The 72,089-nt window shown below is 36.6% G+C and overlaps 4 protein-coding genes and 2 long non-coding RNA genes across 6 annotated transcripts in view; 3 read left to right on the forward strand and 3 right to left on the reverse strand.

Annotated features, from left to right (window-relative positions):
• The first annotated feature begins 14,572 nt into the window (after positions 1–14,572).
• Positions 14,573–15,971, forward strand: LOC113323374 (protein MIZU-KUSSEI 1-like). The gene has a single exon (XM_026571666.1). The coding sequence runs from the start codon at positions 14,695–14,697 to the stop codon at positions 15,682–15,684; it is 990 nt and encodes a 329-aa protein (XP_026427451.1). The 5' UTR covers positions 14,573–14,694; the 3' UTR covers positions 15,685–15,971.
• Positions 15,972–23,965: 7,994 nt separating this feature from the next.
• LOC113321312 (short integuments 2, mitochondrial-like) lies at positions 23,966–27,529 on the forward strand. Its single transcript, XM_026569209.1, has 9 exons — positions 23,966–24,355; positions 25,114–25,350; positions 25,452–25,556; positions 25,633–25,710; positions 25,882–26,023; positions 26,162–26,232; positions 26,358–26,454; positions 26,733–26,932; positions 27,060–27,529. Exons 2-9 carry the CDS (start codon positions 25,165–25,167, stop codon positions 27,339–27,341), a joined length of 1,161 nt encoding a protein of 386 aa, XP_026424994.1. The 5' UTR covers positions 23,966–24,355; positions 25,114–25,164; the 3' UTR covers positions 27,342–27,529.
• Positions 27,530–28,176: 647 nt separating this feature from the next.
• Positions 28,177–30,256, reverse strand: LOC113325446. The gene is made up of 2 exons (XR_003348035.1): positions 29,016–30,256; positions 28,177–28,848 (listed from the first exon to the last, which is right to left on the reverse strand). It is a non-coding gene; the product is annotated as an uncharacterized LOC113325446 (long non-coding RNA).
• Positions 30,257–32,534: 2,278 nt separating this feature from the next.
• On the reverse strand, positions 32,535–33,017 carry LOC113324486 (acidic leucine-rich nuclear phosphoprotein 32 family member B-like). Its single transcript, XM_026572807.1, has one exon. It carries the CDS (start codon positions 33,015–33,017, stop codon positions 32,535–32,537), a length of 483 nt encoding a protein of 160 aa, XP_026428592.1.
• Positions 33,018–45,168: 12,151 nt separating this feature from the next.
• LOC113320366 lies at positions 45,169–48,942 on the reverse strand. The gene is made up of 3 exons (XR_003346071.1): positions 48,748–48,942; positions 46,265–47,310; positions 45,169–45,460 (listed from the first exon to the last, which is right to left on the reverse strand). It is a non-coding gene; the product is annotated as an uncharacterized LOC113320366 (long non-coding RNA).
• A 23,075-nt stretch (positions 48,943–72,017) lies between these two features.
• Positions 72,018–72,089, forward strand: part of LOC113321335 (short integuments 2, mitochondrial-like) — a 3,531-nt gene continuing 3,459 nt past the window's right edge. The window contains exon 1 of the mRNA XM_026569227.1: positions 72,018–72,089. This exon is cut by the window's right edge and continues 285 nt beyond it. The gene's annotated coding sequence lies outside the window, so the exon portion shown is untranslated.

The following is a 72,089-nucleotide window of genomic DNA, read 5'->3' on the forward strand; positions in this document are numbered from 1 at the left end:
TGTGTTCGCCTGGAAGCTAGGAGATATGCCGGGGATTGACCCAAAAGTAATCCAACACGAGCTACGCATCAAACCGGGCACGCCCCCGTTCAGGCAGAAAATACGAAAAGTAGCTCCAGAGTATCATGCAGTAGAAACAGAACTTCGGAAACTACTAGACGCAGGATTTATCAAGGAAGTCAAGTACCCTACCTGGATCTCCAACATGGTCATTGTTCCTAAGAAAAATGGAGGGGTTAGAATATGCATCGACTTTACTAATCTCAACAAGGCATGTCCAAAGGACAGCTATCCCCTGCCAAGCATAGCAGCTGGTAGAAGCGTAGAAGCAGTAGAAGGATATGAAGAACTGTCATTCATGGATGGACATTCTGGCTACAACCAAGTGGCCCTGGCAGAAGAAGATCAGCCACACACAGCGTTCTACACCCCACATGGCCTTTATTGCTACACTAGAATGCCCTTCGGACTTCGAAACGCAGGGGCAACATACCAAAGATGGTCGATGCTATCTTCAAGCCATGGATTGGAGGAACCTTAGAAGTCTACGTTGACGACATGCTCGTCAAAAGTAAGCTGCAAGATCACCACCAGGATCTGAGAAATATCTTCGAAGCAATGAGAAACATCACATGAAAGTGAATCCGGAGAAATGTACTTTCGGTGTCACCTCGGGGAAATTCCTCGGGTATCTGGTAACAAAAAGGGGCATCGAGGTAGACCCAGCAAAGATTCAGGCCATAGTAGAATGCCGTCCCCGAAGAATTTAAAGGAAATGCAGAAACTCAATGGATCCATAGCAGCTTTGGGCAGATTTATTGCCCGATCCTCGGACAAATGCAAACATTTCTTCTATATTCTCAAAAAAGGGAGCAGGTTCGAATGGACCGTCGAATGCGATGAGGCATTCCAAAAAATCAAAGAACACCTAGCTTCAATTCCGATCCTGCAGAAGCCAGATCCTGATGAAGTTTTGGCATTGTACATAGCAGCAACAGAAGACGCAGTCAGTGGTGGGCCCGGGAAAGCGTATAAAATTGAAGCGAAATGAAACGGGCCTACAGTAATACCGCAAGTGCACGGTCGTCAGTTGTAGCTCGTGCAAGTACGGGTCGATCCACAGAGACTGGGAGTGTTTTGGAGTTTTCTAGCTATTTGGGCTCTAAATTGCTATTGGGCTTCTAATTGTGCTTTGGGCTTAGTGGGTTTGTTTGTAATGATGAAGTGCTTTAGGCCTTGGGCCTTTGAATGATTTTGGAATGAACTGTGAACTTGGGCTCAACAGTTCAATTGTGAACTGGGCTTGGGTTTTTGAGCCTGGCAGTGAACTAGGCTTTTGAGCTTTAAACAGATTACAATGGGCTTTTGTAAAACAAGGTAATGAATGCAGTATCAAGAACAGGAGAAACAAATGAGAAGAAAGAGCAAATAGTGGCAGTGAAGCTGTGATATTTACAAAGCAATGAAGATGGCAGTGAAATAATGAGACAATGGATGATAAAACAATAAACACAAGAAAACAGATACAAATACAAAACACAAAACAGGTGACAGTGGCAGTGGAGAGTGATAGTGAAGAAAAGCAAAGGAAATGGTGAAAATGGCAGTGAAGATGGCAATGGAAATGAAGCAAAGAGAAAGAACCAAGGCCTAAGCCAAGGGCAATGGCAGGGGAGCAAAACTACATATACAAAACAGAGAAACAACACAACTAGGTTATGAATCCACCTTGTGACCTAGCCAGATAGTGTAGTTCTAGGTTGAATCCCTAATGGAACTAAGTGACAGTTAAGGCCAACTTAAGATCCTAAGCATACAAAAAGGGAATAGCAAGATAATCAACTTGCTCAACTGATGTGCTCCTAGTATTGACTGTCTTTTGACAGTACAATCAATCACAAGCACTAGTGAGCACTGATTTCTCCCATTGCTCAATCAATTCAGTGCACTAAGGCTTCTAACCTAACATTCCACTACCTAACAGTCCACTAAAGCTTCATCTGAGCCTCAGCTAATGAGAACATGAGAGAACAGATGGAACAACACATGATTAACAGGAACAACACAAAATTGGAGAGACTGGCTAATCAAGTTCTCCCAAAACATCACATTAACAACAACATCAACAGGACAATAAAACAGGGAAAGGAATTAAACACATGAACATTACACAAAACCGAACATGAACATTACACAGTGAATACCAAGAAAACAACATATACAGAACATCAAAGTTCTGGACACTGGCTATTCCAGCATAAGCCTTTACATCACACCCACAGTCATATTTATACCCAATTACAAGTTAGGGTTCTTCCCAAAAAATTCCTAAAATCAAACAGAAATTAGGTAAATTATTTCTACCTAATTTGACAGTACAAATCAGACCCATATCTTCTATAATGCTCCTCCATGCTTCTCCCTAACAGTAATTAGAGTTTACTCGAAAATCCCCAAATTAACTGAAATTAGGGTTTGGGTTTTTTTTCTTACCTTGATGTGACAAATCTCCTCAATTAGCATCGACCCATGTCTTCTCTGCTTCTCCTGGTGCCTTTCCCATACCTTGATTTCTTCTCTAGGTCACCTACTTCATCAACCTCTCACGCTTAGGGTTTCAGGGAAGAAACGTGAGAGATTGAGGGAATAGGGGGCTAGATAGTTAGGGGGTGATGATGGGTTGGTAGTTTAGGGATGATGTGAGACAGGTAGAGGTGGTGGCGTGGCAGTGGAGTGGGTAGTGGTGATGATGGAGAAGGTGGTTCTGTTGCAGAGAGGGGGGGGGGAATAGAAGAAGTCGATGGAGAAGAAGGAGGGGGCGTTTGGTTAGGGTATAGGTATAGGATACTAGTGTGTTGAGCAGGTGTAGAGGATTTTGATGTTTCGCGAAGCTGGACCGTAGGATTATAGGATGATGGAATGATCCAACGGCGCGATGGAAATGGATGAGGGGAGACCGTTGGATGACGAGATACATCAAAACTGACGGCGAAGATCGAGGTTAGGTGTTGTAGTGTTAAGCGGAAGTATCGAGATTTGATGAGCAGGCAAAGAAGCGACCGTAGGATCTAAATGTGATCTAATCTGAAGGCTTGGAATTTAGGTACTATGGTGTTTTGCAGGGACTTCAGATTTTGATGAACGATGAAGAAGCGACCATTGGATGATGAGATGGATCCGATCTCACGGCTGAGAATGGAGGCGGGTATGGATATAGAAAATGGGTTTGGGTAAGGGTTTTGGGCCTTGGGTATGCCAAGCCATATCTTCTTTAAGAAAAATTCTTCCTTCTTGAGCCCATTCCTAACTTTTTGGTCTTGTGCGCACCATTCTTTGCGGCTTCCTTGCGTAATTTCTTCCGGCTTTTCACCACTCTTCAGCTCTTTTCCGCTCCGCAAGTCATCCAGACTTTATTTATTACCTAAAAATATAAAATTAAGTAAGAAAAATATTTATTCTTGAAAAAAATGAAAATACAGAATATGGGATAAAATGTAGAATTAATGCACAAAGGATGAGTTAAATGCCAACAAAAAGGGATAAATATATACAATATTTGGCACTCATCAGTGAGCGCGGTGTTGGTCAAAACCAATATGAAGATAGAACATCCTATCTATTACGTCAGCAAGACCCTCAATTCTGCGGAAAGGAAATATACCAAGATCGAACAGCTCATCCTCGCATTGGTATGGGCTACTCAAAAGCTGAGAACCTACTTCCTAACTCACCTCGTCAGGGTCCCATGCAAAGCACCATTGGAAGCAGTCCTCAAAAGCACGGGAAAAGTGGGCAGAATAGCCAAATGGAACACCCATCTGGACCAATTCAACATCATTCATGAAATTCAACATTCTCGGAAGTCCCAAGTTCTGGAGGATTTCTTAGCAGACCTCCCCCTTGACAACGACGAAGAGATTAAAGGAATACCAGAAGCCGAGGAAGAAAACAAGGATCCAATGGATGTCCTCGAACCCGCGAGTCAAAAACAATGGGAAGTCTTCGTTGACGAATCCAAAAATAAGGAAGGAGCAGGGATAGGCATCGTCATCATCACTCCAACCGGAGAAAGGATTATACAGACACTTAGGTTAGAATTCAAAGAGCATACCAACAACATCGTTGAATACGAAGCTGTCGTACAAGCCCTCCGTATAATAATAGAGATGGGGGTAACCGATGTAAGACTGACAAGTGATTCGCATCTTGTCATACGGTAAATATGGCTCGAGTATAATGTGTACGATGACACCCTCTCAGCTTACATGGCCTTGGTCCAAACATTAGCATCACAGATCCCGAACATCAAGTTCCGGCACTTATGCAGAAAGGACCTCAGGCATGCGGATGCCCTAGCATATATATCATCCATGCTGAGGGATAAAAACGCCGAAGCTATTAAAATAACAAGGGTATATAAGCCTTCGATTGCATCTCAATTCTCCTTCGCTACCAATCAATATACAATGGAAGAAAATATCGAAGACCAGGTAGGAGAAGACATCCATAACGATTTTGACGAAGAAGATATCCTGTCAAGAGCAAATCAAGATGAAGACTTCAACAACGAAGATGATTGGAGAGTGATGATCCATGCCTTTCTCGAAAAGGGAAGCTTACCTACGGATCAGAAACAAGCTAGGAAGATACTCTCCAAAGTAGGAAGATATGATCTTCGGGATGGGGTCTTGTACAAGAAATCCTTCCTCGGAACATTACTACGTTGCTTGTCCCGGAAAGAGGGGCATCGAATTCTAAACGATATCCATTATGGTGACGCGGGGAATCATAGCGGCATGAGATCACTAGCTGACAAAGCAAAAACGCAAGGGTATTACTGGCCGACAATGATACAGGATGCCGCGAAGATGTCCCGACGGTGTGAAGAATGTCAGCGCTTCGCCAAAAAGATCCACGCGCCGGCAACAATGTTAAACTCCGTCGACAGCCCGTGGCCATTTGCAAAATGGGACGTAGACATCGTCGGGCCTTTCATCGAAGGATCAGGGAAAAGACGATTTTTGATAGTAGCCACGGACTACTTCAGCAAATGGGTGGAGGCTAAGGCATTGGCCAGGATCAGAGACGTGGATGTGTTTACTTTCATATTCCAAAACATCATTTGCAGATTCGGTATACCCGCTGAAATTTTGTCTGATAATGGTAAGCAATTACATGGGAAAAATATAGACATGCTCTTCGATACTTTCAAGATAAGAAAGAACAAGTCCACCCCCATATACCCTCAAAGTAACGGACAAGCAGAAGCTACCAACAAGACCCTCGCCCTTATACTCAAAAAACAATTAGACGAGCATAAAGGGAGATGGTGTGAACAGCTGCACAATGTGTTATGGGCATACAGGACAACGCGCAGATCCGCCACCGGGGAATCCCCGTTTCTTCTAACATACGAAGCCGAAGCAGTCATCCCTACGTAAATCCTCATGCCAACCACGAAGACCGAAGCTTGGGAGAAAAACCTCACGACAGATATGATGTTAGAAAGATTGGAAGACTTGGAAGAAAGAAGGGAAGCAACATTACAAAAGATGGAAAATTATCAACGAAGACTAGCAAGGGAGTATAACAAAAAGGTAAAGCTTCGGAATTTTGTAGAAGGGCAATATGTGTTGAGAACAATCCCACGGTATCAGCAAGAAAAGAAAGGTGCTTTCATTGAGAGTGCTCACAATATTGTGATTTGAGTGCTCACAATATGTGTTGAGAACAATCCCACGGTATCAGCAAGAAAAGAAATGGGGAAAATTAGCACCTACGTGGGGAGGACCTTTTATAATACACGATGTTGCGGGTAGCGGTTCATACTACCTTCGTAATCTAAAAGGCGAGGTCCTCCGGCATCCTTGGAATGCTAAGTGGCTCAAGCCATACTTCCCATAGGAGCAACGCAGACTTGCATCTGCTTGGAGTATACCAGAAGAAGAAGGGAGCCCGACCGCTCCACATGTTTCTATCTCTGGAAGAGGAATTGCAGGCCTCAACCTATCAATCAAACAAGCCTTCAAATTATCAAAGTCAACGAAATCTATCGAAAATATTGGGGAAAGTAGTTAATCTACAATCTCTCAGGGCTCCCCCATCAACGTCCATAAGTGTAAGACCAGGGGGAATGCACCCAGCAGAAAGAGATACCCAACCAATCTTAAGGAAACGGGTCGACGGAATGGGTGTGTAAATATTTTAACCCCATATACTAGAACGTTGCCTCGGCCCCCACCGTCTGGGAATCCACTGGCCCAGGATTCGCCAGCGGGGTGACAGGTCTCAAGACGATCATGAAGGTACCTCCCTTCAGTATCGCACCCAAACACTTAACAACTTTGCTTTTCTTTTTTCACAATGCTTAAAATAAAAACAAACCAACATTGCAGGTATATCAAGAAAAGGATCCATTTCATAAAGGATTAACTTACAAAGGATGATTACAAAAAATCAAAGGCCAATTCAAGGAAGAATACACATCAAAAAATATTCCTTGTATATGATACTAGCAAAAAATATCCTTGTTACATAATTACAAAAAAGGGAAGGATAATAATGCTGCGGTCTCTATCTAGATAATGTTGTCCCATCAGCAGGATTTTTCGGAAGGCTTGAAGGGACACTCCCACCAGATGAAGGTCCCGAGGAGGCAGGCATGGCAGCAGGAACTGGACGACGCGGATAGTTTTTCACAAGACCATGCTCCTTCTTTAGGCCAAGTTCTATCTTCTCCAGCATTTTGTTCGTTTCCTCAGCCAATTGACACCGAGCCTTGTGCTTAATAACTGTTGTCCGCTGTTGGGCCTGGGATAACAACGAAGATAGATGATTCACTTTTCTAGAAGCAGCATCAACGTCTTCCTCGCGTATTGCCGCCAAACTCTTAAAATGGTTGGTCTGTTCTTCCTGCTGCGTTAAGGAAAATCGAGCCTTTTCCAATTTTTCATTCGCAACGCGGAGTTGTTCCTCGAGCTCTGAAAAAGACAACACCAGGGAGTTAGCACAAAAAAGACACAATCACACTCGATGAAATAGGGTTATACCTTCGACACAAGCCGAAGCCTCTTCATACTCATTAACAACCGCATCTCGCGCTTCATCAAGATGTTCATATTCCGCGGATAATTTCTTATAGTCTAGTTGAAGGTTGGTGAGAGTAAATTGACAGGCATCTAATTCTACCTGCTTCATCGAATCCATGTGACGAAGGTGGTCGACTTCTTTATTTATCTCTGATACCCCTTTGCTAAGTCGGTACATACACACTTCAAGATTTCTCTCAGACTCAGCCTGACGAGCTACTTCAGCGCGGGACGCGGCAAGGGCATTGCTGAGAGCACAGACTTCGGCACAGGCATCGTCTCTTTCTCTGGCAAGACATAGCATACTGTCTTTAACTCCTGGAAGAGGAACAGACCGAGAATTCTGTAATTCTTCTTCCAGAAGCTGAATCCTAGACTCCAACAAGGAAGTACGCTCACGGGATTCCCGCAGACTATCACGTGTCCACAGCAGCGTACCATTAAATAAAGCACGGTCATGGTTATACAAATTTTGCATGTCGACCATCTGAACATGCCTTGCGCGCCATACCTCAGCCCGAGCATCCCATTTCTTGGCTTCATTCTTAATTTTCTCAACAAGATCCTTAATACGAGATCTTTGCCGTGCTCTTTCGTTTCGAAGCCATATCAGCTCGGGGACGCCACCCACTGGAGATAGGGTGGGGAGACTCAGACAGAACAACTAAGAAATAGAGGAATAACGACACACTGCGAGGGAAAAAGAGAAAAAAGAACCAAACCTGTGAAAGCTGAAACTTGGCCGCGAGTTTGTTCTAACTCAGCGCGAACAGCAACAAGCTCTGAACGAAGACCGGCCTCCGCTTCACCCAGCTTTTCTTTCTCCTTGAGACTTTTCTTCAGCTCTTCTATTTCCACCTCAGCCGCAGATAATTCCTTTTCTCTGTGACGAAGCTTAGCCTCGAGCTTCAGAGATTTCGCTTTGAAGAACTGATACAGCACGTGGTTACAATGTTCGCTCCTCATCATCTACACATCAAGACAAAAAACATTATTTCACCGAAGAATTGGATCGTCACGTAGAAGTATGTACGAAAATTCACCTCCAAGACACGCTGCTGAGGAAAGCCATATTGATACCCGTCGGCTATGGCCATCATATCTGCAACGGAAGTAGGAGGCTCCGACACAAGGGTAGCTTCGGGAACACTCACATTTCTTCCCCAGGCCTCATACACCCGCGCCTTGGAAGACATTTCCATCATACGGCGGGTATACGCATCAGAATATTTTTCACCAGCGATAATAGGGGCGGGATGAGGGACAAATAACAGATTATTTTCCTTGAGCCAATCCATTACGGCGTCCTCACCCTCAGATGTAGGCGAATGAGGAAGATCCGCAGCACGCGAATCAACCACCGACTTCCCCTTTTCTGACACGGCCCCTTCAGCACAAAAGTCGGCACCAACAGGCGCACCATGCTCCTCCGCGCCACCATCTTCGTTACCAGCACCCCCGAGCACATCCCAATCATCGTTGGGGGAAAGTAGAGAGAAGTCCTCAGGAAAATCAAGGCCATCATCCAAGAACTCCCCTGTGGAATACATCCGGTCAAAAGAAAACTCTTGAGAAAGGGTTGGGATAGCATCCGCGGCATCCCCAACAGGGACAGAAATATCACCAATAACACCGTCATCAGCTACCACGGCGTTGTCTCTCCCTTCATCACCGTCATGACCCACACAGACCTCTTCCTTGACATTAATAGGGGAAGTACCAGTACGTTCCTCTCCATCTGTGATCTCCTTATCCTCAGCAAACTCTTCGTTCTGGTGCTATGCTTCCACCGAGGAGTGCCTCGACTGCTCAGGTACGCGGATTCTAGCTGCGCTTCTCCTTCTTTAAAATTTCAACTGTTCGGGAAAAATAATTCTTTTTGTGGTGTTGGTTTTCAGGTGTCGAAGAAGAAAACGATTAAGCCGAAGCAGTCTTCTACCATTGTGATGGGTGAGGCTGAGGCCCATTGTTACTTGCATTACAAACCAGTGTAACTAGTCACACCACGAATTACTAAAGTCTATAGTGATATGTGTATCACGGATTGAGCATATCCCCTCCGCGTGGAACTTAAATCATAAACGTAATTGTGTATACATATATCTCACCATCAGACACGTGTATATATAAAGATACGTGGAAAGCATGCAGACCAAGACATCAAAATACGATGCACTATGGAACACCAAATAAACCCCAAGGAGTTACTTTATCTCATCTCCAAAAGAAGATCAACGGTGGACAGAAAGTTAGCTGACACGGACGTGACAGGGGCAGAAGACACTTTTCTGACACGAGCAGGCATCTCAACCACCCTCATTAAACACTCTGAGCAATATACGTGTCGATCAACCCGTGGGACGAGCGAGGATGTCTCTGCGTGATCAAGTGGCAAACGCAGACCTCTGCGTGATGGACACAAGACACTAGAAGATAAGGTTCCAACGGCCTTCAGAGATGGGTCCCACACTCTAACCCTATAAATACCCCCTCTCCACCGAGAGGAAGGGAGATCGGAAAAATCAGGAAGGGAAGGAGAGAGAGATTTCGAGTGTAAGTTAATCCTTTAGAAGAGAAAATACATGTAAACCCAAAAGTCATTCGACTACTCTTGTAACCGCGAAGAACATAGTGAAACTACAAACCCCGTGGACGTAGGCCTTAGTGCTGAACCACGTAAACCTCGGTCTTGTTTATATTTCAGCACTTTATATTTGCCTAACCCCATGGATCTTTATTGGTATGTATTGCTTTCTTTGTTTTTACCTATATCCCGTGCGCAAACGCCTCGCCTGGAGTTGTTAGATGAGGCTGTGATAAACCCGAAGGTTTTGAGCCAAGGAATCAACACTAAGATATCATCATCACAAATTACTCTAGATTACTATAATTGGTTGTGAGCATTCGGATGCCTTCGTGATTTGAGTGCTCACAGTAATGCAGGTTTAGCTAATCCAGTACAGGCTACGGTTGCAGTTGGTACGTGGTAATTAGCAAGGTTCTTCTTAGTTCACAGAATTTGTGCGCAAAGGTATCATCAAAATGAGAAACATGATAATTTGTTTATTTCAAGCAATCTTGTACAATTATAGCATGTGATGTGATATTATAAGTTATCTTCTCTCAGGAAAACAACCTTAATTCATCATGTCGATCGACTTGTTCAGCACTAAGGACCAAATATAGTGATAGTGAATCTGATGACGATGATAATGTATAGAAATTGGCCGGGAAGGTTTGTCTACTTAATGTTGACGTGGGTCGGTACACGCGGCAACTATCAAGGCCGTTAAAACAGTAGGTCAACGAACTGAATTGAATCAGAACTCAGAACTGAGCCATTAACCTCATGTAGTTGGAACCGTCCATCCGTCCATATGTATGATATGATTATCTATATGTTCGTTCAAACTATTTCTTTAAAGAAGCTGAATTATTAAACTTGAGCACCATTATTAGTGTTTTTTTTTTGTTCCGTTTGGTGGCTTGTATCAGTTGACGCACATCTAACTCGGATACCAGGGTTTGTTTGTTTAGTGTCTGCATATATTCTACCAAAAGATTGAGTGTCTGCAATGTTGGTGAAGGGACTGAGTTATTAAGCAAAGGGTACGTTATGGCCCAAGGATCACCAAACACGGCCAACCTTGTAGATGTCTGACAAGTTCGACAAAAGTTCCTTGCTCAATCATTAGAAATGATAACCCAAGCAAGCAAGTTAATGGCGCTAAGAGCGTCCACAATGGACGACTAAACCCAAATATAGTGTCCAGTTGATAGGCGTAGTGGGACGGACCATCGATCAAAATTTGATCAAAGACTAAAATCCAGACCAAATTTGGTCTGCGACCAAGACCAAACCCAAATATAGTCGGGCGCTTATATAGTCCACGCCCCATAACCAGGCGGACGTATAGTCCACGTCCCACCCCAGGCGGACGTATAGTCCACGCCCCACACCAGGCGAATGTATAATGCACGCCCGTCTTTTTTTTTTTTTTAATCTTTTGTGTGGGGCGGGCTTAATACCTCCGCCCCACTCTTTACAAACTTCAAATGCATGGGGCGGGCATAATATCTCCGCCCCACTTTTTTTTTTTTTTTTAAATTTTTTTTTCTACACCGGGCGAACGTATACTCCCCGCCCCACACCAGGCGTTGGTATATTCTACGCCCCACACCAGGCGTTGGTATAATGTCCGTCTGACCAAATTTAGTTTTTCCACCGTAGGATCACACATTAGATTAAACCCAAAATTTGGTCTTTTTTTTCCTCTTTGGTCTTTGGTTATACTCGCACCACTACAGTTGCTCTAATTAACCATTAGAGACTTGGAAGAGACAAAGGCATCAATCTCTTTGACTTCCACCCCCTCATGGCGTTATTCAATTAGTTTTATGGGAAAACATCATCACCACTCTCATATATTTTAATTTCTTCAAGGATCACCATCTCTGTCATGTTTCATCTACCATGCACCTCTTTAGGTTTCTTTTCTTCTTCTTCAAAGCTTGTTTATCAATGATAAGTACCCTAACCCTACTTCTAATTTTTTAGAGATAATGATAATACATCATCTGGTTGAGAAAAAAGTAACCCATACAGTAATTTAAATACATATAATGCCCCATCAATTCTCACTATGGGTGGTTCATGTACGCCACAAATTTTGACGTGTTTGAAGCGTCAATTTGCTCATCATCCGTGTTTACTCATTATTTCATTTCATTTTATTTGTTTGTCTTCCCCATCTAATCATCAAACATAATTGCTTCAAAAGAAAATAAAAATAAAAATAAAACGTAATCACTCTCTTAAAAATTAAAAGAAAATGATCTATAGATCTGAATATTGCTAATGGGATACAAGTTTTCAACATTGGTAATAGGATACAAGTTTATTGAGGAATTTTCGGAAGGACATCAAATTCTATATACGACAAAATATAATGTGGTTTGCACTGAGTTATATGGAAATTGGCATCCTTCTCGATAAATTAGTACCGGGAATTTTTAAGTAAAAGTAAGTATAGATGTATTAAGAATTAATATTTCTTTTTATCAAAATGAATAACCTCTGCGTAAGAATAATTTTCTGTATAGAATTTTTGCATACTTGTCAAAAACATACAATTTGAGCTTTTGGGCTTTTAGCATCCAGTTCCCGTACCTTGTAAAAATCTTGAACTATGATTTTGGGCATACTGAAATCTTATTAGGCATACTGAATAAAGATAAAAAAGGATGTGAAATAACAAAATCAGAAATCCCCTTAACCAAACTTTTTTTAATGGCAAATTTACCCTTTACGTATTAGTGTTAGTAATCTGGATTAGTGATTAAAATTTTTGTTTAGTGATTAAGATAAATTTCAGAATTATAAAGGTTTGTTTAGATGAAAAAATTTGGGGAAAAAAATAACCAAAGTTTTTATTGAGAAGGAGAGAAGGAGAAAGTGAGAAAATTTTCTTCTTGATTCAATGGAGGATGAGGAGGGTCATTCTTCATCTAAAAAACCTAGAAAAATACATATCAACTACAAAAATGATCCAGAAATGACTGATTTCTTAGATTGTGAGAATGATTTTACACAAACTCAAACTCAAGATGATGATTTTTATGAGACAAATCCATATGATGAATACATAAATGAGGAACCCAATGCTTCTAACACACATGTGCACTTCTATTTTATGTTTAACCTCACTTTTATAGCTTGAAATCATCAAAAAATTGTATTTTTCATCATGGTTCGGAGAACCAGGACTATGTTCGGCTTAAAAATATAAGTCGAACCCACTAAATTGATGAACAGTTCGGCTAGCTGAATTTGTTAACGTTATACGCCGAACCTTCATTTTCCAACTTCCAACCTATTTGCAAGATCCTAGTTCGGCTTATAATAAAGTCTAATAACAAGCTGAACTTATTCCTGAGAGTTAGGTTCGGTTCTCACTCTAAATATCGTATCAGCCGAACTATATATTTTTCCAAGTTCGGCTCATATTCAAAAAATCACATCAACTGAACACGCTACTGATTTTCCATGAAACACTTAAATTCATACACATTTAGGGGTTAGGCTTTTTATTACATATATTTTCTATTATGCAGCCTTTTCATAGGATGAACCAAACAAAAAAAGTGAAAATTACTAAAAGTGTTAAGAAAGTGAAGTCTAATGATGGAGAATACCAAGGTCCATATTAAACTCATTAAAATCAATTAGATTTTATTTTCAACTTCAAGAGAATGAAAAGACAAACACAACGCAAAAAGAATGAGGTCATTCCGACATCGGACGAAAAAGTTATGGCCAAAACAAGATCGAAAAACTTGAGTGTGCAAAGAGAAGGTTCGGCTGATAACTCAATAACACGAGCTAGACGAACCTAGAGCCTGCAAATCAATATTTTCGAAGTGTTTACAGAGAGAGGTTCGGCTTGAAAGTGATCTAATCGAGTCAGCCGAACCTGACAACCACCTGGGGTAAATTTCACTTCTCAGGTTCGGTCGAGAAGGTTTGCAAGGTATTAGCCGAACCTGACACTGTTCTGGGACGTATTCAATACACATTTTGGGGTTCGGCTAAAAATTGACATTTACGGTTTAGCCGAACTGTTCATAGACACTTTCAGGGTGAAATTTCAAGAACAGTTCGGCTCAAAACTCAACTCAATTATCAGCCGAACCCGCTACTGTAACCGTCAAAAACCCTAAATTTTTAGCAATTTAACCTATTCAATCTATGAAAAACAACAAATAAAAGATTGGGTTTGTAGGGAATACCTTCTTATCCTCATTTCAGTATTTGGAGCTCCAAATGGTTGAATTTCCGATTCAATTTCTGGTTCAATTATAGTTTTTACACCTTCATCTTCAATTAGTTCTTCTTCTTTAATTCATGGATTGGAAGAGGATTTAGAACACCTGACGTTTGCTTTTTTCTTTGTACGATCCATTATACAGTGCAATTTAACCGATGATCGAATTTTCACGAATCGATAATTAATTGCAGTGATAAAAAAAAAATCTTAGAGAAAAGGAAGGTGGTTTAGCTGGAGGAAGAAGAAGAGATGTTTAGGATAATTTATTTTTTGATTTTAGGTTCAAGGGTATATAGGTAATTGAACTACCCAATAGACATCCCTTATAAAGTCACCTAGGATGGGAAAACTATTTTGTATGCCTTGAAAGTTTTTGGTATGCCTAAAATCATAGTTCAAAATCTTTTCATTTAAGTTTGAGTTTACAGTGAAAAGGTTGTAGCTAGTGCTTAGTCGTCAACAAACCTAACAAATGCTTCAAAAAAAAAAAAAAAAAAAAAAAAAACCTAACAAAACCAAAATGGGAAAGTTATTTGTTGGTTGTGCTAGCTTTTAAACCTTTATCATCACGAGTACGTTTGGACATGGTGCTTTGCACATCCGAGGTGTATGTCCCCTATCAACATCATCACGCACATATAAATCTACATATACTCCACCTATTTCTAATAGCCACCTTCCGACAGTATCATTAACACTGTCTAGCTAGCCAATAATCACCTCTTTCCTTTCTAAAGTTGTGATCAATCATAAACTTCAGAAGCCCTATATTAAACAAAATGAAATCAGAAGAAGTTATTAGGTTGCATAGAAACAACAGTATCATCAGTCCAAGAAGCCATACTCATGATAATCATAAAATCATTCCATACAATTATATCATGAGTCGATCATCTTCGTCATCAACAACGACAACAAGAACATCAAATTCATCAGCATCAATTAATCACCAATACCAATATTCTTACGACATCGATCGCGATCATATTGACTATAATTTCTCGATATCCTCATCATCAACTAATACCGAAGCTTCATTAGTCTCACGTAAATCCGGAGGTTCTCATCATGCAAAACAGAAACTATCTAATGTTACTAAGGGCGGACCCTTAATATTCTTCTCCATCATCAGATCATTTTTCCGTTGCACTTCTATCTGTAAATTATTCCCTAGTTATTCATGTCATTGGATTAACCTCCCTTCCAAAGTCTTAGCTATTGCTCCATCTTCATCCTCACCAAATTTAGGGCGTAAATTTACGGGCACCCTCTACGGGCACAAGAAGGGCCATGTTAACTTTGCCGTTCAGCATGACCCAAAATCCGAACCTGTTTTATTACTTGAATTAGGAACCTCCACCGCCATGCTAGTGAAGGAGATGTCATCTGGGCTGGTTCGAATTGCGCTAGAATGTGAGAAGAAACCATCCGATCAAACTAATGGGGGACGGGGCCGGTCCACCGGTAAGATTTTTCAAGAACCTATGTGGACTATGTATTGTAACGGGAAGAAATATGGGTATGCAGTTTCCCGGACATGCAGTGAATCAGATTGGCATGTTTTGAACACCATTCAAACAGTTTCAGCTGGTGCCGGTGTAATACCTATGGATAAAGCTCGGATGGAGAATTGGTCAGACGGAGAACTTATGTATATGAGAGCAAAGTTTGACCGAGTTGTGGGGAGTCGAGACTCTGAAGCGTTTTATATGCTGAGTCCTGATGGAACTGGAGGACCGGAACTCAGTATTTTTCTCCTCAGAATTTGATGGGTATTATTACTATATTCTTTTTCTTTTTTCGATTTTTAGTTATGATACGAGAGAAAATTCACTCTCCCTCCGTTTCTGGAAAATAATTACTTTCACTTTTTCAATTTGACCTATTTTTCGATAAAAATGAAAAATTAAAAATACATCTTTTCCAGAAACACAGGTAGTAGTAGTTTGTTTGCACATGGAATTAATTAAACTAGCTTCAAAAAAAAAACTAGCAATTCAGTATGTTGTGTTACATTATACTTTTATTATTATGAATAGTGCATTTGTAATCTTAATCATGTATCATGAAAATATTAAATTACACAGTCATATGCTCTGTGAGAGCGTCCACAATCATGAGACAGAACAAATACCAAATTAAAAGCTAAATTTTTTTGGTATTTTTAGAGTGAAGCGCAAAGGGAAAAAAAGTAATTTTAGTCAGGCGCAAAGGGAAAAAGAATAACTTTAGTCAGGGAAAAAGAATAACAAGTCCTCGTATCATGCCGTCACAATAAAAAATCATGCCGCCATAATTATTTTTTATTTTGGGGAAGCCATATTATCACTCGTTTTTTATGACATCGTAGTTTGATTGGTTACTCCAACAATCACTAATATTTCGGACAAGATCCATTTGAATGCCAACTGTCACTAACTATACGTTCCAAAGAATTATTTCTAAAAAGATACACATCCTTTCAGAAAGAAAAAGATTAGTGACGACTACCAAAATGTGAAGGGTTATATCCATTCACGAAACTCTTTCAATTCGATTTTGAAATCACTCTTCCAAAGGATATGACTTTACACGAAGAGTCTATGGAGGATGTAACGTTTTCATCGTTGTGAAGAGTCGTTGATCATGTATATAAAGTGATAAGCCACATTCATAATTCATTATAGAAACCAAAGTACACCCAACACAATTTTATTTCAGTGGCACTCATTGTAATCACAGTATCGAGAAAGACAAATGATAAGTTTGGCTCGACATTTTTTTGAGTTTGAAAAAAAAGAAAGATTTTTATAAGCTGGGAGACATATCATAGGTGATGCCATTAAGTCTTATGTGTGTGTGGTGTGTGTGTTTGTGCGGGGGGGGGGGGGGGGGGGGGGGGGGGGGATGCCTAAGTCAGAGGGGATGCCTAAGCGCTACAATCAGGGGAGAGAATTATGGAATAAGCGAGACATTGTATCTCGTTGCAAGAAAATAAAACAAGTAAACAGCAAGGATTTAAATCTCGATTGACTTTTCAACCCAGTTGACTGCAAGGATTCATATCTCGCCCAAATATTTCCCCCAAACATATATCGATTTTTTCTTCTGCTGTTTTTGTTTTCTTTAATGAAGAATAACATAAACCATAACTTAAATCCGAGGTTTGGAGTTGTTTTTTACCAATCAGGTGAAGGCGTTTGACTTACATGTGATGGTGATCACATGCCATGTTATTAATTTGATTTTGAGTATCAAACAATATAGAGGTATGTTTTTGAAAACCACACCTTTTACACTAATTTTATCTGAAAAGGAGAAGATACCAAGTGAACCCTAACTTTTTCGTTTGATAGGAGTATGGACCTGTGTAGTACTTTTAACAATCAATAGAATAAATTTTAATGCGAAAAAGTAAAAAGCACAAACACAAGAATTTTGTTAACGAGAAAAACTTCACTGGCATAAAAATCGCGGGATCTCGTCTAGCTTTGAATACCATACTGTATTAAACCGGTACAAACACTAGCCTACTATCAAACTTCGGATTGAGGCGTAGTTAAGACAGAATCAACCCTCCAAGCAATTCAGTTGCAGTTGTGTTTCTTGCGTCTCTTGAACCTCGGAATATTTACGCACTTGAATCCCTTAGCCGACGTCCTTTACATCCTTAGAGTTGCTTCAAAATCAGTGAATACTTTTGATACCATGCCTCTAATAAACAAGCCTATTTGATTTCCCTGTTAATATGTTCCAATCTGGGTTTGGAAATCTGTTTGTAGTAGACAAAGTCCAGCAAGCCTCACGAGTCCGAAACACTTATACTCTGTTAGCAGAGATAGCTTGGATTACTAACACCCTCTCAAGAAAAATCCAAAAAATTAAATAAGAGCTTAGATATTTATATTGAGGAATCAAAAAGTCATAGACGAAGAGAACTTTGTGATTTATATCTATCTTGTTCCTGATCTAAAGTCCGTGAACTTCAATAACCAGTAGAACGAGATCCGGATACTAAACAATCAGGTAAAATATAGTCTGATCGGGTTTCACAAATCCCTAACTAAAGTATTTACTTAAAGTCGTAACCAAGAATACAGTTCTGTGAAGAACCTAAGTTATAGAGGACGACTATAATTTTGCAACTAGGACACAAGAGTGTCAGAATTGAGATGTCATGTCGCAAAAATCTCTTTATTTATAGACTACTTTCAAGGCTTCATGTAACTTTGAATTCAAGCTAAAATAGATTGAGATCCAAACAAACACTTTCTAAGTTTAAATGAAATTATTATTAAGAATTCATATAAGCATGTGAAAAGTCCGCCTTCAAATTACACATAAGAATATGTATTATGGTCCAGGGTTCTGGAACCATGCATGCACAAGTTTATAGCGGAAAGTATGCCTTTGAACTTACAAGCACTTGGCGATGTTTTATAACACTCAAGACTAAACAATTATCCACAAGCCCAAAATGATTATGTGAATAAAGTTGTCTTAGAAGTGTCTATTAGAGTTGTAGCAAAAGCGAACATCGTCATATAAAATAGTTCGTGACCTTATGCTAAACTGTAACTGTACAGGTTTGCAAACCGCTGACAGTTCACGAAGCCAGACCCTAATGGTTTACAAACCTTGGCAGTTCGTGAAGTCAGACTCAAGGGGTTTGCAAACCTACCTATATTCTGTAAATTAGATGTAAAGGGTTCGCAAAATGGGTTTGCATACCTCTATAGTTTGCGGAATTCATATTGACTTGGGTATTGCGCCAAGTAGTTCTAAATCTCCCATTATTAAATTTGAAACATTCTCAATAGTCATATATAGATAACATGCATTGTTGCTTGGGAAATATTCAAATGTTCAACTTTAAACAAAAATAGTTTGTAAACAATAGAGTGTTTTGACCAAGACTGTTAAGGATCTATGGACATCCATTGCTTGAATCATATTTTGATAGTTTAACCAAGACAATCTTGGAATCAAAATTTCTTATTTGTAATATTAAATCTACTAAAATCATACAACACAGTCTCATAAGATGGAATGGTAAATGCGTGAGTAAATAGGATAGGTCGGTCTTCACATACCTTTTTGTTGATGAAGTTCTCGCAAATGTCTTCGTATATTTTTCAGTCTTCAATCTTCAAGGGTTATTTGGTGATATATGATACTCAACTACCATACTTCAATCCTAGTTCGAGACTTGACTTTATTAGACTAGAAATTAAGATATAATCTTATACATCTAACATTGACAACAATCTTGAGATAACAAAACTTTCGAGTTCGACCGAGTTATGCTCTAAGAATCTTCCCCTTTGTTAATTTAAGTAACAAAACTATAAATACGTATGTATTCAATAAAATAAACCTTTCAGCTCAATTTCCATACTACTTGATTTCTTGAATCTTCAACATCCGTTTGAATTCTCCATACTTCAAGTTCTTCCATGGTTCTGCAATGATCGTTTCTGCACCATTGTTGTAGAAGATCTATAGCGAATAAAAACTTATGAAATACACGTTTAGAGATTTTGTAGAATGACAAGTCAATCTACTCAATGGATGTTATATCGGTGCATAATACTTTAACTTACCTCGAGGTCCAATTGTACCAAACTTTGACGAAATATTGTTAGATCATTGCTTAGTTAAACCTACCAAGCGTTGGTTTATCAAGGTCGGTTGCCATATTTTAGTATCAAAACTCAAAAATCGGTTGATTAGAACTACTAGAGTCAACTTCGTTAGGTTAGACTATGAAATCTAGAAATGTTGAGACATACAAGTATTACTTTGAAGACCTGAATAATCCGAAGACGTATCAGCATCAACGAAGACATCATCCTTCTACTTGAGGTTAGTAATACAAGACTTGACTTGTTTCCATTTCTATTACATTACTTTCGAGTCGTTTAGATTGAAAACATAACATGCAAAGTTATATTTATAATACTCTAGTATTAAACACTTGATGATTTTATGGTCAAAGTATCAATGAGCAATATATAAGTTGTTTTACAACTTAAGGTATATTGAATTAGAGCTGGCAACGACCCGGGTTAGGGTCAACCCGTGGCGGGTTAGGCGGGTGACGGGTTTATTATGGCCAACCCTAGCTCGGCCCGTTCTATTCAACGGGTCTGTACTACTCAACCCTAACCCATAGACGGGTTAGCTCGGCGGTTCAGCGGGTTAACCCGTTTAGCAAACTACTTTATTGCCATGTTTGGCGGGTTAGGCGGGTGACGGGTTCATTATGGCCAACCCTAGCTCGGCTCGTTCTATTCAACGGGTCTGTACTACTCAACCCTAACCCATAGACGGGTTATCTCGGCGGGTTAACCCGTTTAGCAAACTACTTTATTGCCATGTTAAAAATGTTGCAGTTGAGGAGATTCGAACCTAGGACAACAAGGTTTTAAACTGAACTACATATCCACAAGACTGCCTGATCTTTTTTGACTCTAAATGCTTAATCTGCGCATTTAATATATACTTCGTTTATTCTCATTCCCAATCAGTACTCGAGAAACCCTAGACCCCATCGTATATATAAAGATGTTCCCATTAATCCCTAACTTCATATCCCTTCCACAGCAACAGCGGCGTCCCTGGTGCCACCATTATTTCTTCATATTATTCTCCTTAACTTCTGCAACCCTTTTTTGTCTTGTTCCAACTTGATCTAATCCATCTAAATATAATCCTTACATAGTATCCTTCACTTATTCCAATCCATACCAAGTAACCTAACAAAATCAAACTTCTTTATTATCCACCCAATCTCAAACTTCTTAATAAACAATCAGATTCTCTTCTTCATGATTGTATAGTTTATAAATAATCCATTCACTTCTTCATATTTTTTGTTCATGATACTTTGTCATTTTGAAACTACCAAGTTTTGAATAACAAGTTTGGGTATTTACTATTGCGAATTTGTATTAAAAATTATATCACTGTAATTTCTAAATGTATTATTTCATTAATTGGTTATGTGATGCTATTAACTGATTGGATTAGAAATGGAATTAAATTTTATTTTTTAGTGCTCAATATGGAGTTTTTTTTTTTTTTTTTTTTTTGAGTATTTGACGGACATGGATTGTTATTTATGTGGATTAAACCCAAACAAGGTGATTTCTTTACTTAATTTGGTCCCAAATACAGATGATTGGCGTTTAATTTTACAACTCAGAACCTTAGACAAACGGAACCAGGGAATCACACGGGTTGGCGGGTTAGCCCGCGGGTTAGGCGGGTCAACCCGTTTGACCCGCGGGTTCTAAAAGTTCAACTCTAGCTCGTCCCTATTAACTAACAAGCCGGGTTAGGTCCGGGTTTACGCGGGTCGGGTTAGGTCCAACCTGCGGGTTCTGACCCTAATTGCCAGTTCTATATTGAATTACGAAATATAACGTTTTTTTTTGAACTTCGTAATTGCGACATCTACATAATCTTTGTAACTCGTTACTATATTGTGTCGTGAACTTCAGTTTGATTTCATGCCTAGAAAGTTATGTTTAATCACATAAGCTTAAGGAAGTAAATGTATGAACTTGTTTCATAGTTGAAAGAAATCAATCGGATTAAAGGTCCGATTTTCATTGTAGATCTATAATACGAAGTTGGTAGTGTTCTTTGTATAACATCTTAATTATGAGAGTATCTAAAACTGGACTAGGTCCTGGGTTTTTTTATGTATTTGAGGCTTCCTCGTTAACAAATCTTGTTGTGTGCTTTTACTTTACTTTTCGCGTTATAGTTATTATTTTAATTATGATTAAAGTATTTGCACTGGTACGTTAATCTAATACTTAGGTTGATCCCATATGGTTGTGCCCAGTTTCATACTTGAACTATATACCAATTATATACCTTGTGGTTTGCTATCTTCTTGAGAGTGTATGTCTATATCAGATCACACAAGGTATCAGACTTATATGTGGATATCGAAAATATTGTTGTGTACTTGGTACCCTCGTCATTTCAAATACTACGATGATATTGTAATACCTCGATTTCGGCGTAGATTACGGTGGAATGAAATATAGGTAATGATTTGTCCTTTCCTATTACCGAGGCCTTTTCAGCACAATTGGCTCCAGAATTGGCAGAAAACTCTGCAGTTAAGCGGGTTCGGGCAGGAGTAATCCAGGGATGGGTGACCTCCCGGGAAGTTGTTGCTGGATGACCGCAGTGGCCCCGTTGAAAACCCCACACTGCCGGATGACTGCAGTGGCTAAGTGGGGACAATATCGGTGGAGGGATGGGTCATTACAAATGACATCAGAACCGACGACGGTTCACCTGCCGAATGTGGGAAGGTACACTGAAGGGATTGGTCCATATGCTTCTCATGAGGGGCAGGGAACGTCGGAGATCTGGGCTTGGATATATTTCGGAGTCGAGGTGGTGATATTGTAATACCCCGATTTCGGCGGTGGTTAACCGATGTAATGAAATATAGGTAATAATTTGTCCTTTCTTATTACCGAGGCCTTTTCACCACAATTGGCTCCAGAATTGGCAGAAAACTCTGCAGTTAAGCGTGCTCGGGCAGGAATAATCCAGGGATGGATGACCTCCCGGGAAGTTGTTGCTGGATGACCGCAGCGATGCCCGTTGAAAACCCCACACTGCCGGATAACCGCAGTAGCTAAGTGGGGACAATGTCGGTGGAGGGACGGGTCATTATAGATATGTTCTTCCTCTCAGACCTTACTTGTCTCTTTTGCATTATAGGTAAAAACCTACAGTTTGCAATTTACCTCCCCTTATATATATAATGCTCCATGAAGCCATATGTTATAGTAAAATAGTGCTAGATAATTTTTTCCTTTTTTGTCAACTAAATCGACAAAGGTGAAAAAAGAAGGGATCATAGTGAACTAAACAAAAGACTTATCGAGAATAAAGATAACATACCATCTTCATCAAGGAGAGATACATATATAGTCATCTCCTATAATTTCACGGTCGCACTCTCCATAAAAATATACCAATTAAACACAAGTTTAAATTACAAGACTTGACTTTATAGAACCTACAAGACTTGTTCTTGTGAATTCATATCTTTAAATGTAGATTACCAGACTTGTTCTCATAGGAATAAGATTCGTATACAGTTCCGATATGATTTTTGAGATCGTCCAGGAGTTTTTGTATACAATCAGGTACCCGGATCTTTGTTATATACCACTGATTGTGCAAGAAAGATAAAACTTATAACAATCGTATTCAAGGATCTTTTTTGAATCTACTTGTTGGTAGTATTAGGTTTTGTTTTATAGGTCGGAACGAAAATGTTGGTGGTGTACTTGGTACCCTCTTCTTTTCACAACCTCCATTTACAGATCTCTACCTATTTTTATTTGATAAAGAAATTGATCCCATGTAGATTTTTAGCTAGCACATAACTTGGTATACAAATAAAATTCAAATCCGTTCACCAGACCATCGTTTGCACAAGAAAATCAGGATGGGACAAAATAATAATTCTGCGATCTAAAGGGAGGTTTGATGAGATTGCCTTCACACTGCAATCACTGTTTTTCTTTAATACTTTCCCTTAAAATGTCAAAACGTTTTCGTAATCATTATTTCTCTATTCCAACTCATTAGATTTCTTTAACGATAAATCTTCTCAAAACAAAATTATGGAACAATATTTGTTATGATCATCCCGAGTCACTAATACTCAAAGATTACATCAAAATCTTGAGTTTGATTCTTTTGGCGACATTTTTCATCAATATATAAATTGATAATTGATTAAAGTTAAACAAATTATTGTGTTTCTTGAATATCTTCACAAATTGCAATAACAATTAATAATTTATAAAAGCCTTATCAATTAGTTAAGAGAAAAGAAAATCAAACAAAAGTCAATTAACAAAATATTAATGTAACGTGGACTTTATAGTTTCTTTTTCCCCATCGAAATAGAGAATATTTGTTAAGAACCGGTAAAATTGGTAAATAGTAAGAACTACTGCAATTGAATTTTCTTTTCACCTCCCTTGATTCTGTTTCAAACACTTCTCGACCAAAGTCCAACTTTCCCCTGAATTATTTTGGTAACCCTGTAACAAAAATAAGAAAAAGAAAGAAAATTTTAGGTTTCCCTATACCAAAGAATGGAAAAATGGAAACAAATTTGGATGGGGGGCGGGAAGTAAATTTTGGGTTCCCCTTCAGAAATTCGGGTGGAAATGACAGGGTTTCGTTTTATTTCGAGCCCATATACCTGGTTCAGGTGGAAATGACAGGGTTCGTCCTAGGGTTTTAGTAATTCTTCTTCGGTGGACAAATACAGTTCTAGCTGGTCAATTAACAGAGACGACAGAAATTCATGTTTGCTTCCAATCAGTAGTGATTTGATTGTGTCTACGAGGATATTTGACCCTCTTCCACTTAGAAGAAGAACGAACTACGCACATAGGGGAGGAGGTATGTTGGTTTTCAATGATTCATTTAAGGGTTTTGTTTGTTATTGATAGATAGATGGATCATGTTGTTTCGTGTTCAGGGGTTTCTTTTTTGGTTATTGCAAGTCCGAAGGAATGCATGCTAACTGATTGAGGAAATTATCTGGAGAAAATAAATTGTTTAAAATGCGTATTACCTAGGTTCTGGAAATGTGTAAATTGGAAAAAAGAATACTTCATGACAAATGTTCGTTTATTTTTTGTATTGACAACTCTACGTTTAGCTAGGATGATGGAAGTGTTATGGTTGAGGATACCTATGCTATTGGTAATTCTTGTACCATGGTATCAAGATCAGAAATCATAGTTGAAGTAGACACTAGCCCTGTTGTGTTGGTTGGGAAATTGAGTGCTTGTGATGAAATGGCCTCTAGTGAGCTCATAACGAAGAAAACTGATGAAAGAATAGATGCATCCATGGAGCTCAACAGCATTTTGGGGGTCTGTAGTAAAATAGTTTTTTCCAATGCTTTCTTCCTAAGTGACTGTTGAAACGTTTTGTCAGCCCCACCGTGCAAGCGCTTAACTAGTAGTTACTACACCTTCTGACCAGAGCCTGAGCCTTGAGTAAATGATTATAGAACTGTCTGGTGAATGTCACCTAGTTTACCATATACACCATTTTGATAATTAGTTGGTAAGAGTTTAGTCATCAAAATATGTTTTCTTTTCTTTTACTGAATGATGTCTAATTTGTTGAAGTTTAATCTTTTCTTGAAGCAACACAATCTCACAGAGAAAAAAAAAGGGGGGAAAAGTCAAGTATTTAGAATGGTTGGAACAACAAAGATGGGCAATGTGATGGGAAGATTAGTGAAGAAAAATTTAGGAGAGATGGGGTTCAACATGAGTGGTGGACCTGTCAATTGGTTTCCTGGTCACATGGCTTCTGCAACTCGCGCCATTCGTGACCGGCTCAAACTTGCTGACCTTGTTATTGAAGTTCGCGATGCTCGTGTAAGTTCTCTTTCATATGCACTGATCGCAATTTCTCCTTGCGCATGCATTTCGTATAAAATTGTAAATTTGACTGATAATGAAGCGTTGGAACCCTACAGATTCCGTTATCATCTGTGAATGGAGATCTTCAGGATGTTCTATCTAGCAAAAACCGAGTTATTGCTCTCAACAAGAAGGATTTGGCCAATCCCAATATAATGCATGTAAGTGTTGATTATTCCTCTTTATTTATCTACTTCTAATCCTTTTTCTTCTCCTAATCTTTTGTAATTTTCACAGCGATGGACTGGATATTTTGCTTCACTTAAGCAAGATTGCATGACAATAAATGCACACAGCCAAAACTCCGTCAAGAAGGTTAGTTGATGATTTAACGACTTTTCTGTGACTTACAGTTAACATCGCCCTTATGATTTGCTTAAACATGCTGAGTTCATCACGTAGTTTGGAAACGTAACTATGTTATTTAGATCATGGAGTAGTTTATGCCTTTGATCAAATTTCGCGTTAACTTTAAATGTATCACAGCTTCTGGAATTTGCAGAACTGAAGCTGAAGGAAAAGATTTCTAAGGAACCCACACTTATAATTATGGTGGTTGGTGTTCCTAATGTTGGCAAGTCGTCGCTTATTAACTGCATCCACCAGATCGCATCTGCACGCTTTCCTGGTAACCTTTTTCGAGGGTCTCGCGAATAAATTAGTGTTTATGTCGACATATGGCCATTAGGAACTGAATTTATTACCTTCCAATACCTTCTAGCTTGAAATATTTCGTGGAGCATGATTATGTATTAATTTTTCATAGCACAGCAGAAGCTGAAACGGGCTTCAGTGGGACCTTTACCAGGCGTAACTCAAGATATTGCAGGATTTAAGGTGTGGTACATTTCATATTTTGTTACCGATACGTCATTTTGACAATCACTGTAATTTTCAGTGCTACCGCACGTGTGGTTCTTTTTATTTGCGGTCGTCTGCTAACTTTGACCATGAACATACAGATTGCACATCACCCGAGCATATATGTTCTTGATACTCCAGGTATACTTGTTCCAAGTATCCCCGATATAGAGACAGGGCTAAAGCTTGCACTAACAGGTATTTTTTCTGTTATGAGTTGCATTCAACCATTTCTGTCATACTTTTCGACAATATCCATTTTATTTCTGCAAGTGTGCGATATTAATAGCAACCTGTTTTTTCATTGTCAGGAAGGTTTTAAGAATATGTTACCTGCTTGTCATAAAATATGCTTCTACTTGAGAAATTATGTTTTTTCTGTAAACTAAAAGAAATGACTTTCATTGTAAATATATATGCAAATTAATCATTTGGTCATATAGCGACAGAGCATTGAATTCATCTCAATAATGTAGGATCTGTTAAAGATTCGGTGGTTGGTGAAGAACGTATTGCGCAATACCTACTGGCTATTTTAAACATTCGAAGCACACCCCTTCACTGGAAGAACTTGAACAACAGACGACTCGAAGCGTCTTTGTGTGGAGACAATGGAAAGGACTATAAACCGAAAAAAGGAATACAGCAAAATGCGGGTGATGTCCATTATATTGAGGTAATGCATGATATTTCTCTAGTACTATCAGCCTGTCACTGAGAATGCGTTTCTCTATGTAACATGGGTCTTGTTAGACTAATTTTGAGAAGCTAAATTTCTTTGATTCTCCTCTGTTTCTTTATAGGATGTTGTATCAGAAGTCCAGTGTGCATTGTACGTCACACTGTCAGAATTCAATGGTAATTTGGAGGATGAAAGTGATTTAGAGTGTCTGATAGAGAAGCAGTTTGCAGCTCTTCAAAAAGCATTTAAAATACCTGCTCATAAGGCATCAGATGACGCTCGGAGGATGGTATCGAAGAAGTTCCTTGCTCTATTTAGAATGGGTAAACTTGGTCGATTCACTCTCGACGATGTACCCGGTGATATTAACCCGTCATCTTCATTATCTAACACTGAATCTTGAATGTTTATGCTCACGTGCTTACTCTTGCATTCATGTAAAAGAAACACACAAGTTTTTGCAAGAAAAACACATGAAACTTTCAATCACTGCCCCTGAATTCGTTCTCGTTGCAATGAGTTATACCTGGTTATCTGTACTACCATATATTATTTATTATACATCAATCATAACCTGATGATTTTAGCTTATGAATTCCTAGTGAAAGCATATTTGAGGGTTGGTAAACCAAGTTTCACCGATGCGTTCCAAGGAATATTCCTGTTAACCTGTGTACTTATTATTTCTTCTAAGAAGTCCCAAACTACATTTTTATTTGCAAGATAGGGACTCCCATAAAAGCAAGTAAGAGACCATTCCTTAGGATCAAAATTAGTTGACAACTGTTAATATTCCATTGTACTACATCAAAGAAAAAAACATTTAACCTATTGCAAAACCTATTGGATCAGCTATATGGTAATTAGGGAGTGAAGATACCAAAGATTTAACTAGGGGTATTTGAGACTTAGTCCTCTGGTTTTTCCTTTTAAATCAGTTGTTTAAGGTGGTTTTGTATGAAGGGGTTAGCCCATCCTTGAACATTCCATGCTAAGAGTTTCATCCTATCATAGAGTTCCAACGAACAGTGCAAGAAAAATTAAAAAATAAGTTTCCAAAAGCTACTAGTGAACAACAATGGGGATGTTAATAAAGTGCCACACTTTCGATTTTATATTTAAGAAAGTACCATCATTTTTTTCAGAATTTATTTAGTGCCACACATTTGACCTTTTCCATCCAGTTTTTTTCAAAATACAGTTAACATCTGTTAGTGCACAGGTGACAGTAGTTCAGCTTAGTAAAAAACATTTACGCCCTCGAATCATCTCATTATAGTGAGTTAAATCAAGTCATCATTGCAAGTCGTTAGCGAGTTAAGTCGTGAGTAAGAGTTAAATCAAAATCAAGAACTCAGACATAACTCGCAACCAAAGTCGAGAATAACCATCAAAGTCAAACCCACCAACAGAAAACTGATCAAAATCACCTACTAATACCCCTGTCGGATCCACAAAAATTTATCAAGATGAGAACACAATTGACTATGACCTTTTAGTAATCCTTCTTTGGGGCATTTCATCGAACAGATAGACCACGTCGAGTTCATCCGGCAGCAACAGCACCAAGTTTGTCTTTGCCGTCTTCTCACTGCCCAAATTCAGTAACACACAGACCACGTCGAGATCATACATTCACCACTTGGTTGAACAGAAGCAACATCTGGTTTTCTATTAATGAAACCAAGTCTCTTCTTTGCTCCATCGACAAGACGATGAAATGAAACCACGTACTGCACTGCTCTATAATTTTCAATTCGTTGATTTGTCCCAGGTTAAAACTGTTTAGAGGAAGAGACTTTCACCAAACCGACTCCAGATTCTATGTAGTTTTCATTATATTGGATTGTTCTACAGGACTTGTGTACATGGTTGAAAGATATCCACAACCACTAGCTATTTTGGTTTACCTGAAATACATAACAAACCAGTATATAAGAATACGGTAAGATAGCACCAATCCCCCTTCAACAGAATCACACACAGAACGGTAATATTAAAGGCTGTCATATAACCTTCATAAACATAGAGTTCAATAATCAACGGTTACTAAATGCAAGGGGGGGCAAAGGCTTACCCGATTTTCGTTTTGGAACAATCCCTGACGGCCATCCACCACCAAGCAATCCATTTCTTGCAATTCTAACATTTACAACAGCATAGACCAACACGGGTTCAAGCCTCCATTGCAGCATGAAATTCATTATGTAACTTCATACCCAAGTGCACCACACTCCCTTGTAAACAGAAGCGACAAGTTCTTATGTAGAACTATTTTCACGACTTGAAATCTGTTCAAAACTCAATCGAATTCCGAAACCCATTTTGACCATCAAACCCATCCAGGAACAACAATTCTTCATCTCCTTCTCAGTTCAAGAACACTGTAATCTACTTCACCCACTCTAGAAATCCATCAAGCCATGGCAGTCAACAGGCAGCTGCAACGAGAACTCGGTTGTTGATTGTCGAGTGAAGCTGGTGGTTCAAGCAATTTTGCAAACACCTACATGCGTTCTGCTGGTGGCATATATATGCACCACTGTTCGATTTCCAATCCTCCCATGTTCTTCACTACAATATCAAATTCATAAAAACTGATTCATTCATTCAATCCTTTCTTCAATCTAACACGGCTCCAATTATTCATCTCAGACTCGAATCATCCACCCCTGTTGGCTTCAATTCCTAGCCACTGCCAAACCAAATCAAACAACACATTCTTTCTGCCACACCATATTCCCAGGTTTTGACCAGAAACCCCATCTCTCATATGTATTATAGGTTCTAACAAGTCACAATCATAATCAAATAATTTCCTTTGGTGTTGATTCACAATCAAAATAATTAGAAACCCTAATTAACTGAAGTACAAAATTTAACGTATGAAACTGAAAAAAATGAAAATCAAGTTAAACCCTATTCTTAAACCAACCTCAATTCAATGAATTAAACCTAATTTTGACAAACCCTGAAATTCTTCCCCAATTTGAGAAATTATTAAATCATGATTAACAAGAATCACTTGATTGACAAGAATAACTGAAGAAAAAATGTTTAGTGGTGATGGCAGTAGTGATACACGAGAAGTCGAAGAAGAAGAGAATTAGAAGAAAGTTGAAGCTCTTCTCTGCTTGTGCAGTTTCGACTGTGTTGGAGAAGAAGTGAGAAGACGTTCCCTTGGAAGAGAAGAGAGAACATAAGAGCTAGCACTATGGTGCTACCCCTCCCTTCCATATCCTTCTCTATCTCTCAAAACCCAAAAAATCCATCTCCGTCTCCTAAATCCCTATTCGTATAGGGAAATCACCTCAGTTCCCTATAAGGGGATCAGAGTACCCGTATATTTTTATGATTTACGGGTACTGAGTAACCGTATAACCGTTGATATGGCTACTCAGTACCCGTAGCTTTTTACACGGCTACTGAGTACCCGTTTCAGAAATATTATTTGTTTGACCTTTTTCTTTTGACACCTCTCTCACACCCGATCCTAACCATCCATCATTAATAACGGCTCTATTCCGCATACCGTCGGATCTCAACGGCCATTTTTTCAAAATCCTCTATAAATACCACTCTAATTCTCTACTCAAACCACACCAAATCAATTGATTTCTTATTTTCTCCTTCTTACATCAATTGATTTCTTCTTTCTCTTCATCTTACTATACCTCTTTGATTTTTATATTTATCATCTACCACTCAAGTTTTTATATCTTAGTTTCATTCAAAATGGTGAATAATTTTGTGACACGAGAAGAGGTCGATCTTACTACTGCTTTTATTTATGTGAGTATGGACGAGATTGTGGGTTCGGGGCAAAAAACCGCTATGTTTTGGATACGTATTCATCAATTTTTTGAGGAACGCAATGGCAATCCATATGAAAGAGATTGGGAAGCTTTAAAAACCAAGATCAAAAATATTAAAAAAGATGTCAAAGAATTTGTGTCCATTCTTAACGCTATATATCGGAAAATCAAAAGCGGTGCGAGCCACGAAGATTTGGTAAGTTTTATTAATTTGTTAAGTTTTTCCATATAGTTGGTGATAATTAGGGCTGAACATGGTATCGGTTAACCGTTGGAAACCGACCGAATCAGACCAATAAGCAAGAAACCGAACCAAACCATTTAGATTTGGATTGGTTTGGTAAAAGAAGTTGAAAAACCGACATTACTGGTTTGGTTTTGGTTTGACCTGAAAACCGAACCAAAAACCATTGGGGAACCGATTAATTTTTAAACTTAGTTTCTACCGTCGATTTAAAAGTATTAGATTCTACCCATTGATTTAGAGGATAAATAGAAACCCTAAATCTAATATTTCATTATGATACTCTCCCTCTTTCTCTTTCTCCTTCTCTCAGCCGCCTCCCTTCTCCACCCCCAACAACAGCTGCTGCTACTCGACTTTTTTCTTCCCGTCTTCCTTCTTTTTTATTTGTCAATATCTAAATTAAGATATATTATATATCTTCTTTTGATCTCTAGAATTACAGTAAGCTTTAACTATTCTTGATTTATTTATTTTGTCTGTGTATTTGTGTAAACCAATACTATCGGCAACTACGATTTTTTTATCTGTAAATTTGTGTATTTTTTTTTTTGGTTTGACATAATTATTGGTTAACCAAAAACCACTGGGACAAACCGAAACCAACTGAAGCCATTTGGAAACCGAACCAATGGTTAATGGATTGGTTTGGTTTAGATTTTTAGAAACCAATAATATTGGTTTCGGTTTTGGTTTGGCTAGAAACCGAACCAAAACCGACCATGAACAGCCCTAGTGATAATAGTAATAAACCTAATGTTTCTTATATAATTTTTCAGACAAGAGATGGTCGCTTGCGATTCCAGGAACAAAGAGGACAACCATTCAAGTATGATGCATGTTATGAATTGTTTTGAGCAAAGGTCCCTGGATTTAATTATGAACTGACTGTGAGCCAAAACAGTGAGTTGTTTAATAATCATCGTAACTTTGTATCAGTCGAAGATGGTAGTGAAGTTCTTCCCAATGGAGAAACTCGTTGGAAATACAAGGAAAATGCACGTCCTATAGGAACAAAGAAAGCCAAAAAGCTAGCCAGAGAGAAGAAGGATCGTGAGCAAGGTATATATAGAGAAGGTGGTGAGGGAACATCTTCGGTTAAGATGGAAGAAGATCTGATCTATCAACAAAGTGCTAGTATTTTGGAGTATCTTAAGGAAACACGATCAAGGAAGGAAAAAATGAGAATGGAACAACAATGCCCACACCAAACATATTGGTCGAACTAATGTGTTCATTGGTAAAGATATTGTGAATCATTTATACATGGTCAGTATACTTAGCCATACACTGTAGAAAGAGATTTTACGGATAAGTATACTGATCCTAATACTGTACAAAATAGATTTCACGGATATGTATACATATCCATATACTATTTAAATGATTTCACGAATTAGAGTAATTGTAAACCATATGCCATCAAATATACACGTTATCATTTGCATACATAATTTAAACCCAAAAATAATTTAAAATCTGTTATTACATATGCGTGTAACATTCGAAATCTTAAAACACAACAGTGAAATACATCCTATGCCTCAACATCATCATCGTCATCCTCAGAATCCTCATCATCATCGCCAGAATCCTCATCGTCATCTCCATCATGTTGATATTCATCTCTTACATGTCCGTCTGCATGAACATGTTCAATTGCATGTTCAAAGTCATCTGAGATTTGATCATTGTAATCTCCATAATAATCAAATACCCCATCTTCGTTTTGGCCAGGAACAACTTCTTCTTCTAAGTCTGTATCTTCATAATATCCTTCTGATGATGGAAGTACCACGTATTCCATATCTGAACCCTCCAAACTAGACAATTCCCCTGCCGCGCCTCCTCGTCCAGGACGCACAGCGATGTGCTTGGCAAGATCATTTCTTAGTTGTAGGTGGAGTTCTAGGTTTTTCAGAGATGACATAAATACACGACCGTTAACGGTAGGTTTCGGAATCGGAACAGGAACAACTCTGTCCCAATCCGAATCCCGACGTTCATGCTCGATAATCATGTTGTGTAAAATAAGACAACATTTTATAATTAGATTCAAGTCAGATTGGTGCCAAAACTTACAGGGAGATCCGACAATTCTGAATTTACCCTGAAGCACTCCAAAAGCACGCTCGACATACTTTCTTTTAGCTATTTGATACTTGTTGAACCTCACATAGTCGGGAATGTCCTATGTCTGAGAAAAAGCTTGTACAATTATAGTCAACTTTGGATAGATACCATCGACTAAGAAATAACCCATATTGTATTGGTGACCGTTGATGACATAATTGCATGGAGGTGCTACACCCTTTAGCATGTTATCAAAAAGGGGTGAGTGTGCCAACACATTCAAATCGTTATTTGATCCAGGCATTCCATGGCCATTGCATACAATCAACACTACCAAGCATTCCGGGAAAACCTCGGTCCGCATTCTCAGCTAGCAACCTCTGAACATCTTCAGGATTGGGTTCACGCAAATATCTTTCTCCAAAAGTCATACAAACGGTGTGGCAAAATCTTTTAAGATAATAGTATATTGTGGTGGCACCCATAGGAGTATAATCATCAGTACTATCAGCTGGCGTACTTTTGCATAAACATTTCATCACGGAAACTAATTTCATATGCGGAGAATTCCCCATAGTACCGGTTGCATCCGTACGTTGATGCTAGTCCGGATCCATTTCAAGCAATTTTCCTAACTATTTCTCGAATAAGTCTTCCCTCACGCCTAAACGTTGTTTGAATTGTCTAGAGGTATAACCGGTTCCAGGCGTAAAATAATCATTCATCATTTTGGCATCATGCCACACTCGATCACACGTTATTACACTACGTGTCTGTACCTCCCTTGGTACAAGTTGTCTAATAATACGCAATCGTTCATCCAAACATAGTTGTGTAAACATTAGCAAAGCTTTCTCTTCTTCATCACAGTCACTAGATGTATCCAAATAGATTCCATATTTAGCTCTCACATAAGAACCCATTAGACTCATTATGCACCTTAACAAACAACAAACATAGTATCAATTTGTGTATACCCTACATAAATACAAATCTACATTGATATGGCAGTTTACATACATTTCATTCAACATACATCAAGACACACAACAAATAATCGTGGATTTTTCACTAAATATATGTTTTAATAATGTTATTGAATTGCATACTACATATCCAACAACCTAATATACAATTTCATCAAAATTAAAATCAAATTAATTTGAAACCCTAACATTAGAATAACTCACCTTAGATGATTTTTTGGATGAAATTCGAAATTGAAGAATGGATTTGTTTCCACTTGTAGTAACGATTAAACCATTTTAATCTAAGCAATCGAATCACAATGAATCTACATGAAAATCGAAAGGGGGTAAGAGGGGTTTTGAGAGGATGAAAATTAGAGAAAAAGAAGAAATGGTCGACTGGAACTGAGTTCTGTGAACTTAAACCTACGAAACGCGTACTGAGTACCAGTTTTTGGTCAAGTCAACGAGTTGACTTATACGTGTACTGAGTACCCGTTTGGAACTGTTCATACGCGTACTGAGTACCCGTTTCGTGTAGGAAAGGGATGAGAGGGCACCATAGCAAGCTTGGTTTCCTTGTGCCATCCCTTCCCTATATTTGAGGGATAGGGAAGGGATAGCTAGCACCATAGTGCTAAACTATTAAAGGAGATATGAGGACAGTTAAGTAATTGTATTATGAAAAATTGACCAGGTCAGTCATAAATGACCAATCATGTGGGCCTTGACGGAATTCATAACAGAAATGGCAGTTTATAAATTCTGAAAAAATATGTGGCATTTTCTTAAACCGGAAAATCAAAGTGTGGCATTTTTTTAAAATTCCCAACAATTATTAGAGAAAGGGAATTTAATTAGGGGTAGGACCCAACCCCAAAGCAGTACCTAATCAAAGAGGAGTGTTGAATAAAACTTATGAGGTAAGAGAAATTAAAATTAATTGGGGTCAAACAGCCAAAGATGTAATTGCAAGTATGACTAAAGAAAAAACTAAGTTAAGATCAAGTAACAAGAAATAATAATTAGCAATTAAATCTATAAGTTCAGAGAGAAAAAAACCTGCAATACCTCATGAGTCATGTCGCTCTGACAGGGGAGATAATGAGAAGGATGAGGGAATGTAGGATTCAGTTGCCTTTCGATGTTCTTTCGTATATCCATATTGACCAATATTAAGAACCCCTCCTTATTCTGATGTAATTGAAAAAGATTTGTCAGACTCGGGGGAAACCAAAAAATCAGGAATCAAAATACGAAAAGCGGGTTCAAAAGTTGCAACGGGAAAAACAGATAAATAAATTCTAAAACCCAGTTTTGGAAAGGATCCAGGGGATAAAAAGGAATTACGAATGGCAGAAAAAGAGGAAACTGAAATTGGGGATTCAAATGAATCTCTAGTATTTTTCATAAGAAGAATATGATGGTTTTCTTACGACTATAGGTGAGTGGAGATATTCATGTCAGGATAAGCTTTGACTGCTGCTAAAACACTTCTGAATGGATACCAGGGGCCATTTGAAGTAACCCAAAAGAAATCATCTAAAGCTTGAAAGGAAATGATAAACATATAAACTAGTATCCACTTCTCTAATCTGAAATGGGATATTAGGTCTCCAAAAATATGCCAATACTCTTTTTATCACCAAGATTTGAAAAGTTTCAGTAGAGAAAATTCTAGCTAAAATACTGTTTTCTAATGTAAAAATCTCCAATGAAATCAAATGTTGTTGGTAACTGGTAAGAGACCAACAAATGGTTTGCAAACCTATGTGTAACAGAAAGACCACTGAGATGATGATAATGCTCATCTGGTCTAACCATAATGCCAACTATAAGAAAATATTATAGACGAAGAAAAACAAAAGAAAGATGAGCGTAAGAGAAGAAGCAGAAAAGAATATAAAGCTTAAAGGGTATGAAGAAAGAGTCCAATAATAAAGATAACACACTAAAGCTTAATCTTAATATCTCAAATTTGAAATACTCTAAAAAAAAAGTATGACCGTCTAAACCCGTGAAAGGATTTTTACCTATCATATACAAAACTCCAATAAACACACAACATATGATGCATAAATTAAGGTGAATGGTCGTTTGCAAGAGGTACGAGGTCATATAAAAGTTGGCTAAAAGAGACCGACATAAAGCGATAGTACTAGGTTTTGAAATAAGCGAGTGGTAAAAGGAAAAAGAAAAGTTGTAAAAATTTGGGTTGACCTAAGACGACTGGACCACGAAAAGATTTTAGAGAAATTAATTTTAATTTTTTGATTAGGATACAAATGTTTGGCAAATTTTAGAGACTCTCGTAAAAGAATACAAGTATAGGGGCAATTCAGAGAGACAAGCTAACCTACACGAAGTTCATTCTAGTACATAATGAAGCGACTCTTAACATGAGTTTTGGTCAACTAAAATATGACAATCAAACTTGACATACCAACCCTTGGCGGGTTCAACCGAGATATGCTCTAAAAATCTCCCCCTTTGTCAATTTTAGTGACAGAACTCTTACAATCATATGGATAAAAAAATTACAAAAATTTATTACACATATGCTTGATTCCCGAATTCAACATCACAATAACATGTATACATTCAATCCTCCAAATGCCGTTGTTGACATTATAATAACAATGCTAATACTCCCCCAAAAGGTGAGATAGGTATATTTTCAATCCGCACTTCTTTGTTATACCAATTAATATGATATGTTACTCCCCCTTAGTCTATGCTTTTCCTCTTTCGTTGGATAAACGTTCAAGCACCAATGTCCTTTCCCTTAGCGATACCAATCAATATAAAATCGATACCAGTATCACTTGTTTACTGCATATATTTCTCCCCCTTTTTGTCACAAAATGACAAATAAACGAAAAAATAAAGGACAACACGAAAAGAATCTTACAAATCTCAAAATAGACTTGCAACCTGTAGAGTTAAGCACGAGGGTTCCACACACCATTTTTGATAACCAATATCAAAACCGAAACTACAAAGTAATTATGTTTTGATATGTTACCACGGAAATAATTTCCCAAAGAAATTTTCCCAACTAGTTTAGCAAACCAAAAATCAATTAATCACATTAGTTCATTTGCTAAACTGATTGTGCAAATACAATCGCTTCAGTCGATAAGACCAAAATAAAGATAACTCTATTTTTCTCATCAGGTTCTAATTATTCATATAACTTAGACCTTTAAATTTTAAACAAGCCAAATACTAGGTTAGTTAACTAGCATTTCTTGTTAAGGCATTCGATTAGACTTGAATAACCGAAACCTCCACTTTGATAAGTCTAACTAAGATCAGAATTAACTTAGTTTCTCTTATCCGGAAAGTATTAGGATATGAGACATTACAAGTATTGCGAAGACTTGAAGAAGTGAAGAAGTAAGGAGCTACAACGACAACATCATCCTTCCACTTGAGGTTCGTGATATTTGACTTGAACTGTTTCATTCCCTAACATATCTTTCAAGTCGTGCATATTGAAAACAAAACTGCGAAGCATGAACACTCTAGATAGACATAATATTAAGGAATACAATACGAGGTTTATTGTTTAACCATTAAACTTTGTAGATAAGACATTGACATAATCGTTTGAATGCTATTGTGATTATTTATGAGTATGAGGTGAGGATTTCATCCTAGGAAACAATGTTTCACATGTGTTTTAAGGAAATCAGGTAATAAAATACCCCTGACTCATGGGAACAAACCACTGACTCATATTTTTGAGTCAGATCTGACTCACAAAACAAACATATTGAATCATATCCAGATGAGTCGAGTGATTTCAGTCAGATCCAGATGACTCAGATCCAGACGAGTCAGGTGAGTCAGGAGAAAACAAACATGTTCTAAGTCATAATTGTTTCCAACTAAGTTCCATGAATTTTTTTAGTGCAAAACCTAATGTACTATATGTGTTCGTCTCATGAATACACACGAAGTATGTTAGGACTTACAAAAACAGTTCGCATCTAAAAGTTCCACTAAGAGATAAGTTGGGTGTGCCAACCATTCGATGAACACTGTGTAGGCAAGCACCAACTTTGCATTAAAGGCCGATACTCACCAAACTTTCACGGTGCTAGCAATGGACACATTCATCTTCTTCCAGCAATCACGTCCTTTGACGCCAACACAACTTACTCACAGCGTTGGCTACTTCCAGCTCCACATAAATCCTTCACCGCGCTGGCCTAATGCCAGCGCTAGATAAATCTCCATGTGATCCGACTTAAACTCTTCTATCCCACGGCGCTTGATCTTGCCAGTACCAACTCATCCTGCCTATGTCGCTAGCCTAATGCCAATAATCATCCTGCCTTTGTTGACGTCTTAATGCCACGACCAATTGACCCTTATTTTTTTTCCTTATCCTAACACCGGCGACCCAGCGACCCTTATTCCTATGTCGCTGGACTAATTCCAACAACCCTCATTTTCTAATACTAACACTGGCTAGTACCTTGCTTCATGTTGAACAACTTTATCTTCAGGTTTTAGTCATTGGTAGCGCCAACACCATTCTTATGCATGACTTGATGCAACATCAATACCATTTGAATCATTTACATCTTGATCTCAAATCATCTCATTTAATGTTCAGAGTCGCAAATATTTTTTATAAGTGAGCATCTCAGTTGATAACATCTAAAATACCACTGTTGGTAATTCATAGTATTATCAATTAGCACCCCAGCTTTACAGCTCGTCGTTTACATCATATTCATTATTAATCAACTCCCTATGGAATGTCTGCGACATCATCGAAGCACAACGCTTGGGACATATGTTTATGACATTATCATAGCTTAATGCTCGGGGTATGTCTACGATATTATCTTAGATCAACGCTTAAAACATATCAATACATTCTATTACTAGATTTACTATTTTCACTAGACTTGACACTTATCGGTATACTTAACCACTCAATGAACTTAACAACTTGCCTTACTACTTTAGCAGTTTATTTTCATGACTTAATAAAAATATTAATAGTCCATGACTTTACTATTTTTCTATGAGACATCAAATATGTCGCATCGGATGATTCTCATCGGGTTACTTTCTGAATGTTTACATCAACGTGCGATGTGGAAACACATCCATGAAGAGAAGGTAACAAGTAGTGGGGTGGATAAGAGAATGAGGGGGTACTGGTCATACAGTCTTCTATGACATAATAGACACGACTTTACCACTACCTCCATGACGATCACTTCTCCGTTTCTTCACGACCTCCATAATTTACGAAGAATCAGTGTGCTTACTACGATCATAAATAAATGACTTCATCTATCAAAAATGAGGAATCTCTCAGATCATTTGATTATCAAGTATAGCATTCACATCGTTTTTCAACAACTCCGCACTGTAAAATTCATTACACGATGATTTATTAATATTTTCTGCTTCCCTCCCCCAAGATCAACCCATCATCTACACCTTTTTGACCAAAGCAAGACCTGAATGGATATTTCTTGGTTTAGGCTCGTCTTGTACGATTATGATATCTCAAACCTAAAAAAAAGTACCCCGATAGTACATCTATTTTTCACCAAAAAAAATATGTATGAGTCGAGTTAGACCTCGAGTGAAATTAAAAAAGAAAAGAAAAAGATTTGACTCAAATAATTTAAGTCAGATTGCGAATCAGCTTCACATCCGAAGTTAGATCCAAACAAACAAGGTGTAAAACATTCACCGTCTAACAGTTTACATTTGAAAACATGATACACAAAGCACTAAACAAAATCCAAGTTTTATTAGTTGACCAGACTCTGTTACTTAGGACATCTTGATGATTTCTTAACTAATTACGAATAATCTACTCCCTCCGTTTTAAAATAATAGGTTGGTTTAATGTGTAATTTATACATGAAACCGGTCTTCTTCTTTTTTAAACTAAGGTAGTAATATGGTTTGATTTTCACTTGAAGTAAGAAGCCCAAGTATCATTATAAAAATAAATAAATTATGATACTACATAGTAGAATGAACGTGCGAAAGGGTACCAGTAGAAGAGCAGGGAGCTATGGGGACTCGAAGTATAAACAATTACTTTAAAATGAATGAGTGTATTAGTGTGTCACATTAGAAAAAATTTGCTCCTACAACGGGAATAGTTTGAGACCTAATCCCTTCAAACTCATTCGGACACTACTTTAGGTGAACCAATGCCGCTGGAAAGTGAGGAGACACTTCTTATGCCTTGTAACCATAAAAAAAATTCAAACCATTAAGATATCTATCAAAACAAAAAAAGTGGGCCACTAAAAAATTTTAGCCGAAACATTGTACCTTCCTTACCTCCCACTGTGGCTTAGACACTCTATCACCTCCTATCCATTCCAAGAGAGTGTGCTTCATCTGTGTAATAACGACATGCGAAAAATAATTTTTTGGCCATGTAAACATGAAGAAATGAGTCGAAAAAAAAAAGTTTGAGACAAAAATACAGATCTTTATACTCCTTGTTGGGATTATATCGAAAAACAAGGAAAATATGATAAAGGGGGAGGGAAATATCAAGTCAAGTCACAATATGTAAAGAGGTTTTCAATGGTTGAATGTTCGTGTAAAAGCTTATTTTCTTTTGAAAAACAGGTGTTGGTGTTGGAGTATGTAAAAGTATGGATCCAAATAGTTTAAAGAATTTGCAACAATTATTGAATGATACTGATATGAAAATCCAACTTGCAAAATCAGAAGTTTCTGATCTTCCATTACCCTGTGCTGAGAATTATAAAATTGTTATAAGAAGAAGTATCAGTGCTTACGGACCAATGTTGAATGAAAGTTGTCGAGATAGGCTGGATCATACTATTGTAAGGTTTTTCTTTTTCTTGTGGTATCTCTTTCAATGTTATTCGTTATCTTTCGTTTACAGATACAATCTAATGGGTTGCACATAGCAATAGTGGGTTATGTTCCCCCAAGTGCAGAGAGGCAAAGAACAACAACACTTCAGGAAGTGGAAAAAAATGTAGACAAGATGTTAAAACCTACCAAGAGTAAATGGAAAAATATTAGTATTTCAATTGTGAGTAGAGGATAGTATGACAATAGTAGCAGACGTTAATAAATTTCATGGGAGCCTTTAGTAATGGACCTGTTTTTTCGAAGGCGATTGATAAATCATGGGATTATAAGGATGTTAAATATTTGGCAGGTTTAATTAAAAACATCATTCGGGATATAGGGTTATGCAAGTGGAATATATATTTCTGGCATTAAGAGATCTTCGTAAGTATAAGCCGACAACCAAACACCAAGGAAAGTACAAATGGTTTAAGTGTACGCAAGACCTGATTGTACATGCTAGGTTAATTAAAAAAAATTGTTGTCAATCATTCAGAAGCTTTAACAGTTTACAAGAAATGTTAAAATTAAAGTTACGGATTTATGGAGATACAAGTTTTGTAACTAGCCTGATTATGCTTCTCTATCTAACTGTAGTTAATCAACTTTGTTAACTATGGTGGTGGACCATGATTGAAAAGATTACAAATGAGACGACAATGTCAAGACACAACATGTTGAAAATAGGGTTGTTGATGATAATTGGTGGGATGATGTAAGTTACTTGATCAATTTTATTATACACCAATACAGTAGAACCTCTCCATATTGAACTTAGAATTTTACATTCACTATGTGTATGGATGTCACAGGTGTCTCACCCTTAACCGGTGATGGAGCTCGTTCTTTCATCCCAGGCCAGGCTATTTCTAAAGAAATTGCGCATAAACGTGCTAAATATTTGAAGGAATCTGTTTCGCATGGTTATGGTTTGGGTGTTTTAGCTTTCACCACCTTAGAGGAACTCAGTGAAGATAATGTATATTTTTTCAAGCGTTTGAAGAATTGTTTAGTTAGTCATGATGCTGGTAGTGGTCTGGATAGTTTTATTTTTCATAGATTCGGTGTTGCTATTCAAAAAGGGGTTGGTTCCCAGCTAGTCGCTCGGATGCCGACCAAAAACTTTGTAAAAGTATAATTCTGATTGCTAGGCTCCTCACAAAATTATTAATATACGGAGATCATTAATAAAGAGAGGTACACATAGAGAATGTAAAATTCTAAGTTCAATATTTGTTCAGTGTATTTATAGTTGTACTAGATGATGTGCACACATTTTTACGCTCCATACAAAAATACATAAATTTATCCAGGAACTCGTTAAGCTACTAGAGAATTTTTGATGTTTTCGACAACTATAAATAGTACTATAACGTATAGTATAAGATAAATAATCAATTTATTTTCTTTCAAACAAATCAAAATATCATACAATGTTAGGAAAATAACTTTATTAATGATAAACTTAGTCACGATTTATATTTTTTCAATATATTTTCGATCGTTGATATATGTAGGTAAATTCCTTAAGGTGAGACTGCAAAAAAACTAGTAATATTAAACTGCAGAGGTTATTACTATTTATAACTAACCCAAGTTGGGACCATAATTTTTTATTAATATGTAGAGGTTATTAATATATAGGTTCTACCGTAGATGACTTGTTGAGATTCTCGACAAATCATCCTTGCGCTTGGTGTATGACATGTGGGATACCATGTAAAAAAGTGAGGTTGGTGATATTTGAACATGACAGTTCGAATCTTGCAACAGGTTCAACTTGATTTTACGAAACAATTTGCTTATATGTTCGGCTCATTTTTAAAATCATAAATTCTACACTTAAGAATGGATTGATGGAGAATTGAATCGTGTTCCTACACATTATGTGAGGATCTATGAAATGGGATAAACACTTGCTGTGAGAGAATATTTACAAGCCCGGAAGATAGGCAAGCAATAAAAGATCAGTATGGTTCCTTTTTTGGATACATTGCAGGCTTCGCAAAATTGGGTGTCTCAAAGAGATGGGAACAAAAAGAATGCAATATCTTGGCAGAACAATTATGGGGAAACTGCTCCTTTGCTAGATAAGTTGGCTAATAGGTTGATGAACCAACCATGCTTTGGTTCTAGTGTCGAGAGAAATCGATTGACTTATTCAAATATTCAAAACATTAACAAGCTTGAAGCAAAGAGGACGGAGAAATTCGTCTTCGTTCACAATACTATTAGATTTATTATAAAGAAAAGATGATGAGCATAGCAAAGGGCCTACCCAATATTGCGGATTGTTTACTGATGAAATAATTTAGACCCGAATAATGAACAAAAATTAAAATATCTAGGCATACGTATAACTAGTTACATCCCTCTTATGATGACGGTTGAATACCTATAAGAACAAAGTATATGTAATTTCTTTTTTGGAAGAATGTCGTTTGTATTTTGCTAAGTCCATATATATACAGTAAACTATGGTCTCTATAATGTATAAGTTGTGCCCTCGTTTTTAAACTTTTTGTGTTGTCGTGTCAAGGTAGCGTATTGGACACATGACACAGACACAGGTGTTTGTATCGTAAATTACACAGGTTTCAACATACTATCTCATAGCCCTTTCTCTAAAGATTTACTAGAAATACTTATTTCTTAGTTACGGGGAAAACCATTTAATTATTATTCTATCTAGGCTAGCAAATGTATCTTTCTGGACACTAAATATCTCACAAAGAATTAAGATATTTTGTGGAAATGTATTCATAATGCACTGCCTGTCAGGAAGAAATTGGGTAAACACATGAAAGATATGGATATGAAATGCATCGTTTGTGAGCATGAATGTGAATATGTAGAACATCTGTTTTTGGGTGTCCTTATGCTAGGTTTGTATGGATGTTACCTCCTTCGGTGAGTATGAATTATATAAATGATAATGCTCTCTCATTTTCTTCTATGTACTCGGATTGGATTGCAGGGGTCTGCAATAATAGTGATAAACATGGTTACAAAATGTTGACTAATTTGGAAAGAAAGATGTAATGAGAATCTTTCAGTCCAAATCAACCACATCCTTTCAATTAGCTTTAACAGTTCAGAGACACATGAATTTCTGGTCACCCCTGAGTGCAAATAAAAATGAAACCTCATCATAGGAGTTTATTTTTACAAGACAACCAAACTGTACAGACCAAGTTTGGACTAAACCTCTACATACCCAATCCTAAGTTAATTTTGATACGTCTTGGATTGATTTTTCTTCTCCTGCTGGTTATGGTCTAATCTTTCGTTCTGATACAGGAACAACTATCCAGGTTAAAGCTGGAACTTTCAAAGCATCCTCTGCAGAAGAAGCAGAACTTCTAAGTCTTTTGGAAGCTGCTACATGGGCAAAAAGTATGGACCTTAGCAACTTTTGGGTGGAAGGTGATTGCCAAAGGTTAATACTTTATGCGCAAGATGAATCAAGTGACATTTTTTTTGAGGAACCAAGCTATAGTCTCAGAAGCTATGAAGATTTTTTTTTCATGTGACAAACTTTTTGGGTATTCAATTTAAGCACAAAAGATGTAATGCGGTTACCGACATATTGGCAAAAGAAGCACGCAATAGAGGAATCCATAAACAACAATGGATAAAGATGCCGGACTATATCAACTTTGCTTTTATTTTAGCCTGTCAATTTTCATTTTTGCTAATGGAATTAACAATATGTTCGATACCAATATCTCATATCACTGTATTGAGATAAGGATAACCAACACTTTGGATATTCCTTTGTTTCCGTTATTTGTTTTAACATACTTAACTTAGAGAAAAAAAAATAATAATCTGCAAAATCAAACATAAGTTCCAGCAAAATTCAAGCCAAAATAAATGATTGCCATTATCCATGTTGAAAAAGTAAATTCAAGATTAGACAAACAGTAGATTCAGTTATTAACAAATTATATCAATCACTAATATGACATGAAAACGCATAATCCATCTTATGCAAATGCAATATGATGAGTGGCAACAATTCATAAAGTAGACAAAAACCCTAGTTTCAGTTAGCATCATTGATATCGCCATATCATATTGCAAAGAAAACAAAAAAATGGGATTTCAATAGCTTAGTAACCAAACTAATAGTTCAAGGCCATCTTTATTTTGCAACTAACATAAATATTTCTAACTTGTGGGGGTTACCTACTAAAATATAGTCTAGGTAAAAAGGGTCAAAACAAAAGGTATAAAAAAAAAGGCAAGAAGCGAGGTGAAAAAGTCCAAGGACCTGGATTCGATATCATATCAGGTCCCCTTATCAAGGAGCAATACAGTGTATTGTTTACACATACGCTTCTTCGTTTGGTTTGAGATTAGCCATCAATTACGATTTCGCTGCTTTAGCTGCCTCGAGCTGTTGCAGCTCTGCCAATCTTACAGGCCATGCTCTGTCCCTTGCTACTGCAGCCATCTTACGCTCAACTCTTTTCTCGACCTTCTTCCTTTTAGCTTCTTGCACCTGAACTTTTTTTCGTTTATTTGCTTCAGACTGTCAAAAACCAGCCACGAGTCCCACAAATCAATTATATGAGTTTATTTCTAAGAGCTTATGCTACATAGAGAACTTACTGCAAGGATATCTAAAACGTAAAAGTAGTGATCTACTTAGACAAAATCAGAAAAACTGAACTAGTTGAATTTGAATCTAGATAAACCAGATATAAAGAATGGTTCCACGGCCATACACTAGTAAACTATTTTTGCATAAACTTTCTCAGCACCAAGGGTCTGTCAGATACCCATTCGTCGTTTTCACAAAGTAAAAATCATCCTTTCTACAAGGCAATATCTAGCCTTGTTAGCCCCCCACATCGCAAAGGTATGGAAAAAATGATCTCATCAGAATTTCCACAGACAATTTAGTAATGCAGAAAGTCCCACCAGACACTTCGTTCTATTTACTCTTTTCAAATCAGTTGGGGCCTCAAATAGAGTACAATTGCAAGATTCATAATAAAGCATCTAGTATGTTCTTTAACTATCCACTTTCACCTGGTAGTAATTTTAAGCATCCCATATTTTCACCAAGAATCAACATTGACATTCTAAAATTGATGATACTGTAGATACAGATTACTGTATAAACTGGTAGAGACTATCTGAACCCATGCTTAGTTCAAGACAGATATTTCGATACTTTAGATTTAGTGACGAAGTTCAGTGTCATGTGGCATTGCCACTACAAAAGTAAATACGCTAGAAAGAGCGACTATCAAGTATTAGAGTTTGAAAAAAATCGAAGGACAAACAGGTTTGTTATAAACTTTGGTTCAAAAACCAACTGAAAACGGACCTTAACTCTGGTGTTGAAGAAGTTGATGAAGCTGATGAAATCCCGAGAGGAAAACGTTCCACGCTTCGATTCAAAACTGTTCTTGCAAATGGGCGAATCATGTTTCTGAGTGCACCCAAACCCACCATTTTCTCTCTCCTTCTCAATCTCTCACTTTGTATAATGGAGGAAACTACAGGCTGGGCATAGGAGTGAGACTACAAAAAAAAAAAGTATTAGAGAAAAACACCCAAACTTGGGGGTAAAATACTAACGGCATGTTTGTTTTCTCCTCTATACAGGTAGAGGGTTCTATATAGAGGTTTACCTCTATCTCTATATGAATACCACTATCTAGAGCCTTCTAAATTTATGTTTGTTTAACCACTATCTAATAACTCTATAATTAAATGTAAATTTGTATATTTCACATTATACCCTTATGCAATTCCAAAATTCCAACATTCATTTTTAATCAACATTTTCAAGAATTCAAAAATGTTTTCAACAATTCAAACAGTTACGCGGATAAAGCGAAATACAAACTAATCAAAGACCAAACCAAACACCCCTTCATCCACACCAGCACTTGCTCAACAAGCCTACACAGATGACACATAAAGATAACCCATCTCTCGAAATTCCAAGATTCACAACCCACCACCATTACCTTTGTCTTGAGGCACTGCTTCTTCGCATAACTTTAGAATCTGAATACATTCATTATCACCCCAATCGTGGAGAACCGCCTAAACTACATGTCAGTACTCAGTAGCCAGTGCACAGCTATCAATCACGACTCAGAAACTTATTTACATCTAACTCAAACTATGAAGTTCTATGAGTTTACCATCAATCAAATGGCGCCCGCGCTTGGTATTTACATCTTGACTCATTGTTAGGACCTACCACCGGTATTTACATCTTGAGTCTACCCAGTCCCGTCTCTCTACCACTGGTTGTGTAACATTGGTAACAACTCGAGAAAATCGGAGAAATGAGCGCCATCCGGAATCCCATCATCAAATATATACAACACCCCTCCAAAAAAAATAGAATTTGATATTCTGCAAGTATAGGACCATGAGATAGAGCAAAATCTCGCAAAGATTATTAAGCACATATGTAAAATGAATTATGGTTGCATACTCGAACATAATATGAGGAAAGAATCAACTAGTACTACTGTTCAGGACAAAATGTAAAATCTGTCCCTTTCATGTTTCAAAACAAACAAATATCAGGTTTATATTTACATGTACATTTGTTTCAGCTACCCAATATATATTCTGTTGATGGAAACAAAACCTAATTTACAATTACATTCTATAGACTGGACTTATAGATATAACAGCCTCAACACACTTTTATGGATATTCAGGTCATCACATTATGATTCTATAAATAGAAAAATAATACACACAATATTTTAGTGGAAAATTGGAGTAAAATTCTTTATGGCCTGAAAATCCATTAGGACCTGTCACCTCTGTTTATCTGTCCTTCGTCGAAGAGGTCTCCAACAAGGATCATAATTTATTCAATTACATTTGCATATTCATGGCTTAATATTTCATGAAATGACAAATATATAGTTACTGGCTCCGTTTAAAGACTATGGCAAAGTACATTCAACTCAGAGCTACAAACTCCTTGTCCGAGACTATTCTATAGACTGGACTTTAGCTACAAAACTATTAACATGCCATTTCAACCATATACTACTTGCAATAAACTAATCGAATGAAATCATAAGAACTCAATGCATTTTTCGATAAATTGATAAGAACGAGAATAAACCGCTAAGCCAACTGCCCTAAATAGAAATTTGTACAAAATGTATAGATCATAAAGATATAATCCAAGCTTCCCTGATGGGTTCAGTTGCTTTGCGTCTATAATAATTTCAGAACAAATAAAATCAACATTCTATTAGAAGTGGTCTCAGATCTACCTTACTGCCTGCTAGTGTAAAAGATTTTCATCCAAATGGTATACATGTAGTGCTTACTTTCATCAGCAAAAACCGAAAAAGAAATTTCGAATCTATGAATGATAGTACAGGACAAGAATCGAACACCAATCTGCTGTGAACTATATATATTGACAATAGGATCTTGATTAGTTTTTTAAGACAAATGATGCTAGAGATTAATAAAACCTAATTAACAACATTAGTACCCATAAAATCAGAAGCTAAAATCACACCATAGGGTTCTCCAGGATTGTCATTCATTTAACCCTAATTAGAAACCAAAATCTTCAAACAAGTAAACTATTAACCAGATTTGTGTTTTTGTAACTATTAACAATTCAAATATTACAAGGGAAAATGAATATCTCTTCAAAAATGCAAATCTAATACAAACATAAGATTCTAGCATACCAAGCAAAACCCACACAATATGAACACCATATCTGATTTCTCCAAAGTTTCAATTACAGAAATCAACAACTTGTAACAACATGCAAGATACAGAATTTTAAAAACAAGCATGCCTTACCGAGATTAACCAAACTAGAGATCTTCAAAACTTGATGAGATTTAACCGATTTGGAGACGAAATCTTCAAAAACAATCAATATTCTTCACGAATCAAAGTTCCAGAGAGATTTTTTCTCTGTGAGTTCAGAGAGAACGGAGAGCAGCCGAGAGAGAAAATGCGAAAGCGAATTTAGGTTTTGTTTTGGTGGTGGACAAAAACTGTCAACGTAGGATTTGTTGAAGGGTCATATGGACATTTCATAGTAAAAATAGAGGTTTGTCTAAAAGATAGCAGCTGAGGTGCTATCTAGTAGAGGTAGTGGAAAAAACAAACACCTAAAAAAGTGGGGGCCACCTCTACATAAAAGTAGGTAGTGAGTGATTTGTCTCTACATAGTGGAAAAAACAAACAAGCTGTAACTTAAGAATACCATAGCACTATTAAACAAATCCTAGATGCTCCCTAATCGAATTGAACCATACAGAGCCGTCTTATGGACTAGGGCAGCTAGGTTGTTGCCTAGAGCCTCAAATTGTTAGGGTCCAAAGAACTTGATTTTTTTTATTATATAGGTAGTGCTCTGACATAGTGATGACCACGGTTCTTGTTGATAAGTCATGTTGTTACTGGAAGTCGTTTGTTGTGTGATAGTGTACTACTTCTCAATTCCATTTAGCCAATATTTTATTTTCTGATTCGATTTTCATGGTTAGAGATAAACTAAATGCTATTACAGAGTTTTTAGTAAATAAGAGATCAATTCATCGAGACGTGGATGGATCAATTATTTTAATTGAGACTTAGAGCTTGTTATTGATGAGGAAGACTATCATATGGAGAACTCGAGGACTTTTGAAAAGGACAAGAAACACGAAAACTGTATATTTGTAAAGGAATATAAATTGTATATTTGTCAAAGAATTAAGAAGATCTTTTATACGAGATATTAGTGGTATCAAGCAGAAAGCGGGAAGGAAGTGTTATTTGATTTTCAACACTAGGATAACGATTTTACTCTCTATCTAATAGGGGAAGCGCTTAACATATTTTGGATCCCACTACTAAATAGTAGTAAATACTGAATATCTACTATATAGTGGACAAAACAAACATGTTGTTACATATCTATATGTATTGATGTTTATAGTTTTAGGCTTGAGACACTATTCATGTCATAACTTGTATGACTGAAAACTAAATTCGGTTTTGGTTTAGATTTCGGCTTTCTTTTATGGGCTCTTATTTCTCATTCTTCTTGCATGAAAAAACATGAGTATCAATACCGCTTGATCTCATTTTCGAATCCAACTTTGAAATTATAAAAGAAAATTAAATTTTTTGTAGTTTGGTGCCTAGATTTTTTCAAGACCTAAGCTTGGTACCAACATCGTTTCAGGTAGGATTTTGGTTTCTGAATCTTACATTTCCATTGAATAATTGAATTTTCAAAAAAAACACATAAATATAAACAATGAGAACGTTAACCTACTACTAACGCGTTTTTCATCGTCAGTCGAACCTTAAGGCAATCTTTAACGAGCAATAGAAATTTGAAAAGCGGAGAGTACCAAGTACACCAACAAATTGCATTAACTTTAATTAATTTAAAAAAATAGAATCGATATCATTAGATAATTTTTAATTGAGATTCTTGAATCACAAGAATGATTAACCTACAGATTGTTTGTACTTCAACTATAAATAATAAATCGATATAATGCAGAAAGCAAATACGGGCGAGATACAAAAAAAAATTGCGAACGAGGAAAACCACGGGACATTGCCAGTTTAAACAAACATTGTATTAAGCCGCTACAAATACTATCCTAATATAATGACTTCGATATGGAATATAGTTGAGATAGAATGCAACGTCTAGGACACTATACTGCAGTTGTTCCTCAAAGCCTCATGATTAACGCAAGAACCTACACATTGGATTCTCTTGGTGATGCTCTTTATAGGCTTAAAAGTTGCTCCATAATCATATTCGTGAAATCTAACGTTATGTTGCCTCGAACAGGATGAAAATTAATTTACTATTAGATGATAAATCAATGTGCCAAAAACCTTTCATTGGATTTAGACGAATTTAAATCAAAACATTATGTCTACTTATTTAATCGTGCAGCGAATCGTAATCACTTTATCTCGTAAGCATATCAATCTTTGAACAAGTGTAAATGATTTTGTGGTTTCTTTAAATTTGATAGTTGATATGTAAGCGTTATACGCAATCAAATTGAAGTTTTGTCAATATTCTATTTTAATCAATAATTCTTGAATAACCTTTTAGCAGAAGAGAAGGACCTATGTAATAGACAATAATTATATAACATATCAAATCAATATACATGTTCGATAGCTATCAAAGAAAAATAGTTCTGCCTGTGCTTCACGAATATCCAAGTGAAGTTTTCAAAGTCTTACCATGATTCTACAAGAACCTTCGGTGTTGGTAGACAAACTTTACAACAAGATCCATAGTGTGTGAGGGATTAATATTTTGTGTCACAGGATGTGTCCAATATATAGTAATTGATATCAAAGCTAGGATGTTTTAAATGTAAGCGATGGGTTTACCAGCCCTAGTAATTCTCAATGCCGCTAAATATAAGTTTTGTCTTCGGATACAAAAAGGTTTGTTTCTTTAGTTAGAGCTTTACTTGTATTGGTTTTTTTCCCGTAGTTTGAAGTGTTGAAAAATTAAGAATGAATCAATTACCATATATAATACTGCCGAAGATAACTTCAAACTGCTAAAGTTAAACGTGTGAATTCAAAGTTGCAACTACCTGAATTGAGACTCAAACTTGTGTCTTAAGCTTGATCAATTCTTGGAAACAACAATATAACTTTTCTCGTAAAAGAATTAGCTAATTTTGTTTTACTAAGTAACAAATATGGAAATTACAACAATCATCAAAAAAGAGTTTTTGGATGTTTTGTACCTTCAGGTTTACGAACCTAAGATTTTATATTCATGAATTGATTTAGAAAAAGTGTCAGGAGAAATCTCTCTAAGTAAGGTTCACAAACTCAAAATTTAGATTTGCGAACATTAGTAAGTTTGGGTTCATGAACCTTTCTCTTTCCACTAGTTTCGCGAAATCAAAACATAGGATTCGCGAATTCAAACCAAAGGCAAGTTCAAAAAACTTTCAGTCTTTTCTAAGTTTGCGAACTTGAAACATAGGTTCACAACCCAATATGTATGAAATTGAAATTTCAAACAATTTTTTTAAATAGGTTTGCGAACCTATACTTTTAAAAATCATTAGAGAATATTTAATTGATTTTAGTTTCCAAAAAGAGATAAACATGAGCTTGACATCGAATTTCACTAGACTTTAGCCGAAAATCTGGTATGTGACAAGAAAATCTTTGTGATTTGATTGTTTACCAAAGCCTTTGATTTTTCTTATATAGATAGATAGATAGATATGAGGGAAACGATACTGAAATGAAAATCAATCATTGTTACTAATCTTTGATAAAGTTCTTCAAATGATGTCTTCGTGTAATCTTCAATATTTAATCTTCAAGAGTAATTTGGATGAACCTATGACTTTACTACCTAACTGAATCTAAACCAAAGTTAAATTTAATAGTCTATAAATTTAGAAATAATTTTGGCATCTACTTGTCATATCAATACTTGGAGTTTCAACTAAGCATTCACACTAACAATGTCTCCTTTGTTAATTTTAATGACAAAACTTTTGAAATACATATGAACTTTTGCAAGTTTAAATTTCATTACAAATGACATGATACTTTCTCGGTTTCTTGAAACTTCAATTTTCATCTTCTACGGTTCTTCATGTATTCGTTGAGTACCTATAATAGAACATTCAACAACGATAGATATCAACTTTAACATTACCCTCCCTTTTAGAATTTGCATGGATGGCTTTCATTTCGCACATAGTTGTTCCCCCAATGAGTAGTATCGTTTATCACTTTTAAGCACAATATAGTTTTTCAAACATTTTGTGTACTACTTCTTATTGTGATATGTTCACCCCTTATGCTTTACATGTATTTTTTGCTAGATAGGACAATGATCGCACATATATATTAATTAACTCTCTTTTTAGATAATGCAACGAAAAGCTATATGTCATTACTAGTCGACTATTAATTTTTCTCACCCTTTTTATCACAAAGTTGACAAAGGTGATGATAATTGGGTTCCTCATGAATTAAGCCATTAGAGAGCAACTGAGACAAAGAATTCAATCATATCTCTAATGATGATTCCACTATGTTTCACAACTTAGTTTCTTTCACGGTAGAAATATTAATGAGACTTTACTCTCCTTAAGTACACAAACATACTCTCCCACAATATGTCAACTAAGCGCAAGTTAAATTAAAAACACTCCCCCATTTGATATCATTCTCAAAAGAGAACAACAAATGCGACCCTTTTCACTAGAAAAATGATTTTCACAAGAACATGTAAACGAAAGATCAATCGTAAAAAGTATTCATCCTAAGTTGTTCAAGGAAGAACATTAGAATTATAAAAATAAGTTTTGAAGATTATCATGAGATCGCTCATAATGAAAAAATGATTGAATATAACAATCTCATGTAAAAAAATACACAGAAGATGCATTCATAAAGATTAAGTATGGCAATCATCATCAACGAACAACTTAACTAAATAAATTCCATAGGAGATAAAATTAAGAAGTAGCTAATCCATAATATTAATTACTATATAAAGATTAAATACAAAAATAGTATAAAAAATATATAAGACTCGATAATGCATGCAATTATCTAGGCAAATGTATTTACTATATACATTACTACTAATTTAATTGCCGAAAAAAATATCTCTATATATTAAAAATTCAATTCGTTATAATATTTGATTACATATAATTTTTTAAGTACAATTTGATTCTTTTTTTTGTATATTTTTTTTGCATACAATATTTTTATGAATTTTTTTGGCAAGTATTTTAAAGAAAGAATTTTCTCTAATGTCAAATAATGTATATAAGAAACAAATATCAATTTGAAATGTTTATTACTTCCTCTAAATACGAAGAAATGAAGATAATAATTTTTTATATATTATATATACATAAATATTCATAAGAGTGTAGAAGTAGAATGTTGTTTGGTGGAAAATAATATGCATCCTCATATTCAGTGATACGTATTACGACAATATGTACGAATGTGGTTAAATATACTTCAAAGGTTGTGAGTGCAAGATTACTAGTTTCATAAATATATATGGCCACAAATTTTCTTTTAAGAAAAACCTACAATATAATGTTGGCACGCAAAAGGCCCAGATTTTGAGGCACGCCTAGAGCCTCCGGAAACTATGGGACGGCCCTGGAATATCTTAATTGGGGCTCTCAGCAAACCCATAATCCAGGGAAATAGGTGTTAGGAAAAAACATACCTTTGGTGCAGAGATTGTTGCATAGAAAGAAGCACTTCGGCTAGCTACTCTTTTGGAGTTGAGATTTAGGGTTACTGAAAGAAAAAAGGAAACAATTATCTCGTGGAAATTCTCGTATCAAAACTGATCTGAGAAAAAGAAACAATAAGGAGATGTGATGCTAGGTCAAGAAATGAAGACTAAGTTCCTAGAATATGAAGACTGACATACCTGAAGAATCATCGAGCACGTAACTGGATGATTAGATGTAGAGAAAGAGAAGAGGGGTTTGATTTTGGATGGATCCAAATGAAGAGGGAGGGTTTTGCTTTGCACCACGAGAACAAGAGTTTTTTCTGGTTACCTCACTGTAGCCGAAATGACAATAGGGACTACGGAGGCATTGATACTCTAATCTAGGCCCTCTTTGGTTAGTGCGAACTTTTGCTAATGCAAATATTTGCAGGGTTTTTTTTTTCGAAATCATTTTTATCAAAAATATTATAATCATAGATTTCTAAACCTTTTGTTGCAATTGATCGACATATGTTGAGGGTTTTGATTCTTGTTTTCTTGGCGATGTAGTCTGCTGCTGAATAATGCTTCCTAGCAATAATTTTCATCCGAGACTGAGGTAGATCACTTAATATTATCTTTTCTTCTTGCAAAGTGTTTTCCGATGTCCATGAAAATTTCGTGTTTACCTTGTTAATGTTGTATGCAAGCCTTTACAATTTGTGACTATTGGAACGTTGACAAGATATTTTCTTTTAGCTAAGTAACCGCCTTTAGTAATGATTTTGTTTCCGCATGGAAGGCCGATGCAACCCACTCCGACCCCGCTGATAGATGCATGAAAATCTCATGGTCCACTGAGTATAGAATAAAAACATAACCCATTGACAAATCTTCTTTCTTAAAAAAAAGCATCGATAAAGATTATCCAATTTGTGTTTAGGTTAGATCAGGAGTAGTTGATTGAGATTGTCTTTTGGGAAATTATATCATTTTGAATGGTTTTTGATGGAGTAGATTGTCTATTGATCTGGTCTATTAGATTAATCGATCTGGATTTATTTTCTCAAAAACAACCGAACATCTATATTTCAAGATGAACCAAATTATGGTGGATATTATCCCCCCTAAAAAAGCCAACTCAGGTTCTGTAAGCCAACCTCAACCTCATAATTAATCGAGTCTGTATTGCTTATCGATTTTAAATTTTCAAGGGAAAAACCAAACCGAACGGATTTAGCGAAAGGGCACGCTCTAAAGAGATGATGTTCAGTTTCCTGAACTTGATTATTACATATCTGGCAATGCGGGTCAATAGTTGAATTGTGTGCCCCAAGTCTGGAAGAAGTTGGAATAGCTTTTTGTGTTAGTTTCCAAATAAAAAATCTTATTCTTGGGATTTCTTGAATTTTTTAAATCTTTTTCCAGGGAAAATCCAAAAGATGTTATTATCTTGTTCTTGCTTAGATATAAAATTATAGATATTCTTGGTTGAGAATTTCCCTGAATGATGATGTTTCCATCTAATAATGTCTTGATCTTGTCTCCTTGGATCTATAGCTTGAACTTTTCTCCTATTCTCTGGGCCAGTGTACTTGTTTAGTTTTTCATGATCGATCCCATTTATTTTGTTCCGTTATTAACTCTTGAACCATTATTGGTGCCGGATCTTGTAAATTGGAAAGTTTGGGGGACTATATCCGCATTAAGGATCCATCTATCCTTCCAGTTTTTTGCCGACGCTCCATTTTTTCCTTGCCATAATAAATTACCCTTGATCAGTTCTAAACCTTTTTGAATGCTCGTCCAAATCCACGACAAATTTGAATTCCTTGAGGCTTCTAATGTTTTGAGAAATATTTGGCTTTAAGAAGTTGGACCCATAATTGATCTTGTTCGATAATCAATCCACTAGAAAGTTTTGTGAGGAGAGCGATATTGAATTGATGTGGGCTTTTAATTCCTAATTCACCTTGAGAAATAGGCTTGTAGATGCTAGTCCAAGATTTTATGAACCCCCTGTATTTTTTGCCCGTCTTTTTTCCACCCTAAGTTTCTTTGGATACAATCCAATTGATCTAGAGTTTTTTTTGGTAGGCTAATAACTTGCATTCGATAAGTTGGATAGGCTTGTAGAATGGATTTAATCAAGACGGTCCTACCTGCTTGGGATAGAAGTTTAGATTTCCAGCCTTGTAAAGCGGAATAGTTCTTTTATAGAAGAGGCTCAAAATTTGCTTTTCGATTCTTATTAAAAGAGAGAGGGTACCCAAGTATCTATCATTTTTAGTCATCAGGGGGGGTTTTAGAATTTTTGCTATCATTTTCCCATGTTTGGGATGAATGCGTGGGCTAAAGTAGACACTTGATTTTTGTAGATTAACCATTTGGCCAGTGATTTTCCCAAATAACTGGAAAGTGTCTAGAAGATATTTTGGTTCCACCAGAGCCGCTTTGGTGAATGAGAAACAGTCATCAACAAAAAATATATGTGAGATATTTGGGGCATTTTTGTTGATTTGGAATCCCGATTTTTTTTTGTCTTCATTCGTTTTTTCAAGAAGTCTAGAAAGCATTTTCACGCAGATAAGGAAAAGGTATGGCGATAGACGATCACCCTTCCTTAATCCTCTCGAGGTGTTGAATTTTGGTCCGGGAGAACCATTGAGAAGTATCGAAAAAGAGGTTATCAAGATGCATTGCAAAATGAGATTTACCCATTTTTCATTAAATCCAAACGCAGATAGGACTTTTTCTAAGAATATCCACTCAACCCTATCAAAGGATTTTGAGATATCCATCTTTAGCGCTAGGTATCCTTTCTTTGCTTTGGATATTCTCATCGAGTGAATAAGCTTATGGGCAATTATAATGTTGTATGTGATTTTTCTCCCAAGAAGGAAAGCCGATTGATTGGGAGATATTAATTTTTTGAGGATGGGATTTAACATGTTCACTAGAATTTTTGACATTAGTTTATAAATGGTATTGCTTAAGCTTATAGGTCTGAAGTCCCCCGGGGTTTAAGGAGTAGAAAGTTTAGGAATGAGGGTTATGAAGGAATAGTTGAAATCTTTATCAAGGATACCAGATTTAAAAAATTATTGACTGAGTAAATAATATCCGGACCAAGAATCTCCCAATTAGCCTTGAAAAAACCTGGTTGAAACCCATCCGGATCCGGCGCTCCCCACTGAATCATATTAGATATGGTGAGTCAAATTTCTTCTTTTGTGGGAACTTAGTCAAGGGGAAATTTTCCTTATTGAAAATGCAAGGTTTTATTATGTTAGATAGATCAATGTCATAGTTTTTGATTTGGGAAGTGCCTATTTGTTTAAAATAATTTACCAGAAAAGAGTTGATTTGGTCCCTATCTGAAATCCAAAGACCAGAAGGTTCTCTAAGGGAATTTGCATTGATTTTTTTTCTACTGGAAGCAGTGGCATGGAAGTACTCTGTATTCTGGTCACATTCCTTGAAGAATTTATCTCTCGAGAGTTGATGGTAGTGGTCATTTTTGATTTTGTACCATTTTCCTAACTCTGCTTGTAGATTTTTTTAACTTTTCAATATCATTGGATATGTTTCCAGACCTATGGATACTTTATATTTTATTATTTAGGGTCTTAATAGTTTTATGAATGTTCCCAAAGATGTTTGAATTCCAATGAGCCAGATCCTAGGAAAGCAGTTGTAGGTTCTGGATAAAAAAAAATCGAGGAATTGTCAGAGTGTAATTTCCAGGAGGCCTCTACAACAGTAGATAACGTGGGGTGGAATAACCCATATCTAATGCACCTAAATGGTTTTTTAAATCTTTGTTTTTTCGGAGTTGAATCTAGTAAAATAGGCATATGATCTGAACATACTCTCGGTAGATGATTTACCTTGGTGTCCGAGAAGTTTTGAGACCACATGAAGGGGATTAGAGCTCTATCAATTCTCTCGCAGATATTTTCATCCCCCTTTCTATTGTTTGACCAGGTGAACAGAGCGCCATCATATCGCGTGTCTTGTAATCCTACGGAATCAATTGTCTGAACAATGAAAGGTTTACTGCTAGAACACGCCTTATTACCTCATTGTTTTTTGTCTGGATCCAAAATATCGTTTAAATCCCTGATCAGAATCCAAGGTCTATTAATTTGTTGCGCTATATCTAAAAATATGACTCAATTGCTCAATTTTATCATCAGCATGATCATAATCTCTATATCTCCAAATTTTATTTCAAAATGACAAACATTAAATTTCGAAAAGATTAACCTCATATTTATATTTTTGTGCCAAGCTATTGCTAACCCCTTAGTTATTCCTACGGAAGGAACTATAAACCAATCATGGAAATGAGAGTTCTTACAAAAAGAGTTCATCATAGACGTGGGGCTTTTGTCTCGGCTAAAAAAACAATGTCACGCTTGTAGTATTGGCAAATATAACTAAAGTGGTCCTTTGTTAAGGGGGTTCCAATACCCTGGACATTCCAGGATAGTAATTTCATAATGCCAAAACAGAAAAATTAAATATAACTGGGCACCAAAGAAGTTGTGATAAGATAAAGGAATTAAGAGAAAAAACAAGCTTGAGCAGGAGTAAACGGAAACAAATCTTATACACCGGGAAAAAGAATAAATTAGGTTGAAAAAGCGGGGGTCTAACAACACCACCCAATATTTCTCTTAGAAATCTGTATGGACTAACTCGAATATACTTTTAAGAGAATCAACAAGACTCAATCAATCAAAAGGATATCAACGAGTTTATATATCTCTCTTGATTTGATTTACTCAAGCAGGAACCGCGAGTTCTAATCAAATACAAGGAATAACTTGGACGGTACCAAAGACCAATATCCAAGGATCAATCAATGACAATCAACAACCAAAGGTTGGATTACTCTAATTGATGATCTAACGCACAACCTGTATTATTTCAATTATAAAGATAAAACAATATAATGCGGAAATTGAAATAACACAGACACCAGAAATTTTGTTAAAGAGGAAACCGCAAATGCAGAAAAACCCCGGGACCTAGTCCAGATTGAACACACATTGTATTATACCGCTACAGACACTAGCCTACTCCAAGCTAACTTCGGACTGAACTGTAGTTGAACCCCAATCAATCTCTCACTGATCCAAGGTAAAGTTATGCTCCTACGCCTATGATCCCAGCAGGATATTGTGCACTTGATTCCCTTAGATGATCTCACCCACAACTAAGAGTTGCTACGATCCAAAATCGCAGGCTTTGACAATAAACAAATCTGTCTCACACAGACAAGTCTATCAAAGGATCAATCTGTATCCCACAGATAAACCCTAAAGGTTTTGTTCCATCTTTTGATAATAATCAAGGTGAACAAGAACCAATTGGTAATCCGGTCTTATATTCCCGAAGAACAGCCTAGATTAATCAATCGTCTCACAACAATCTTAATCGTATGGTAGCGAAACAAGATGTTACGGAATCACAAACGATGAGACAAAGACGTTTGTGATTACTTTTTATATCTTGCCTATCGGAGATATCAATCTCAAGCCAATCAATCTGATTGTACTCGTACGATAGAAGATGCAAGATCAGATCACACAACTACGATAAAAGTAGTATCAGTCTGGCTCACAATCCCAACGAAGTCTTTAAGTCGTTAACTCGGTTTGAGAAAAGAAAACCAGAGGTTAAAGGAGAATCGACTCTACTATGAAAACTAGTACCACACGTAAGGTGTGGGGATTAGTTTTGCACAATACTAAATGTCTCCTTTATATAGTCTTTCAAATCAGGGTTTTGCCTTGGTCACAAAGCAAACAATATCCACTGTTAGATGAAAACCTGATTTAGATTCAAGCTAATATTTCTCAACCGTTAGATCAAAAACTTAGCTTGTTACACGCATTTGACAATGCACGTTTCTAAGTTTGTTAACCGTACCCAAACATATGCACTTGTTGGTTCAATAATAGTTAACCAAAAGGTTAGCCATATGAGCATTTCATATCAACCATGTTCTTCTTTACCATAACTAGTTTAAATGACTTCAAATGAACTAGTTAGAGAGTTGTTCAATTGCAAGGAAATCTTATGTACTACACAAGACACAATTGAAGCAAAGATGATTTGATTCACTTGAATCGGTTCATGAACTTTTATAGACACGGTTTGCATACTGCATTCCTTAGTCTTTTTAAGTTTAAGTTCAGAAATAATCTTCAGATATATATAACCTTTCTCAAGTTCGCAGACTAGGTTCGCGGACTTAAGCAACCGGTATAGTTTACAAACTCCAACCAAAAATCTCGACAAAGACCTTCCGCCGGTTCGCGGACTGGGTTCGCGGACGCAGCTAGTTTGTCAACTCCAGCAGAATTTCTCGGGATGAAAAGTTCGGCAGTTCGCGGACTTGGCAACAAGCCATTCTTCCGGTTTCTCTTGATCAACAAAGTTAACAAACTTTGGTTCAAGGAATAGGACTTATACATAAATGTGTTTCCACAACAATGTTTACGTCCACCATCGGTTATGTAATCTAAACTCTCATTTCAATCATTGAAACATTCTTAGAGGACGTTATGTAGTTGTTACACCATTTCTCGTCAAAGCAATTTTCAAAGTGATTGAAACATATCATGACTTTCGTCACTAGGTAAAGATAAACTTGATCAAAGCGAAAAGCTTACCAACACATATTTCGAGATATAGATAGGCGAGGTATACTCGGCTCGAAATACCATATGTTTATAATCCAAGTCTATATATATAGCATACGACTTCTTGTCTAAAAGAGTAGGAGATAGAGTAGATAGACTTTTGAGTGACAGATAAGTTCAAGTCTTCACATACCTTTTTGTCAAGAAGTTCCACCGGTTCCTTGAGTAGTTCTTCTTCTTGTATGATGAATCACCATGAAGTCCTTGAGCTCAACTACATTTTCTATCCTAGTCCGAGACTTAGCTATAATAGACTATAAATCAAGACTTATAGTTTTGATCACTAACATTGAAAAACATGCTAAAGATAGCAACGCATGCGATTTCGACCGAGCAATGCTCTAACAATCTCCCCCTTTGTTAATTTTAGTGACAAAACTACTAATACATATGGAATACAAAAAAGATAAAGAAACTTTAGTAGCTCATATTCCACATGTCTAATCTTCAACATTCCTCGAAATCTTCGTCACTTCCAAGTACTCCAATGATCCCAAAGGTTGTAAGTTTAGTATCACCGTTGTTGAAGATCCGTAGCTATAACAATGAGAAAGCATCGGTCTCGATCATTGTTATACAGTGTCATAGTATTATTACACAGTGTCAAAGTTCAATTGTATCACAACTTCAACAATAATACTATGGTGATATATATCACTCCCCCTTAGTCAATACTCCATCTCACATGGAAACCACTCCCCCTTATACAATGATCCGAAAACCATATGTATTTGTAGTGTGAACTACATATTAATTCTCCCTTTTTTTGTCAATAAAATTGGCAAAGGTACAAGAACCGGATCATAATGAAATTTCCGTAAGATACATTTCATGCCTAAAAGAAAATTCATACCATCTAATTTAGATGCAATCATATAGCGAAGATAATAGCATTCATCAAGGAGTTTAAAGATACAAGATAACCCCTCTAATATTCCACAGCCGCACTCCCTCAAGATATTACCACTAAGCACAAGTTCAAAAGAACTCTCCCCCATTTGATGTCATTCCCGAAAGAACAACAAGAGCGACATTAATTTCAAAAGAAAAGAAGGATTTTAATGGACACCAAAAACCATGAGAATGATTTTCTATAACCAAAAACTCAATCAAATTAATCACAGGTAAACCCATGATTAATTTAATCGGAATACTCAATCAAATTAAACACAAAAAGTGATCAACTTAATTGATTATGCTCGACATAAGAGAACTTACGGAGCATACGACTAACATAACCATTATAAAATGAATAGGATGGTCATTCATATACTCAACATAAGAGGAGTATTACGGAGTATGGAGATACTCAGCTAGATTAATTACAAGTGAACCCATAATTAATCTAATTGGAATACACAACCAAACTAATTACAAAAGTAATCAATTTAATTTCCATTTGTTTTGCTCAACATAAAAAGACTTATGGAGCAATAACTAAATAACCAAACATGATGATTAATCTAGTTAAAAAATTCTCAACATAAAGTACCTTACGTAACAACCAGCAAAGCTAATCAAAAAATAACCAACTTGGTTGTATTGTGCTCAACATAAGACACATTACAGAGCCTCACAGTAATACATAAAATGTGGATCATGGATGATCAATCCTGCGGAATACTCAAGGATTCATTCTATCTTCAATCACTATTTGCATAATGATATTAATAGACATAATCCCTGAAAACAAAAGATTTTAACCTATCTTCCATCAAAGAATTGACAATATAGGCTTAACTTTTGTATTTGTCAAAAGTCTATTCATTCTTTTACCAGTACGTGAATATCTATCACAAACGAATTAGAATATGGGACCTTGAAGTTCACAAACGCAAACATACATATCCCATAACAAATTGCAACAAATCATAAAGATTAATACTGCAAAAATCATCTTCAAAACAAATTTAGGGTTCAAACCAATAAATTTAAAAACATGAAGATGAAAACGTTGGACATATCTATGTGTAATCACAATAATTGTTATTCCAAACTCTAGTAATCCTTCTCAACAACAAGAATAAATTCTCATAAGAAGTTTCCTAGGCATCAAGACAAACTCGTAATGCACATATAAGATGATTTGTCCTTAGAGAGTAGAATCAATTTTTTTTTCCCGGATTTATACCAAGAATATCTACCAAAGGCGTATAAAAAGATTTTCAAAGAAGAACACACAAAGTCATTAACGACCATGCACCATAGTTCACATAAAATGATTGTGAACATTCAAGAATCCGATAGTAATGCGTACTACTGCCCATTCTTGAACTTCCTTCTTTGTGATTCACCAACAACATTCTTGTAAAAGCTACAAATGATCTTAAAATAATACTACTCCATGAATCCAAGTGCCCAAGTCCAAGAGAAGTGGAACAAATGCAACGAAGCGGAGCAAAACACTCAAAAACAAGAGACAGGACAAATACTAATCTTAACTCATCCAAATTCAATGATTATCACCTCCATTTTTAATATAATTCAAAGAGGAAGGGAATGCAAAAAGAATTAGGTCATTCCGAGTTCAGACGAAGAAGATACGGCGAAAACAAGTTTACCGAATATCGATGTCACGTATGCATACGGGTTTGCAAACGAATTTTCTTATCCTGGAGCAGTATGAAGATGGGGTTTTCGAACTTAAACCCCTGGATTTTGGTTTTAAATAATGTTATGCATGCTTGGTATGTGTACCATGAAGTCCAAACATCCCGAACTAATGTTTTCAAACCTAAACATTTAAGAACCTTAAACACAGATCAAGTTAGGCAGAAATGAACGATAATCAAGGTATATGGATCATTATAAGTACTCAAACAAGTAATAAAAACATAAAACTTTCTCAAGTTTATAGACATACCTTTTTAGAAAAGTCCAATGGAATTCTACAGCCTTACCGAATATAATCTGTGCGCCCCAGTTGTTGTGCTTCCCTCACCGTATACATAGCAGGACATTTCTTGGTGAGGATGCACTTTCAACACAAACAAGTTGTGTTGAGGTGAAAAATGTCTTGATCACTATGGCACCAAGAAAGAGTTTCTTTCCAACAACTCTTAAATCTTATACTATTGAGAAACACCCAAGGGACTGTTTTTATAAGTCTGTCAAAGAACTTCAAGAGAACCCAAAAATATTTGTGTTTCTGATTTCTTGTTTTCCAACTTATAAAAAACAGTTTCTGCATATAGTTTTTAGTACTGCGAAGGGAAACTCTTTTGATAAAAAGAGACTTCCTAGATTCTTCATAAAAGAAGACAATACTACTATCTTGATAGTAAGTATCAGGAATTCAGCAACGAATCAATTCATGCTTTGAGGTGATACACTCAGATGACTGAGATTTAAATTCCTCTTGTATTTCGTTTAGTTTATCACAACTAATTGGATCACGCAGAGGAGGAGCATTGCTCTCACTGATTAGTAAATCAATATCAACCTCAACATGAATATTATTCATCATAACTTGATTTAGCCTGTCAAGAGATTCTTTCTCTTTCTGGAGGTATAACTCAACATCAAGAGATATGCTCTCAAGCTTCTTTTCAAGCCCTGAAAACACTTCAAGGGATTTTAAACCTGGTGGAGGTTTAGATAGAATTTCTTCTACAGATTTTATTAAATCATTCGTGGAAGAGAATTTCTATGGAGGATGTAACCTTTTCATCGTTGTGAAGAGTCGTTGATCATGTATATAAAGTGATAAGCCATATTCATAATTCATTCTAGAAACCAAAGTACACCCAACACAATTTTATTTCAGTGGCACTCATTGTAATCACAGTATCGAGAAAGACAAATGATAAGTTTGGCTCGACATTTTTTTGAGTTTGGAAAAAAAGAAAGATTTTTATAAGCTGGGAGACATATCATAGGTGATGTCATTAAGTCTTATGTGTGTGTGGTGTGTGTGTTTGTGCGGGGGGGGGGGGGGGGGGGGGGTGTGGATGCCTAAGTAGAGGGGATGCCTAAGCGCTACAACAGGGGAGAGAATTATGGAATAAGCGAGACATTGTATCTCGTTGTAAGAAAATAAAACAAGTAAACAGCAAGGATTTAAATATCGATTGACTTTTCAACCCAGTTGACTGCAAGGATTCATATCTCGCCCAAATATTTTCCCCAAACATATATCGATTTTTTCTTCTGCTGTTTTTGTTTTCTTTAATGAAGAATAACATAAACCATAACTTAAATCCGAGGTTTGGAGTTGTTTTTTACCAATCAGGTGAAGGCGTTTGACTTACATGTGATGGTGATCACATGCCATGTTATTAATTTGATTTTGAGTATCAAACAATATAGAGGTATGTTTTTGAAAATCACACCTTTTACACTAATTTTATCTGAAAAGGAGAAGATACCAAGTGAACCCTAACTTTTTCGTTTGATAGGAGTATGGACCTGTGTAGTACTTTTAACAATCAAAGAATAAATTTTAATGCGAAAAAGTAAAAAGCACAAACACAAGAATTTTGTTAACGAGAAAAACTTCACTGGCATAAAAATCGCGGGATCTCGTCTAGCTTTGAATACCATACTGTATTAAACCGGTACAAACACTAGCCTACTATTAAACTTCGGATTGAGGCGTAGTTAAGACAAAATCAACCCTCCAAGCAATTCAGTTGCAGTTGTGTTTCTTGCGTCTCTTGAACCTCGGAATATTTATGCACTTGAATCCCTTAGCCGACGTCCTTTACATCCTTAGAGTTGCTTCAAAATCAGTGAATACTTTTGATACCATGCCTCTAATAAACAAGCCTATTTGATTTCCCTGTTAATATGTTCAAATCTGGGTTTGGAAATCTGTTTGTAGTACACAAAGTCCAGCAAGCCTCACGAGTCCGAAACACTTACACTCTGTTAGCAGAGATAGCTTGGATTACTAACACCCTCTCAAGAAAAATCCAAAAAATTAAATAAGAGCTTAGATATTTATATTGAGGAATCAAAAAGTCTTAGACGAAGAGAACTTTGTGATTTATATCTATCTTGTTCCTGATCTAAAGTCCGTGAACTTCAATAACCAGTAGAACGAGATCCGGATACTAAACAATCAGGTAAAATATAGTCTGACCGGGTTTCACAAATCCCTAACTAAAGTATTTACTTAAAGTCGTAACCAAGAATACAGTTCTGTGAAGAACCTAAGTTATAGAGGACGACTATAATTTTGCAACTAGGACACAAGAGTGTCAGAATTGAGATGTCATGTCGCAAAAATCTCTTTATTTATAGACTACTTTCAAGGATTCATGTAACTTTGAATTCAAGCTAAAATAGATTGAGATCCAAACAAATACTTTCTAAGTTTAAATGAAATTATTATTAAGAATTCATATAAGCATGTGAAAAGTCCGCCTTCAAATTACACATAAGAATATGTATTATGGTCCAGGGTTCTGGAACCATGCATGCACAAGTTTATAGCGGAAAGTATGCCTTTGAACTTACAAGCACTTGGCGATGTTTTATAACACTCAAGACTAAACAATTATCCACAAGCCCAAGTGATTATGTGAATAAAGTTGTCTTAGAAGTGTCTATTAGAGTTGTAGCAAAAGTGAACATCGTCATATAAAATAGTTCGTGACCTTATGCTAAACTGTAACTGTATAGGTTTGCAAACCACTGACATTTCACGAAGCCAGACCCTAATGGTTTACAAACCTTGGCAGGTCGTGAAGTCAGACTCAAGGGGTTTGCAAACCTACCCATATTCTGTAAATCAGATGTAAAGGGTTCGCAAACTGGGTTTGCAGACCTCTATAGTTTGCGGAATTCATATTGACTTGGGTATTGCGCCAAGTAGTTCTAAATCTCCCATTATTAAATTTGAAACATTCTCAATAGTCATATATAGATAACATGCATTGTTGCTTGGGAAATATTCAAATGTTCAACTTTAAACAAAAATATTTTGTAAACAATAGAGTGTTTTGACCAAGACTGTTAAGGATCTATGGACATCCATTGCTTGAATCATATTTTGATAGTTTAACCAAGACAAGCTTGGAATCAAAATTTCTTATTTGTAATATTAAATCTACTAAAATCATACAACACAGTCTCATAAGATGGAATGGTAAATGCGTGAGTAAATAGGATAGGTCGGTCTTCACATACCTTTTTGTTAATGAAGTTCTCGCAAATGTCTTCGTATATTCTTCAGTCTTCAATCTTCGAGGGTTATTTGGTGATATATGATACTCAACTACCATACTTCAATCCTAGTTCGATACTTGACTTTATTAGACTAGAAATTAAGATATAATCTTATACATCTAACATTGACAACAATCTTGAGATAACAAAACTTTCGAGTTCGACCGAGTTATGCTCTAAGAATCTTCCCCTTTGTTAATTTAAGTAATAAAACTATAAATACGTATGTATTCAATAAAATAAACCTTTCAGCTCAATTTCCATACTACTTGATTTCTTGAATCTTCAACATCTGTTTGAATTCTCCATACTTCAAGTTCTTCCATGGTTCTGCAATGATCGTTTCTGCACCATTGTTGTAGAAGATCTATAGCGAATAAAAACTTATGAAATACACGTTTAGAGATTTTGTAGAATGACAAGTCAATCTACTCAATGGATGTTATATCGGTGCATAATACTTTAACTTACCTCGAGGTCCAATTGTACCAAACTTTGACGAAATATTTTTAGATCATTGCTTAGTTAAACCTACCAAGCGTTGGTTTATCAAGGTCGGTTGCCATATTTTAGTATCAAAACTCAAAAATCGGTTGATTAGAACTACTAGAGTCAACTTCGTTAGGTTAGACTATGAAATCTAGAAATGTTGAGACATACAAGTATTACTCTGAAGACCTGAATAATCCGAAGACGTATCAGCATCAACGAAGACATCATCCTTCTACTTGAGGTTAGTAATACAAGACTTGACTTGTTTCCATTTCTATTACGTTACTTTCGAGTCGTTTAGATTGAAAACATAACATGCAAAGTTATATTTATAATACTCTAGTATTAAACACTTGATGATTTTATGGTCAAAGTATCAATGAGCAATATATAAGTTGTTTTACAACTTAAGGTATATTGAATTAGAGCTGGCAACGGCCCGGGTTAGGATCAACCCGTGGCGGGTTAGGCGGGTGACGGGTTATTATGGCCAACCCTAGCTCGGCCCGTTCTATTCAACGGGTTTGTACTACTCAACCTTAACCCATATACGGTTTAGCTCGGCGGTTCAGCGGGTTAACCCGTTTAGCAAACTACTTTATTGCCATGTTTGGCGGGTTAGGCGGGTGACGGGTTCATTATGGCCAACCCTAGCTCGGCTCGTTCTATTCAACGGGTCTGTACTACTCAACCCTAACCCATAGACGGGTTATCTCGGCGGGTTAACCCGTTTAGCAAACTACTTTATTGCCATGTTAAAAAATGTTGCAGTTGAGGAGATTCGAACCTAGGACAACAAGGTTTTAAACTGAACTACATATCCACAAGACTGCCTGATCTTTTTTGACTCTAAATGCTTAATCTGCGCATTTAATATATACTTCGTTTATTCTCATTCCCAATCAGTACTCGAGAAACCCTAGACCCCATCGTATATATAAAGATGTTCCCATTAATCCCTAACTTCATATCCCTTCCACAGCAACAGCGGCGTCCCTGGTGCCACCATTATTTCTTCATATTATTCTCCTTAACTTCTGCAACCCTTTTTTGTCTTGTTCCAACTTGATCTAATCCATCTAAATATAATCCTTACATAGTATCCTTCACTTATTCCAATCCATACCAAGTAACCTAACAAAATCAAACTTCTTTATTATCCACCCAATCTCAAACTTCTTAATAAACAATCAGATTCTCTTCTTCATGATTGTATAGTTTATAAATAATCCATTCACTTCTTCATATTTTTTGTTCATGATACTTTGTCATTTTGAAACTACCAAGTTTTGAATAACAAGTTTGGGTATTATACTATTGCGAATTTGTATTAAAAATTATATCACTGTAATTTCTAAATGTATTATTTCATTAAATTTGGTTATGTGATGCTTTATTAACTGATTGGATTAGAAATGGAATTAAATTTTATTTTTTAGTGCTCAATATGGAGTTTTTTTTTTTTTTTTTTTTTTGAGTATTTGACGGACATGGATTGTTATTTATGTGGATTAAACCCAAACAAGGTGATTTCTTTACTTAATTTGGTCCCAAATACAGATGATTGGCGTTTAATTTTACAACTCAGAACCTTAGACAAACGGAACCAGGGAATCACACGGGTTGGCGGGTTAGCCCGCGGGTTAGGCGGGTCAACCCGTTTGACCCGCGGGTTCTAAAAGTTCAACTCTAGCTCGTCCCTATTAACTAACAAGCCGGGTTAGGTCCGGGTTTACGCGGGTCGGGTTAGGTCCAACCTGCGGGTTCTGACCCTAATTGCCAGTTCTATATTGAATTACGAAATATAACGTTTTTCTTTTGAACTTCGTAATTGCGACATCTACATAATCTTTGTAACTCGTTACTATATTGTGTCGTGAACTTCAGTTTGATTTCATGCCTAGAAAGTTATGTTTAATCACATAAGCTTAAGGAAGTAAATGTATGAACTTGTTTCATAGTTGAAAGAAATCAATCGGATTAAAGGTCCGATTTTCATTGTAGATCTATAATACGAAGTTGGTAGTGTTCTTTGTATAACATCTTAATTATGAGAGTATCTAAAACTGGACTAGGTCCTGGGTTTTTTTATGTATTTGAGGCTTCCTCGTTAACAAAATCTTGTTGTGTGCTTTTACTTTACTTTTCGCGTTATAGTTATTATTTTAATTATGATTAAAGTATTTGCACTGGTACGTTAATCTAATACTTAGGTTGATCCCATATGGTTGTGCCCAGTTTCATACTTGAACTATATACCAATTATATACCTTGTGGTTTGCTATCTTCTTGAGAGTGTATGTCTATATCAGATCACACAAGGTATCAGACTTATATGTGGATATCGAAAATATTGTTGTGTACTTGGTACCCTCGTCATTTCAAATACTACGATGATATTGTAATACCTCGATTTCGGCGTAGATTAGCCGGTGGAATGAAATATAGGTAATGATTTGTCCTTTCCTATTACCGAGGCCTTTTCAGCACAATTGGCTCCAGAATTGGCAGAAAACTCTGCAGTTAAGCGTGTTCGGGCAGGAGTAATCCAGGGATGGGTGACCTCCCGGGAAGTTGTTGCTGGATGACCGCAGTGGCCCCGTTGAAAACCCCACACTGCCGGATGACTGCAGTGGCTAAGTGGGGACAATATCGGTGGAGGGATGGGTCATTACAAATGACATCAGAACCGACGACGGTTCACCTGCCGAATGTGGGAAGGTACACTGAAGGGATTGGTCCATATGCTTCTCATGAGGGGCAGGGAACGTCGGAGATCTGGGCTTGGATATATTTCGGAGTCGAGGTGGTGATATTGTAATACCCCGATTTCGGCGGTGGTTAACCGATGTAATGAAATATAGGTAATAATTTGTCCTTTCTTATTACCGAGGCCTTTTCACCACAATTGGCTCCAGAATTGGCAGAAAACTCTGCAGTTAAGCGTGCTCGGGCAGGAATAATCCAGGGATGGATGACCTCCCGGGAAGTTGTTGCTGGATGACCGCAGCGATGCCCGTTGAAAACCCCACACTGCCGGATAACCGCAGTAGCTAAGTGGGGACAATGTCGGTGGAGGGACGGGTCATTATAGATATGTTCTTCCTCTCAGACCTTACTTGTCTCTTTTGCATTATAGGTAAAAACCTACAGTTTGCAATTTACCTCCCCTTATATATAATGCTCCATGAAGCCATATGTTATAGTAAAATAGTGCTAGATAATTTTTTCCTTTTTTGTCAACTAAATCGACAAAGGTGAAAAAAGAAGGGATCATAGTGAACTAAACAAAAGACTTATCGAGAATAAAGATAACATACCATCTTCATCAAGGAGAGATACATATATAGTCATCTCCTATAATTTCACGGTCGCACTCTCCATAAAAATATACCAATTAAACACAAGTTTAAATTACAAGACTTGACTTTATAGAACCTACAAGACTTGTTCTTGTGAATTCATATCTTTAAATGTAGATTACCAGACTTGTTCTCATAGGAATAAGATTCGTATACAGTTCCGATATGATTTTTGAGATCGTCCAGGAGTTTTTGTATACAATCAGGTACCCGGATCTTTGTTATATACCACTGATTGTGCAAGAAAGATAAAACTTATAACAATCGTATTCAAGGATCTTTTTTGAATCTACTTGTTGGTAGTATTAGGTTTTGTTTTATAGGTCGGAACGAAAATGTTGGTGGTGTACTTGGTACCCTCTTCTTTTCACAACCTCCATTTACAGATCTCTACCTATTTTTATTTGATAAAGAAATTGATCCCATGTAGATTTTTAGCTAGCACATAACTTGGTATACAAATAAAATTCAAATCCGTTCACCAGACCATCGTTTGCACAAGAAAATCAGGATGGGACAAAATAATAATTCTGCGATCTAAAGGGAGGTTTGATGAGATTGCCTTCACACTGCAATCACTGTTTTTCTTTAATACTTTTCCTTAAAATGTCAAAACGTTTTCGTAATCATTATTTCTCTATTCCAACTCATTAGATTTCTTTAACGATAAATCTTCTCAAAACAAAATTATGGAACAATATTTGTTATGATCATCCCGAGTCACTAATACTCAAAGATTACATCAAAATCTTGAGTTTGATTCTTTTGGCGACATTTTTCATCAATATATAAATTGATAATTGATTAAAGTTAAACAAATTATTGTGTTTCTTGAATATCTTCACAAATTGCAATAACAATTAATAATTTATAAAAGCCTTATCAATTAGTTAAGAGAAAAGAAAATCAAACAAAAGTCAATTAACAAAATATTAATGTAACGTGGACTTTATAGTTTCTTTTTCCCCATCGAAATAGAGATTTGTTAAGAACCGGTAAAATTGGTAAATAGTAAGAACTACTGCAATTGAATTTTCTTTTCACCTCCCTTGATTCTGTTTCAAACACTTCTCGACCAAAGTCCAACTTTCCCCTGAATTATTTTGGTAACCCTGTAACAAAAATAAGAAAAAGAAAGAAAATTTTAGGTTTCCCTATACCAAAGAATGGAAAAATGGAAACAAATTTGGATGG

The sequence above is a fragment of the Papaver somniferum genome, chromosome 11 (genome assembly GCF_003573695.1).
Source record: "Papaver somniferum cultivar HN1 chromosome 11, ASM357369v1, whole genome shotgun sequence".
In the NCBI taxonomy this organism is placed as follows: domain Eukaryota; kingdom Viridiplantae; phylum Streptophyta; class Magnoliopsida; order Ranunculales; family Papaveraceae; genus Papaver; species Papaver somniferum.

Coding starts and splice junctions, on each gene's coding strand:
- LOC113323374 (XM_026571666.1), top strand. CDS start 14,695: ATGAAATCAGAAGAAGTTATTAGGTTGCATAGAAACAACAGTATCATC.
- LOC113321312 (XM_026569209.1), top strand. CDS start 25,165: ATGGTTGGAACAACAAAGATGGGCAATGTGATGGGAAGATTAGTGAAG. Junction 25,557..25,632: donor CCAATCCCAATATAATGCAT/GTAAGTGTTGAT, acceptor TAATTTTCACAG/CGATGGACTGGATATTTTGC. Junction 26,024..26,161: donor CGCATCTGCACGCTTTCCTG/GTAACCTTTTTC, acceptor AATTTTTCATAG/CACAGCAGAAGCTGAAACGG.
- LOC113324486 (XM_026572807.1), bottom strand. CDS start 33,017: ATGATTATCGAGCATGAACGTCGGGATTCGGATTGGGACAGAGTTGTT.